Source organism: Quercus lobata, chromosome 3, assembly GCF_001633185.2.
Source record: "Quercus lobata isolate SW786 chromosome 3, ValleyOak3.0 Primary Assembly, whole genome shotgun sequence".
Lineage (NCBI taxonomy): Eukaryota > Viridiplantae > Streptophyta > Magnoliopsida > Fagales > Fagaceae > Quercus > Quercus lobata.
In genome coordinates this window covers 36,139,855-36,211,943 of record NC_044906.1, presented here as the reverse complement: position 1 = coordinate 36,211,943, position 72,089 = coordinate 36,139,855, and the positions used below count along the sequence as shown (strand labels likewise).

At 35.5% G+C, this 72,089-nt stretch overlaps 4 protein-coding genes across 4 annotated transcripts; all 4 read right to left on the bottom strand.

The window, feature by feature from the left end:
• Window positions 1-12,088: 12,088 nt before the first annotated feature.
• Window positions 12,089-12,523, bottom strand: LOC115980825. Its single transcript, XM_031103036.1, has one exon. It carries the CDS (start codon window positions 12,521-12,523, stop codon window positions 12,089-12,091), a length of 435 nt encoding a protein of 144 aa, XP_030958896.1.
• Window positions 12,524-14,343: 1,820 nt separating this feature from the next.
• Window positions 14,344-20,821, bottom strand: LOC115982119 (aspartate-semialdehyde dehydrogenase). Its single transcript, XM_031104637.1, has 7 exons — window positions 20,051-20,821; window positions 18,830-18,916; window positions 18,658-18,702; window positions 18,479-18,574; window positions 18,276-18,377; window positions 14,887-15,041; window positions 14,344-14,810 (listed from the first exon to the last, which is right to left on the bottom strand). The coding sequence occupies exons 1-7, from the start codon at window positions 20,618-20,620 to the stop codon at window positions 14,729-14,731; spliced, it is 1,137 nt and encodes a 378-aa protein (XP_030960497.1). The 5' UTR covers window positions 20,621-20,821; the 3' UTR covers window positions 14,344-14,728.
• A 33,817-nt stretch (window positions 20,822-54,638) lies between these two features.
• On the bottom strand, window positions 54,639-59,419 carry LOC115979339 (CRAL-TRIO domain-containing protein YKL091C). The gene is made up of 6 exons (XM_031101360.1): window positions 59,111-59,419; window positions 58,786-59,041; window positions 57,323-57,359; window positions 55,939-56,056; window positions 55,367-55,477; window positions 54,639-54,992 (listed from the first exon to the last, which is right to left on the bottom strand). Exons 1-6 carry the CDS (start codon window positions 59,180-59,182, stop codon window positions 54,855-54,857), a joined length of 732 nt encoding a protein of 243 aa, XP_030957220.1. The 5' UTR covers window positions 59,183-59,419; the 3' UTR covers window positions 54,639-54,854.
• A 3,859-nt stretch (window positions 59,420-63,278) lies between these two features.
• On the bottom strand, window positions 63,279-69,713 carry LOC115981605 (two-component response regulator ORR21-like). The gene is made up of 6 exons (XM_031103880.1): window positions 69,183-69,713; window positions 68,004-68,156; window positions 67,529-67,927; window positions 67,262-67,338; window positions 64,391-65,569; window positions 63,279-63,709 (listed from the first exon to the last, which is right to left on the bottom strand). Exons 1-5 carry the CDS (start codon window positions 69,427-69,429, stop codon window positions 64,391-64,393), a joined length of 2,055 nt encoding a protein of 684 aa, XP_030959740.1. The 5' UTR covers window positions 69,430-69,713; the 3' UTR covers window positions 63,279-63,709.
• Window positions 69,714-72,089: the final 2,376 nt, after the last annotated feature.

The following is a 72,089-nucleotide window of genomic DNA, read 5'->3' as shown; positions in this document are numbered from 1 at the left end:
ATTTCATTAAAAGATATAAAGTTCCTTGGATCTTGAAATGGCAATATGATAAGAAAGGAGATGTTCTCACCCGCCGTTGGTATGTTAAGTGGTGGGATAAATTTCCTCTCATGCAAGCAATTGTTAACAATGTCACCAGAGAATTCCCATCCCTAAATGCTTTACTTGCAGTTAAGATCAATACCCCAATGCAAATAGCTAATGCACCTGCTTCTACATCTGCTAAAACTGTTAAACCCTCTGCTAAGCCTAAAAAGAAGGGTTCCCCTTTAGATGAAATTCGCAAGGACCCTGATGCTCTGTATACCCTCCTTAAGATGATATCAAGGGAAAAAGAAGCTGCTAATAATTCAAAAGATGAACATCCTCTGAAGCATCTGTTACAAAAAAAACCCTTACTACTCCTACAATCAGGAATGGTTTGGTCATGATGAAGAAGACACTCCTGATTTAGCGGAAGATTGATTCTCCTATTTGTCTAGCCTGCATAACGGCCAAAATGCTACAATGTTTACCCCTGATAAAAGTTCCCACTATTGTATTACGTTGCTAGCCCACGCAAATGATGATGTCTCTGAAGACTCCTCATGTTACTTTCAGCATAAAATGCCAATTGATGAAGTCTGAACTAAAGTTCCACTCTACTCTTTCTCATGATGATTAGACTCAAAAAGTGAAAAAGTACTATTCATTTTTTACTGTTCATGATTACTATTCACAGTTACTATTCATGATTACTGTTCACCATGCTTTTTTTATGCCTATTTAAGGGGAGATGTCCCTTATGTTAAACTCAGAACTTTTTCTTTCATAAACTTTCTTTAAAGCCTTTCTTTGAGAGAGAGTTTATTGTTTCCACCTTAGGATTTTCAACTACTTTCCCTACAAATCTTGTAACTAGAACTAGTTCCAAGCCTTGTATTATTAAACGTTGAAATCCTGTAACTATTACTGTTGTAAGTACTGTTATCTACTTTCAATAACAACTACTTTCAGCTTTGTGCTTAAAATATTTGCTGCTACCGCCTCCTTGGTCGGTTTTATACTTTAAACTGTTTTGATATATTTCTTGGCTGGTTCTACCGCCTTATTACTACTTTGAATTACTTTGACTATATCTTGCACTACCACCTTCTTGGCTGGTTTTACTTTGCTTACTTTATTTTCAACATAATATTACTGTGCTTATATATATATATATATATATATATATAAAGCAAACCCACCAATGGCCTTTTGGCCAAATCACAATTAACTAGGTATATATTTGCAATTCGATCTACAATGTCTTTATCCTAAAAGGAAAAGAAAAAAAAATGTAACTTCTATGGAATTTTTTAGTTTTTAGTTTTTGCTTTTACAACTACAATAAGGAGATATATTTGATTCATAAATGTCTCATTTGAAAATATTAAAAGATATCAACTGAGTCACGATGCTCAATCATGTTGATTCATATGGTTATTTTTTAAGTAACTAATTCGATCTCAAAAGGGCATGATAGTCTAATGCTAATTTCTAAAACCATTCCTATTAACTCTCTCTTCTTCTTTTTTTAGTTAGGCCAAAAACTTTAATGGTGTGAGACCAATCAGTCACAAGATTTCCCCAAGGTTTTTAGACCCGGACCGTTCATTGAACCGTAAAAGGGAGAGGTTCAAGGTTTTTGAGGTCGAACCAAGGTCAAACCGGGGTCGAACTGTGATGACATCATAATTAATTTACTAATTAATTAAAGCCTAAATATAGATATTAAATTTATAAAACTAGCAAAATTGACAATATATCTATATATGTGAGAGAAATTTAATGATTTTAAAGCATATATTTAATAATTAAATAAGAAAGTTAATAAAATAAAATAATAACCATGAAAACATTAAAATTTATGATTAATTTTTGAAGTAAAGTTGAATATCTTTGAAGGATTTTAATTATAATTTTTTTTATTCCTTGTAAGAGATGGATAATTTAATTAAGTAGAATAAAATTGTAAAAAAAAAAAAAAAAATTGCTATGGGGTTGGACCGCACGGTTCTCACCGGTTCGTGCGGTCCAACCCCGATTTTAGCGGTTCACGGATTTAACAAAAAATCCGGTTCTTTATGCTTAAAAAACCAGTTTTCATCCCGGTTTTCACAGTCCAACCTCCCGGTCCGGTCCGGTTCTGAAAACTATGGATTTCCCTACTCTGAAACTAACAAGATAGAGGGACTAGCTTTTGTGCCCCATGTGAAATCCCTCCTTGGGATGCAAGAATTAATTGAACCGAAAGGGTGATGTGAGTGAATTGACCTGTATTCCACTTTATACTAAATACTTAGTACTTACACTCATGAACCTCGTTAACGCGTTGGAATGGAGCATCTTTTTAAGACTTGTGTAAATGGATTGGCCGAGAGACTACCTCAAATAACCAATCAAATTTCTTTCAATATGAAACTACTACATCAAACTCTAGTTTCAAATACTTATTCAACACGTTGTTTTGGTTATGTAGGAAAGTAGAGTTGAACAGATTCATTCTGATACCAATTGTCATGGGAACTATTTTCAAAACTTAATGCAAATGCCCATATATATGAAGCATTGAGAACCATTATCTCATCTCAGGAGCATCATTTTTTTTCAGTAAAAGACGGTAGTTGATGATGCCGAAAAATCACCAATAAGCCACATAGTCCTTACACACTCATAACAACACCTGCACAACAAAAAGAAAAGACCTTACAGAGAACACCAGTGTGGTGCCGGCCAAATACCCTTCGAAGGTCAAGTTAGAATTTTTTTGCAACTCTAGAGTGCCAGAGCTGGGATCAATTATGCGTACCTATTTTCTGAGGGTCTTTGGCTTTTTATAGTAGCATAGAACTGAAATCCTTTGCTTGCATCACAAGTCTTTTCCTTATATGGAAGATCTCCATTAATGTGTGTATATTCCAGAATACTCCTCATATTAGAATTTCATTCATATTGGGACTCTATGGACTAGGGTTAATCGTGAGACGCAAGTCGTTTCCATTTAGGGTTTCTTAGAGACCACATAATGACCAGTTGAGTGCACGTGGCCTTTTGATTTGTCCACCCTATGTTCATTCACATAGGATCCGTTCACTATTAGCCCATTTGTCTAGCAATCAGTCCATCTAAATGTATCCGTCACCTCCAATTTTCTCCCTCTTCAGTTGCCCCCTCACCTTATGGGTCCGTGATCTCTGAGTGGAAGGACCCATGGGGTGACGGTTCAATCCAGCCTTTTGAGGAATACCCCTAGCCTTGACAGGCTGGATCAAGATCATTAATGACAAAGGACACGTGGCGTTTACTAAATGGTCGCTCACTTGGATCGAAGCGTCCCTTCATCTTCCGTGCCGTTCTCCCTATATAAACCAAACTCTTTTCCTCTCATTTCTTTACTTTCTACTGAAATCTACGATCAAAGCGCACCCGTCATCTTTGTCAAATGATCATACCGTTCAGTTGTTGCATCTGTCATTAACACCTCTTTACCGTCCCACTTCAACTTGGTAAGCATTCTTCTCCTTCTACTTAAAAAGTTTTTATGCACCTTTTATTTCTCTAGACTTTTGTACTACCATCATCCATTATAGACCTGTCAAAGTCTTAAGATTTACCGTCACGTGTAGGTCATGTTTAGGCGTCGAGTAACCAGTCGTTTGTCCGTGACGGGGCAGGCTACGATGAAGTGTACCCATTAGGTCACAAAGACCCTGACAGTCGGAGTGAAGAAAGGAGTCCATCAGTCGGTTCTCCTTCCTCAAGGAATGACGATTTGGAGACGACAAGGCCAGAGGATGACTCTAGTGAAGGCCTGGATGACACTGAGCCCCCAGTTCAATCCGTCATGGGTCCTGATGGACTTAGGGAGTTCATCATGTTACCCATATAGATGGTCAATGACTTTACCTCCACAATTAAAGAATCTCACTTTAAAACACTTAGGCAGAAGTACCAAATCAATGACGAAGGACACATGGCGTTTACCGAATGGTCACTCACTTGGATCGAAGCGTCCCTTTATCTTCCGTGTCGTTCTCCCTATATAAACCAAACTCTTTTCCTCTCATTTCTTTACTTTCTACTGAAATCTACGATTAGAGCGCACCCGTCATCTTTGTCAAATGATCATACCGTTTAGTTGTTGCATCTGTCATTAACACCTCTTTACCGTCTAACTTCAACTTGGTAAGCATTCTTCTCCTTCTACTTAAAAAGTTTTTATGCACCTTTTATTTCTCTAGACTTTTGTACTACCATCATTCATTATAGACCTCTCAGAGTCTTAAGATTTACCGTCACCTGTAGGTCATGTCTAGGCGTCGAGTAACCAGTCTTTTGTCTGTGACGGGGCAGGCTACGATGAAGTGTACCCATTAGGTCACAAAGACCCTGACAGTCGGAGTGAAGAAAGGACTCTGTCAGCCAATTCTCCTTCCTCAAGGAATGAGGATTTGGAGACGAAAAGGCCAAAGGATGACTCTAGTGAAGGCCTGGATGACACTGAGCCCCCAGTTCAATTCGTCATGGGTCCTGATGGACTTAGGGAGTTCATCATGTTACCCATATAGATGGTCAATGACTTTACCTCCACAATTAAAGAATCTCACTTTAAAACACTTAGGGAGAAGTACCAAATCCCCGTTAACATACTCCTCTGTCTACCATACATGTCAAAAAAGTGTTACTACAAGGGCGTTGAAGGCGTCGGGGTCTATGAGCAGATGCTGAAGGCAGGGCTCCGATTCCCCCTAAGTTCACTTCACCGTCAACTCCTTCAGTATCTAGGTTTGGCCATCACCCAAATCTCCCCTAATACCTGAAGGGTCTTCCTCGGTGTGGAGGTCTTGTACGGGGCCATGTCTGACAGAGCACGGAGGCTGACGGTGAAAGAATTCTTTCACTATTACTGTCCAGATGAGATTACTCAGTCAAAAGGCATGTATAGCTTCGTGCCCAGAAGCCCGTTGTTGAAGCTTGTGTGTGAGACCCCCGACTCGAACAGGAACTGGAAGAGTCAGTATTTTTTCATGGAAGTGGACAAATGGATGTGTCATCCTGGTGACATTGATCATATTCCCGTCGACACAACATGGGGCATACTGCCCCCATCTGGTATGAATCTGTCCATATTCGTTCTATAGTTTTTAATTATTGTGTTACTAACCATCTTCTTTTACAATTTGGGACCGTCCACAAGTCTCTCTAGAGGAGTGGAGTTTTTTGGAAAGGATTTTTAGCAAAACTAAGTTAGAGGAGAGGACATGGGCAAAGTTGGTCACGCTCGACACCCTCCACTAGTTCTGTGACGGACAAGAACCAACAGTAGCTGCCCGTCATTACGAGGCTCAAGTTTGTCAATGTAAGTCTGTCACCCTATATTTGGGTTTCTTGGATTGTACTTTATTTCACTCTAACCATTCATCTTCCTTTATGTAAAGATGGATGCTGCAAAGAGAAGGGTCGTCATCAAACAATAGGTAGCCAAAAAGAAAAAGGTGGAAGGACAACTCCCTAAGGAAATGGGTTCATCCAACCTGTCCACAAAAAGAAAGCTGCCAAAGAAGCAAGGTCATCTCCCTAAGAAGCCCAAAACCATCCTGGAACCCGTCATGGGACTAGAGGTTGAGGGCAAGAAGACGATTATCCTTGCCAAGCATGGAGCAGGAAAGGGTTTTATGAAGGGCCGGTCTACTACCCATGAGAAGCCGCCTGTCCTCTTCCGTGAGGATTCAAAATATGCTTTGGAGAAACTTTCTTCCATCATAACATCCGACAACTATGAGGACTTAAGAAACCATGCTACAAAAGCCATAGGGGAGATGGGGCTCTTTTGTATTCCTCAGGTAAGTCATGTCGTCCACTTCCTATCCTTCCCGTCCACTTACCTCTATCACTAACCACCTTTGTTTTCAGGCAAAGGTGATGATGAAAGGACTGATCAGATGGTGTCTGAACCACGAGACGGCACTGGACCGTGTAAGGGCGAGGGCTAACGAGACGAAGGATGAGTTGAACGGTCTTAAGGCTTGGAAGGTTAGCATGGAGAAAAAATTAGATACATCAGAAAAGGTCAGGAAAGAACTTAAGGAACATGTGGAGACGATGAGAAAGGTCCTGGAGGATAAAGAGAAAGAGATCAAGGATACCGATGACCAACTCCGTCAAGCAAAGGAGGCAACGATCCGTGAATATTGCGACTCTGACGCCCTCCCAGAGGAGCTCGGGACCTCATATGCGGACGGTTTTGATGATGCTGTCCGTCAAGCCAAGAAAGCTTATCCTGAACTTGACTTTTCTCAACTCAACATTGATGCGCAAGCCCAAGCTACTGCTCAACCCGTCACCTCTAAGAGTACGGAGGATCTGTTTGCTGATGATGCAGCTCTTGGCAATAAAGAGTCAGCTCTTGTTGAAAGCCAAGCCCAGCCAGTCGAGGGTGATGCCCATTAGCCCGAAGATGTTGTTCAAGGGAATGTTGAAAACACCCCCCCCTCATCAGTAAATATATATTTTTTTTTATGGAATTGTAACTATTTGGGGAACAGCCTTTTAACTTATCAGTCATTCGTGGCATGTAATACATTCCCTTTCAAGGCTTTAAGTAATATTTACTTATTCTATTGTCTGTCTACTTTTATGACTTTAAACATGTAGTTAGTGATTTAACAAAAACCACCTTTTAGATGGATCCGTCCTCTGATGAATGTGTAGTGTCAATTTTAGCTTTACGTTGAACTCGTCTACTATAGGGATCTTATAATTATCTTCTTCAAGGGGCCCGTTCACTAGTGGACTAGTGAGGAACATTCAACTTTAAGTTCGGTCCATCCTTTAGGATGAGTCCATCCATTCAGGGACGATAACATTAATCCAACTTTAAGTTGAATCCATCCACAATATGGACTAGTTACCATCTTTTTAGGATGAGTCCGTCCTTGTGGACTAGCAACAGTAATCCAACCACAAGTTGGATCCGTCCACTATATGGGCTTTATTTTGAATTTCTAAATGGAATCCATCCAGTTTGTAATTTTTATAATTTAAATCCATCCACTTTATACACTTATCAGCTAGCTCTATAGTTTATTCATGATTATAACAGGTCTGTTCTATTGAACCCGTCCACTATGTGGGTTAGAAGCCGTCGATTCTGACTTGTATGCTCCTAGATGAATCCGTCCATTATAGGGACTTAATGATTTTTATCCTTCTTGGTTGAATTCATCCGATTTAAGGACTTAAATAATAACTTGTCCTTTTCAAGAACCTCAGAATATTTCATCCTCCTGGGATGAACTGTCCACAAGGATTTCAGTTATTCCATCCTTCATGAATGGATCCATCCACTTTATGGACTTGAATAATGACTAGTCCTTTTTATGGACTTCAGAACATCTCATCCTCCTGGGATGAACCGTCCATTTTATTGGACTTCGTAATAGACCCGTCCACTTATTGGACTAATATTTTCACCCTTCTAGGATGAACGTCCACAAGGTTTTTAATTATTTCCTTCATGGATGGATCCATCAAGTTTATGGACTCAATAATATTTCATCCTTCTTGGATGAATTCGTCCACTTTATGGACTTGATAAATTTTCGTAGAAAAAACACTAGTCATATCTGAATACTCCTCTTATTATATAGTCATTCATTCGTAGGAGAGTAATTCTCCAGAAGCTTAAAAAGATACTTAAAAATCATTGTAGCAAAAATAAATTGTCTAAATAGTGAATTGAAAAATTGGAAAATGTAGCAAAAATTAACTAAAAGTAAAGTGGAGATCTGGTGGATGTTGCTTTCCACGTCGTTATCTCTACTGGTAGTACTTCTATAGGTGTTCAACATTCCATGGATAAACTCTCGCTCATCTAACGTCTCAAGGTGGTAGGTGTCTTTCCTTTGCCATGATGTCACTTTGTAAGGTCCTTCCTAATTGGGGTCGAGCTTTCCTTGGATAGGATTTTTAGCGACACCCATTACCTTCCTTGAAACAAGATCTCCAACCTGGAAGTCTCTGTGTCTGACTTTAGAGTTGTAGTGCTTCGCCATAAGGTCTTGGTATCATTCCAACCTTTGCTCAGCTGTTGCCCAAACCTCGTCCACCAGGTCAAGTTGCAGGCATATAGCTTCATCATTCTTGATCTCACCATAGTTCTCCACCCGATAGCTTGTGAGCCCTACTTCTACTGGGATGACTACCTCGCTTTCATTTGCTAGTCGAAATGGTGTCTCCCGCGTAGGTGTCCTTGTTATTGTCCGGTATGCCTATAAAACACTTGGTAGTTTATCCGGCCATATGCCCTTTTCCCCCTCAAGCCGAGTCTTAATAATCTTGAGCAAGGATCTGTTTGTAACTTCAACCTGTCCATTGGCTTGTGGGTGGGCAGGTGACGAGTAGTGGTTCTTGATTCCTAGTTCTGAATAGAAGTCTCTGAATGCGCTGTTGTCGAACTACTTTTCGTTGTTCGAGACAAGCACCCTGAGTATCCCATATCTACAAATGATGTTCTTCCAAACAAAACTCCGAATATTCTTTTCCGTGATAATGGCTGAGGCTTCTGCTTCTACCCATTTGGTGAAGTAGTCGATGCCAACTACTAGGAACTTTAGTTGCCTGACTGCTATTAGGAAGGGACCCCATGATATCTAATCCCCATTGAATAAACGGCCACGAGGACATCATAGGGGTGAGTTCCTTGGACAATTGTCTGATGACGTTGCCAAACCTCTGGCACTTGTCATAGGTTTTGACATAGGTTTGCTCGTCCTTCTGCATAGTAGGCCAGTAGTATCCTGCTCGAATCAGCTTATGCACCAACATCATGCCCCCGAGTGATTTCCACAAATCCCCTCATGGACTTCTCTTATGACGTAATCTGCCTCCTCGGGGCCTAAACACCTTAGGTACAGGCAGGAGAAGCCTCTTTTGTATAAGACGTCTTTTATTAGAACAAACCGCGATGCTTGGACCTTCAATTTCCTAGAGGCGTCCTTCCCGTTCGATAGCACACCATTCCTTAGGTAGGAAACTAATGGCATGGTCCAGTTGCTTTCAAAACCTATCTCATACACATTGGTACCCTCATTTATGAGTGAAGAGACTTGGATGAAAGATAGTACCTGATCGGGGACAAGCATGTATTCTGCTGAGGCGGCCATAGCTAGTCAATTGGCACACTCATTCTCCTCCCTTGGGATTTGGACGAATCATATATGGAGACTGCCAATTCGACCCTTCACCTCCTCAAGGTACTTCTTCATCCTTTCGTTCTTGCACTCATAGTTGTCATTGATCCGACTGGTCACAACTTGGGAGTCACAGTAGACGACCATGTTTTTAGCCCCTGCTGATTTCACGAGGTCTAATCCTACCACTAAAGTTTCGTATTCTACTTCATTATTGATCGTAGGAAAGTCCAGGCAGATCATGCACTCAATCTTATCTCCCTCCGAAGTGTGGAGCACCACGCCGGCACCTCCTGCTTGCTTATTGGAGGATCCATCCGTGTGAATGCTCCATTGTGGGATCTCTTCTGCCCCCTGGCCTTCCACAAGGGTGAATTTGGCAATGAAGTCGGCCACTACCTATCCCTTTATAGCTGTGCATGGACGGTACTGTATAACGAACTCACCTAGCTCGACTACCCATAATGCCATCCATCTCGCAGCTTCAAGGCTACCCATAGCCCTTCTTAGAGGCTTATCCGTCAGGATAACAATTGTATGCGCCTGAAAGTATGGCTTAAATTTTCGTGCTGCGGTCATCAATGCAAAAGCCAGCTTTTCCATTTGGGTGTACCTTTCTTTTGCTCCTCAAAACACTCGGCTTGTAAAATAAACGGGTCTCTATAGCCCATCCTCTTCTCTTACCAAAGTCGCGCTAATAGTGGTTTACAAGATGGCTAAGTATAGATAGAGCTCTTCCCCTGGCTTGGATGGGCTGAGTAATGGAGGAGATGAAAGATACAATTTTAGATTTTCGAATGCCTGCTGGCATTCATCCGTCCACTCAAATGATCTCTTCAATATGCGGAAGAAGGGTAGGCATTTATCAGTCACCCTTGAGACGAACCTGTTTAGTGCTGCTATCTTGCCATTCAGGCTTTGCACCTCCTTGATCGTCTTCGGTGGGGCTAGCTCCATTATAGCCCATATTTTCTCTGGATTAACCTCGATACCCCTTTGGGATACCATGAATCCCAAGAATTTCCCCGCAGTTACTCCGAACACACACTTATTCGAATTTAATTTCATGTTGTACGCCCGGAGGGTGTCGAAGGTCTCTTGGAGGTCATTCAAGTGATCATCTTCTCGTAAGCTTTCCACCAGCATGTTGTCTATATAAACTTGCACATTCCTCCCAATCTGGTGTGCAAACATCTTGTTCATTAATCTCTAGTATGTTGCCCCTGCATTCTTAAGTCCAAATGGCATCACTTTGTAGCAGAAGAGTCTTTGGCTGGTAACAAAAGAAGTCTTCTCTTGATCAGCCTCCTCTATTCTAATATGGTTGTATCTTGAGAATGCATCCATGAAGCTCAGAAGCTGATGTCTCACGGTCGAGTCTACCAAGGTATCTATCCATGGGAACGGGTAACTATCCTTAGGGCAAACTCTATTGAGGTCCTTGAAATCTACGCACATCCTCCACTTTCTATTAGCCTTTTTGACCATAATCACGTTTGCCAACCAGTCAAGGTAGTACACTTCTCGAATGAAATCTGCTTCCAGTAACTTCTGAACCCCCTCAGCTATAACTTTGTCCCGTTCCTGAGCAAATACTCAGTTTTTTTGTTGGACGGGAAAGATTGAGGGTGACACATTCAATCTGTGAACTATGACTGAGGGGTCAATCCCTGGCATGTCCTCGTGACTCCAGGCGAATATGTCCTGATTTTATCTTAGAAATGTTATGAGTGCTTAACGTGCCGGCTGACTAGCCAATGTACCCATTCTAGTCATCCGCTAGGGCCTTGAGTCATAAAGGGTCATTTCCTCTAGTTCTTCCACCGGCTCCGCTATTGTTCGTTGTTCTTCTATGCACATGGTCTGCTGGTAATCATTCATCTCTAGCATGGTAATGTAGCATTCACGCACTGCCACTTGATCCCTTTTTACTTCTCCTACCCTGTATTCAGTGGGAAACTTGATCATCAAATGGTAGGTTGATGTTACAACCTTCCATGAATTCAAAGTAGGACATCCCAGTATGGCATTGTACGCAGACGAGCAATCAACGATTAGGAAGGTTACATCCTTCATAATCTACTGAGGGTAGTCTCCGACCGTCACTGGTAGGGTGACCGCACCCAATGGATACACCCTTGTTCCTCCAAATCCTACGAGCGAGGTGTTAGTTGGGATCAATCGTTCTCTCTTTATTCTCATCTGCTGAAAGGCTGGATAATACAAGATATCAGCGGAGCTCTCGTTGTCTACTAGCACCCTGTAGGTGTTATAGTCTCCTACCCATATACTGACTATGAGTACATCATCATGTGGGTGGTGGAGATGTCGAGCATCTTCCTCCATGAATCTAATTACGGGATTGTCGACTTGCACCATCTTTGGGGCATACTCTGTTAGTTGAATATTCTAAACCATCTGTAGGTATGTCTTACATGCCTTCTTAGAGGAACTGGAAGTACTGCCCCCTATAATCATCCTTATGTCTCCCAAGGGTGGCCTAGGTCGCTCGTTTTCTCTCCAAACTAGTGCTCCTTGGTTTTGTTCGTTCCTTCCTTACTGATGAATTTTTGCAGTTTCCCTTGCCTAATGAGGGCCTCTATCTGCTGGTTCAAGTCATAACATTCAGATGTGTCATATCCATGATCTCGGTGGAAACGACAATATTTATCCCTGGATCTCTTACTGGGATCTCCCTTCAATTTGCCGGGAAATGTCAAGGCTCTTTTGTCTTTGATCTACATCAGGACTTGATCAATCGGGGTATTCAGGGGAGTGAAGTTTGTGAACCTCCCTGTCGGGGGCTTGGATCGTCGATCATCTCTTTTATCTCCCATTCTTGCCATCTTTCAGCCCCTATCCTGCCGGGCTTCCTCCTACCTCTCTCTCTTCTTGGGCTTCTCCTCACGGGCCAGTAGCGCATCTTCAGCATTCATGTACTTGGTGGCCCTGTAAAGTACATCTGACATGGTTTTCAGGTCATTCTTGTATAAGGAGAATAGAAACTTACCCTTTTGTAACCCATTCGTGAAAGTTGCCATGAGTATCTTGTTGTCAACTTCGTCAATCGAAAGTGCTTCCATGTTGAACTGGGCTATATAAGACCTTAGTGTCTCATCCTCCCGTTGCCTAATGCTCATTAGACATGTGGTTGACTTCTTATATCTATGTCCCCCAATAAAGTGTGAAACGAACTGGGCGCTTAGGTCCTTGAAAGTACTGATGGAATTGGGCGTCAACCTGCTAAACCAAATTCTTGCGGGACCCCTTAATGTGGTAGGGAAGGCCCTACACATGATCTCGTCCGCCATTCCTTGAAGGTGCATCAGGGTCTTAGAGGATTCCAAGTGATCTCGAGGGCAATTGCGCGTGGTTCATCTCCCTGAACGTTGTTAGTGGTTGCCATCGAGCGAGTGAGTACCATGCAACTCTTTGTCCGAGAAGCGTTTGTATGGCTTACAAGTAACAATCCTTTCCCACAGACGGTGCCAACTGATGATGTCGAAAAATCACCAATGAGCTACACAGTCCTTGCACACTCGCAACAACACCTGCACAACAAAAAGAAAAGATCTTACAAAGAACACCAGTGTGGTGCCGGCCAAATACCCTCCAAAGATCAAGTTAGAATCTTTTCGCAACTCTAGAGTGCCAGAGCTGGGATCAATTATGCGTACCTGTTTTCTGAGGGTCTTTGGGTTTTCATAGTAGTGTAGAACCGAACTCCTTTGCTTGCGCACAAGTTTTTTCCTTATAGAGAAGATCTCTATTAATGTGTGTATATTCCAGAATCCTTCTCGTATTAGAATTCCATTCATATTGGGACTCTATGGACTAAGGTTAATCATGAGACACAAGTCCTTTCCATTTAGGGTTTCTTGGAGACCACATAATGACCAGTTGAGTGTCACGTGGCCTTTTGATCTATCCACCCTATGTCCATTAACATAGGATCCATTCACTATTAGCCCATTTATCTAGCAGTCAGTCCATCTAAGTGCATCTAAGTGTATCTGTCACCTCCAATTTTCTCCCTCTTCAATAGCCATGCGTATTATTTTTTAGGTTGTATTTATTACACAAACTGTCACACAGTTTTACCCTCCATTTTTTAATTGAAATCATGACTTGAAAATCGTTTGAACTTGAAAATCTTAACTCCAATGTAATAGCATTACCTTTATTTTAATGTGCATAAAATTAGAATATACTAGGGGAAAAAAAAAAAAAAAAAAAACTAAAAACTAACTGCTTTAGTTTATAAGTTTATTGAGGCTTTTGGTGAAGTAACACCTTTTTTTTCCCAATTGGTGTTTTTTTTGTTGGGGGGGGGGGGGGGGGGGGATTGAGCCTTTTTTAAAACTAGCCTTTTGAGGAAGGGTATTTAGATATACCTTACTAATTGCTTATTTATTATTTGTTGAAAGTATGATACAAAATGAGGGGAAAAGTATTTGTTGTGTAGAACTCATCAAAATAATCTCAAAAAACTTTGAAAACATACTCTGTTTTTTCCAGCTTGCCAAGCACGCACCTAATCTAATCCAAACATCCTCCCAAAAATGCAGCTTGAGAACCTCGATGCTCAAGAATGTAAAAATTGTCACGTTTGGTTTAATTAGAAAGTAGAAATCTGATAAAATTCTTAATAATTTGAAATCCCCATTGTTCGGTTGATTCTTATGAATCTTATAAGACAATTTTTTTTTTTTTTTAATCCTTAAATTTATAAATACAATAATTTCGTGTACTTTCCATCACACTATCACTTTTATGAGACTTTCTGCAAATAAACAATAAGAAGATTAATATGAACTGTAAATTAACTAAAACTCCTAAAATAATATTCTAACACTAACAAATACAATACTAAAATAATTATTTATGTTTTATCAGGATATCATGCATTGTCAAACAAAATTATTTATTTTCTTAAAAGACAAACAATTAGGACTGAAAAGTCCCTCATCTAGCAATTAGGACTAATCATTCTTGAATAACCATTTTAAATCTCTACCTTCACAAGTTTTTCTGTCCTCTTATTTCCTTATCATTCTTATATCCTGACATGCAACATGGAGGCACGTCAACCCTGGGTGATACAAATATTTGGGTTACTAGAGTTGAATAGTTCATAGAAAATGGAAGAATATAATTCAGAGAAATGGAGAACAAGAATTGATAGATTGTTGGAGATTGACACTTGTCACCTACTTATCTGAAGCAGCAGTAAAAGCTTCTAGTTAGCTTCAGTTCTGAGCTACATGTTATTATAACAAAATCTTCCGGTGAAGGATTTACCGCAAATACTATAAGCTGTAATTATTCAGTGACGTACTGAAGCTGAGGCTTAGTAGTTTATAAAGCCTCAAAAACTGCTCAATTTTTAAAAGACTCAATACAAAGGCAACAGCCGCATATGAAGATTACAAGATAGTAAATAACTTAAAAGCGCCATATCTCACCATACTGATAAATCCATTAAACCAAATCATATTTCCGAAACCAATTATGGACTAGAGCAACATCTCGGCAATCTGAACAGCATTAAGTGCAGCTCCCTTGCGTATTTGATCACCACAGACAAAGATGTCCAACCTGCATGAAAGTTTTCTGTTAGTTTTAAGATTTGTCAAAGTGGAAAAGCAACGATTAAAGAAAAAAATATTCTCACCCATTGTTGCCCTCCTGAGACATGTCACGGCGGATCCTACCAACCGCAACATCATCTTTGTTTGACACCTCCAATGGAGTAGGGAAGTGATTGGATACCCGATCATCAATAACCACAACACCTGGAGCATTCTTTAGAATATCCCTGGCCGTGTGCTAGACAACAAGGAAAGAAAATGAACTAAGGGTTGAACCTTCAATTAGGAGTTGCTTTTAATTGTTCAATCCGCCTTTACAAATTTTGGATGGAATTACAAACAAAATGAGACATTGTATAATGGTAATTGCCTTGACATTTTGTGCCAAAGATGATTTTCAAACTTGGAAAAAAGAAGAAAAATAAAAAGTGGAAAGCCCCACTATTGTTCAGCTATCACAGGACAGCAGCATCAATGCAGAGGTGTTCTGCTGTGGACACTAGAGCAGTGATGCAGGAAATTTTTGTGGGGGTTTTGGCTTTGAAAGTTGGGTTTCTTGTTTTGAAAGGGTAGGACTCTAGGATTCAAAGCAGGGAAGGATTGTGGGACTCAGGAACGGTTGGGGTTTTGTGGTGGAATTCTTGATAGGCTTGGGAGCAGTGGCAGATTAAGCGGCTGCAGAGGCAGCTTTGGCAGCAGCACAACTCTCCTGGGGCATCAACAGTTGAAAGGAGCTTTGCATGGTTTTGTAAGATATGTTTTTGGTTTTTTTTTTTTTAAGTGTGGTCTAGGTGTGGGGGCTTTGATTTTTTGTTGACTATTTTGAAGTGGGTGGAGTGCATCAGCACTCTCATACCAAGTTGGCGTCAGATGTGTTGTGGGAAATAAGAAAGGAAAAAGAAAACCCTAGGTTTCACCACCTAACTACCTAAGGGTGTTTGGAATCGGCACAAAGCAACAAATCACTCTAATCAGAAATTTTCTTTATTCAAAATGCACTGCCTCAAACATTTAAGGAGCTCCAAAGATTACAATCAGTAAATTAATACATTATAAATTCCTCAATTGCAATAAAAGCAAATATATAAAATAAAAAATAAAAAAAATTCAACTGGTAAAATGAGAAAAAATCCAAAACAATAAAGTCTACAATAAAGGGGCAATAAATGACATCCCCATATGGAAACTATGAAAACATATATACTAGCATTCATGCTCTGTTGTCCATCCCAACTTTTACATTATAAACACAATTACTTCCCACACAACATATATACAACAATATTCTGATATACTAACCAACACCCCCCCCCCCCCCCCCAAAAAAAAAAAAAAACCCTACAAAGCTTGGAAAGTGAAACAGTGAATTAAATATGAAAAATCAAAGATGCAAACATTCAGAGGGATGTGTTTTAGATCTTCTTAAAGAGAAGCAAAGAGAACAAAATATTAGATCTTGTGAATGAAAGATCAAATCAAAGGGAAACAAATGTTAATAACCTGTATATATTATTTCTTTGATGTTTTATAACACAAGTGCTGTGTAAGAAAATAATAAGTTCATAAATCCTCAAGTCTCTATCTATCCATATATAGGAAAGGACATCTATGATGTGCCAATTTTTGTCCCAATGTTTTGCTCTTGCAAGAACTACAACAACCAAGCCTTAGTCCCAAAATCTAAGGGCCGGCAACTAATTCTCAACAAACTAGTCAAGGTCAACCACATGTATTGTCATTCTATTCATACTCTCTATTACATACTTCATTGACATGTCATTTTTTTACTACTACTAATTTTGTTCCCTCAACTTGAATCAACTTACTATGGATGAGTTGCGGTGGAAACCTGCTTCTCAGGAGATTTTTGATGTTAGATCTTACTATAAAGATTTACAATCCCCTTCCCAGTTGTCTTTTCCTTGGAAGACTGTGTGAAGCCCCAAAGTGCCTTCAAAGATTAATTTCTTTGTATGGAAGGCAGTGTTGGGTAGAATTTTGTCTAATGACAATTTGAGGAAGTGTCAGCTTATTGTTATTTATTGGTATTGTATGTGTAAAAGAGCAGGGGAGACTATAAATCATCTACTCTTGCATTGTCCGATAGTGAGAGAGTTGTGTAGTATGGTGTTTACACTTTTTTGGGTATCTTGGGTTATGCCTAAGTATGTAGTAGAGCTTGTAGCTAGCTTGGCCAGGCAAGTTTAGAATGCATAGAAATGGGGTCATTTGGATCACGGTCCCTCACTGTTTGATGTGGAGGGAGAGGAATGCCCGGATTTTTGAAGGAACCGAAAGAGTGACTCAAGAGTTGAAGATGTCTTTCTTCCAGTCTTTGCTTGGGTGGATATATGCATCGGGTGTTTCCTTTTTTACTTTGTTGACTGATCTGCTAAATAGATGTAGTTTTATACTTTTTAGTTCTATTTGTTCTCCCGATTACCTTATTACATGTCCTGTGTGCGTTGGCTTTTAGTTATGTACTGTCCTTTTTCTATCAATGAAGCTTATTTACTTATCAAAACTTGAATCAACTTACTCTTTCTCATGGGTTCACTAATCACACTCCTTTGCACATGACCAAACCATTACAAGTGAGTCTCCCTAATATTTTCATCCATAGGGATCACCCCTATCTTTAAAGGACTTTCCTAATTTCGAATCTTATTTTGCAAGAACTACAAGAATTTTAACACTCTACTTTGTTTCTACTAACTGCATAATATGAATTTCAAGGACTAAAGACACTAGAAATTGCATACTAGACCATGGTTTTGAAAACCAGCCTGGATCAGCCAATTAGACCGATTCAACTATGAACTGGGACCTATGCCAATCCAATCCGCATTCAAAAATGAGAAAAACTGGTAGTTCATCTGCTAAAACCAGTTCCAAATCCTGAATTTAAATGTTATGCTGATGATAGTTAAGAGACCGAAATGATAGTGTCCCCATGCTAAGAGGTTATAAAAGGTCCCCCCCCCCCCCCCCAAAAAAAAAAAGGCTTTCAAAGTTTAACATCTTGTAGATAATAAAATGCTTAAAAGTCCCATATAAATGGGAAAACAATCTATGAGGGCAACAACTATAGCATTAGATAGTAGATACTAACAACACCTTTGATAATACCAATTGTTTACCTTTTCTTAAAGAAACAAGAAAAAAGAGAAGAATCCCAATCAAAAAGCAAAAGAAGATATTAAAGAGAGAGAAAGAGTACATATAAACACCAAACAAGCAAAACAGATTAATACTTTAACCAAATGCTCAAATCAAATCAAAGGCAAGAAAATGCATTATTACTAATACAAGCATTTCTAACATCAGAATTTCAACCATATGAGTAATCAGTATTTTGAAGGTTACACAAAAATATGAAGCGATGTTCCCATCAACAGATACCACTATAGAGCAAAATCAACTAGAATATTTCCCAGAAGCAATTTCATAGTTTAGAGTATGACATTATTACCTCATCAAGCGAGTTCACAAATTGAAGATTTATACTTTCAGCATGTGCACGCATGACAGGCACCCGTATACATGTGGCAGTCACTTTAACATTCATGTCATTCTGAAGAAGAAGAAAAAAAAGATGAATAATCATTTTGTGTAAGACCAGCAGACTTGTTCTCCCATCCACCAAAGGTATTTCAATGAAGTTTCAATACTTACCCATATTTTCCTTGTCTCTTTTACTAATTTCATTTCCTCTTCATTGTACCCATTTTCCAGAACAGGTGCATTGTGCGAGAACAAATTAAAAGCATACTGCAAAGAGAGATGGTTTTTAAGAGATGGTTCTTTGAGACAATATGGAATCTAACATGATATCCACTAACAAATAGACAGACCTGTTGCTTGAAGATTTGACAAGTTGGCGGTTTACCGTCCAAGACCTTATAAACAAAAGTGAAAACAACACTCAGTTTAGAATAAAGTACAAAAGGATGGACGTATCATCTATTGAATGGGTATAAATATCAAACTGCAAAAAGAAAATCAGATTGAATAATCAGACGAAACCTCACGAGTTTGGAGCTCAAGCTCTTCCATTGCAGCAGCACCAGCACCACTAGCAGCCTGGTACGTACTAACAACCATGCGTAGTACCTGCAACATTCACAACCAACAGAGCAGTGCTTCAGAGAAAAAAACAATGGGAAGGTACAGGAACACCCCCAACATGTAACTTGCTAGATGAAATCAATCAAGGTCTCAAAATGGTGAAAGAAACACAAACCCAAAAATGAAGAGGCATATACATAAAAGTTCACTAATAACCGAATTACCTAAATTCCCAATAAGGCACCAAAATTCAAACAATGAATCCCCACCTTTTATTAAATCTATAATCTATATAAAATGAAAACCTTTGACCATAAGGATTCCATATAAAACCTCTCATATTTACACCCTCCTTTAGAATTTTGTCACTTCATTTTTTTAAATGGTAGAATATATACAAATACAATCATAATAAATGCCTATGAGTAGCTACCGTAATTATCAAATTTTATATATTAGAAAAATAATAAAAGAGAGAATATCATATTTTGTTGAACTTTTGCATGCATTTCGCACAAGTTACTAACTAATAATAATTGCGAGTATTAATTTTTTGCTAAATACAGAAACTTGATAAATTGGTACAACTAAAATAAATAAATAAATAAAATAAAAACCTTGGTTTGGATTCAAAAGTTGCATACAAAGCTGAAAATCTGAACAAATAAAACCCACGAGAGACAATAAAGAGAGAAAGTGGATTGGATTCAAAGATTGTTGAACTAGTAATGTTCTAATATCAAAGCCAGTCACATAACCAAGCAAATTAACAATGCGTGTGCTGATTTATGCTAACAAAAGAAACTTGATAAATCATTACAACAAAACTCAATAATAGAAAAAATGGATTGGATTCAAATATTGCATACAAAGCATCAAAAAGACAAAACAAATAAAATTCAAGTGAGACAATAGAGAGAAAAAGTTTATTGGATTCAAAAATTGTTGAACTAGTTATGTTTTCACATCAAAACCAGTCACATAATCAATCAAATTGACAATGCGTGTGTTGATTTACTGTTAAAAAACAGAAACTTGATAAATCATTACAACAAAACTCAATAAAAGAAAAACATGGGTTCGATTCAAAAATTGCAAACAAAGCACCTAAACAGCAAAACAAGCAAAACCCAAATGAAACAACAGGCAAAGAAAATCTGGGTCTCGCTCACAACACACCTTAGCTCGACGATGAAGAGGCGTGGCAGCCATCAAGCAAATGATGGTAGAGCAATTCGGGTTAGCAATGAGAGCACCCTTTCCCGTCCCAACTTTGATCCCCTTCATAGCATCAGGATTCACCTCAGGAATCACCAAAGGCACATTCTCATCCATCCGAAAAGCCGAGCTATTGTCAACCACAATAGTCCCTTTGTTCACAGCAACGGGTCCGAACTGTTTGCTGATGGAACCACCGGCACTGAAGAGGGCTATATCAACGCCATTGAAGCTTTCCTCGGTGAGCTCTTCGACGGTGTAGTCGTGGCCTTGGAAGGTGTATTGCTTACCGGAAGAGCGTTTAGAGGCGAGCATTTTGATGGAGCGATAAGGGAAGTCACGGTCAGAGAGAACAGAGAGGAACTCTTGGCCTACAGCGCCTGTGACACCTACTACGGCTATGGAGGGTGCTGTTTCTTGAAGGGACATGCGGACGGAGGTGGGAGCAATGATGGGCTTGGTTTTGGAGTTGGGTTTGAAGAGTTGGAGATGATTGGAGGAGAGGAATGAGTTTTGGGTTATGGCCGCCATTTTTTATTGTATGAGTGAGAGGTAGAAATGTATAGGGAGAAATGGTTTGGGTTTTGCAGAGTTCTGTTTTGATTTTGAGAGAGTTTAAGCAAATGAGAAATGAGAGGGAAGAAAAAGGAGAGGCGGCTGCGTTTGGTGGTAGACAGGAAAGGAGAGTGTGGTTTCGAAGATTTACAACTTGAAAGAAGGGTTTTAGAACTGTACCCCGCTGACTTATACCATGTGCTGTTTGGTTTGTTTTGTTTATACCATGTGTTGTTTGGTTTGGTTTGTTTTGTTTTGTTTATACCATGTGCTGTTTTTTTTTTTTTTTTTTTTTCAGAATTTTATATATATCATGAATTCCAACCCCTTGGGGTTTAACACATCTCTTAGAACTTCAATTTTATATATATACTAGTCGTTAACCCGTGCAATGCACGAAAAAGTAATTAACTATGAAAAAAAATCCAACAATGAGTAATTAGACATTTCGCTAATTAGTATATAAAAAAAATGAAGAAATATTTAACTTCTATACTTTTCCATAGTTTAGAAGTGTTGTTTAATATAGAACATCATTGAGTTGTAAGTACATAGTTACCAAATCTACAATTCTTAAATTAATAAGGCAAAACTCCCAATAGTTATGTATATATATACACACACTCAAAACTAATATAAATTGTAAAGATATAAACAAAGACCATGTTATGAGAAACACACATCAAGTTTCAAATTTGAGTAGCAATATGACTTTCTTGTTGTAATAACAATATAAACAATTCAAAACATCTAACAATATCAAAATTATAATACCTAATTCCATTATCTTTTATGTTGAATCCAAACAAATAATTAACTGAAATTAATCCAAACAAATAATTAATCAACCAAAAATCACATGAACCTAAATAAAAAAACATTTAAGGTGAAGAATTAAGATCAACCTACTGAAACACAAATACCAAAAACTCCATACCTAAAACTTCAAAATTTATAGAATCCCCAAATTCTACTTCAAAACCATCCAAATTCAACAAATAAAAAAAACATTTAAGGTGAAGAATTAAGATCAACCTACTGAAACACAAATACCAAAAACTCCAGACCCAAAACTTCAAAATTTATAGAATCCCCAAATTCTACTTCAAAACCAACCAAATTCAACAAATTTATATATAACATACCAAATAAAAATTTATCGGAAAACATAGGTTACAGCTTTGAAACCTATCATAGGTTACAATTAATTAATTGAGTCCAATTTAATTATTTATCATAAAACTGTTGACTCCAATTATAGGTCGCAGCTTTGAACAAATAATTAATTGAGTCCAATTTAATTATTTGTCATAAAACTGTTGTGTTGTGGATGTCGGGTGTGCTATGCTCTTCTAGAGTCGAAAATTAGTAGTATTTATATGTTATCTCTTGGATGTATTAGACTTTGAATGATAGACAACCTCTTTTTATTTTTTCAATATTTATCTTTCTTGGATGTATTAAAATTTGAATGATAGACAATCTCTTTTTAGGAGGGGGGAGATAGTAGCCTTTTTTATAAAGATAAAACGATAATTTTATTTAAATATTAATGATAATGATGAGTTTGAGTTTAAATTGGACCTGTTAAAAAGATAGAGTTTTACTTATTGTTAAGTTTGGACTAAACAAAAATAATTTTATTTACATAAAATGATAATTTTATTTAAATATTGTGCTGACATGGAAAATTGTGGGAGTTTCAAAAGTTTCGATTTTATATATATAATATATATAGACTAGTTTTATATCCGTGCGATGCACGGCTTAGTAAAAGAATTATATATAAATTTTAAAATATATATATATTAATAATATAATTAAATTTAATAACAAATAAAATAGTAAAAATATTTTATAGATAATGGCAAGTTTTAAATTTCTAAAAGCTCTTAGTAATAATTTTATTTGAGGAACATTAATTAATGATTGGAGAGAAATGTTATATCCAGTTGAACTAAGACATGACTTTTACTTGTTCAAATAACAATTAAGGCAAAGTAAGGTGAGGAACAACAAATAATAATTATAACATGCCGACATAATAACATTTATATTTAATTATAATGACTTGCTTGCATCTCAAAGTGTCAAATTAATATCAACACTAAACATGCTAGGATGTTTATGTTAATTAATGTAAATAAGTAAAAAATTAATATCAACATCTAACACCCTTTTATTGCAAGAATTATGATTAAAATTGACCTAATATTTTTACTTTAACCCCAAGAAATCATCTCAAATTTACAAATTAAAAACTACCCAAATTTATAAATAAATAAAAATTGAAAGCAAAATTCACTACAACACACACATAAATATATATACACAAAGAAACTCTGAATTCATTAACTACAAATAATATAAATTTCTAAACATTAAAAAAAATATGGAATTAGAGTTAAAGTAAAGACACTTGAATAAAAATTTTGGAATTAGAGTTAAAGTAAAGACACTCACATGAAAGTTGAATTAACTTTGACAGAAGGGGAAGGCAGGCGAAGTCCTGTAGATTTTCACATCACCTTAAATATCCATTGTTTTTATATCACTCTTTTTATATTTAATCAATTTTTTGTCTCCATTCTTTGTGGAGTGATGTTCATTATCATGGTTTTCGATGCTCAAATCTTGGTCTCATGGCTACCTGTGGATGTACATATTGGAAAAATCAGTAATAGTACCTTACTTTGTCAGTATTTCATATATTTATATATATATATATATACACACACACATATATTACAAATTAAAAGCTACCCAAATTAATTTTTTTTTAAAAATCGAAAGAAAAATTTACTACAACACACACATAAAAATATACACAAAGAAATCTGATTTCAATAATTACAAACAATATAAATTTCTAAACACTACACAAAAAAAAAAAAAAAAAAAAAAAAAATCTAGAATTACAGTTAAAGTAAAGACACTCACATAAACATAGATTTTTCAAAAAGTGAATAAGATTTTTGTTAAAATTAATCCGTTAGTTCTCATGTAAGATATACCATTGAATGGAAGATGTACCATTGATTCTGAAGACCATATATAATAAGTATATAAACTAGATGAAATTTAACAAAAATAACTTAAACAAAAGGCAACCCGCACACAAAACATACTCAATTTGATGAAAAAAAAAATTAAGGACAAAATTTTATGAAAAAACAAAAAGAAGAAGGCAAATACATACATGCAAGTTTCATAGGTAAGGTATAAGAAGGAAATAATATCAACAAACCTTATAGTAGGAAAAGGGAAAAATACACCAAAACTGTATATATACCCCCACTTTTATATTAGATAATTTTAAGTTGTGAAGAAGTTGATAACTTGATATAAACAAAAAGAAAAAGAGTTTACCTAATCAAGAAGTTTATGTTAATTACATATTAGTTTTTTTTTTTTTTTTTTTTTTTTTTACTTTATCCCAAAAGATTAGTTAACGCTATTAGCTAGATTGTTATTAGATTTTTAAAATTTTTTTGTTTATGTTAAAGTTAATACATATTACCTATTTTTTTTGTTACTTTATCCAAAAAAAAAATAGAAGAAAAAATAAAACTTTTAAATTTGTTACTATTAGAATATAGATGGTGTAGGATAAATGTTTATCCAAAAAAAAAAAATACTAACGTAAGCTAAGAGTAAAATTGTTACTTTATAAAATTAAAAAATAAATTAAAAAAAACAAGAAGAAAAAGCTAATACAAACACTTATTGTTACTTTATCCAAACTCTAAAGAAGTTGATAAGATCAAAAACTTTTTGTTTTTATCTAAAAACTTATTGTAGTTTGGTGCTATCACTTGGCTCAACAATTATAATTATATATATATATATATATATTCAAAAATCTAAAAAAAAAATTCTACAATTTGGTGAAACCACTTGTAATCACAGCATCTAAACCCAACTTTTATTATATAATATATGATATATATAAATATATATATATATATATATATATATATATATTAATTATAAAAATGGAAAGATAAGAGATTTTACATTTGGATAATACACGGGTCCCTCGTAGGGCTTATCCCCTATGTGAGAGCTCTGAGACTATGTAAATATTTTTCTTGAAATTTAGATGTTTCTTTTATTTTTACTTTTAAAAATGATAATTGTAACTACGAGAGAGGATTTAAATCTTAAATGGCTATTTTTGAAATACTAGGAGGTATTGTTACAAGGCTCTTAGAGCACGTTCGGTAAACTGTAATAATAATTACATAGGAATAGATATTATAAGGAATACAAGATGTTGCAATGTAATACTTATTCCTATTCATTTTTTTAGTGACAATACAAGAATAGAACCTTGAAGATAATGGAATGTTTAAATCAAATTGTCTAAATCGTAGCATTATAATAAAATTTAAGATATATTTTAGGAAATATCTTACTCATATAATTATATATCCTATAAAATAATATTTTTTAAATTTGAAAGAAAGATTAGTTATTTTTTATGGCTTTTTATTTTCATAATTGTTATGTATATATGAAAAGTTTGTTTATTTAGAAACATATTAATTTTAGAAATTAATATACTTACTAAGGAATAACTATTACAACCCTTTTAAAGGGGAATAGTTATTCCTTATTTTAAAGAAAGACAACGTTTAACTACAAAATTGGTTATACTCTAAGTCTACAACCTTACTCAATATCTTTTTATTGGAGGTGATTTTTACAAATCCATCATTGGATTACATCTTCTTCTTATATCTTTCATGCTTGCAAAATTTCTAGAAATTTAAAGATGAATAGTTATGTCATCAATAAATTGTTTAAATAACAAATTTTTCCAGTTTAAAATTATGCATAAAATATAAACTTATAAATCATAAGGTTAACAATATCTGATTGATACAAAATTTGACATATGTATTAAGAGCGTAAAAAACATGTAACTCAACGGCTAGATTTTCAAAATATGTAGTCATACTTATTTTATTGAGTAAGATTCTAGCCATAGACTACAAACAATTTTATAGCTAAACTTTATCTTTTAAAAAATACCTATTCATAAAGAATAATTATTCCCTGTAATAAAAATATAATCAAACTGTTGAAAAAATAAATCATAAAAATAACTATTAAATTACAGTGCCTATTACAATCTACCAAACATATCCTTAGCCTTCGATGTCTCCTCTAGAAACATCAAGAGGACAAGCCAATCAATTGGTACTATAGGGCTCTTGACCACTTCAATTTGATATTCTACTAAGGGTAAAGTTTGAGTCCAATGTGATATTGCATTGGATCCATCAATATGATAATGCGACCAAAACGAGTCCAGTATACTTGAACAATGTTGTTAATTCTATTTTTGTTTGTTCTAATTTGCTTATTGAAATGGGATATTTCGACATGCATCAATTCCAGTGTATCATTATGAGATCACTGCTAATATATAAAAATATATATATATATATATATATGTATGTATGTATATATATATGAGCACAATTACATATTTAATTCTCATATGTATTAATAATCAATTAAATAATAAGAATCAAATCAAAACAAAATAGTTTTCATTTATAATTTTTTTTATTTAAAAACATTAAAAAATAGAATTTGACAAGGATGGTTTTTTTTTTTTTTTTTTTTTTTTTTTTTTTTTTTTTTTTTTTTTTACTGGAATGGGATGAAATCCACTACAACGTATTGAAACTTTGAATCCAATTAAATCCTTCTACAAAAATTTATAGAATGGATTTTGGTCGAAATGGATTTTTTTTTTTTTTTTTAATTCACACAGGGAGCTATGCCTTGTTTTTACTAGAAAAAAATAAATTCAGTAGAACTTGAGTATATAAAACTCGAGTTCTATTTAGTACTTGAGTTTAGGCAAATCAAGTATCCAGGTAGAGGGTTACACCTTTAAAAGAAAAAAAGAAAAAAAAAATCCCTCAATGGAACCATAAATCGAGTTTTAAAGACTAGATTTGTGCTGAGAATTTTTTTTTTTTTTTTTTCACATACAAGCAGCAAAGAGCTAGATATAACCAAAAACACTCAAAAACAACAAACAACCAAAAATAAAAGTAAACAGTAGAAACAAAGAAAACAGAGCACAGTAGTCCCACAAAATATATATATATATATATATAAAAGTTTTGAAGTCAGTTGCATTAAAAAGATGCACAACGCAACTAATCTAACAAGTACAATGGGTAGAGAATAGTTCAATTACAAATACATTCAGCGATAAACAAAATAATAATTGTGTCGATACAACATAGCCTAGTTCGATAAGTGCACTTGTCCATACTGAAGATTACCAAAACTTCCAACTACAATGCCATTCCAAAATCGAGTCTCCGCTCACTTGAAAAACATTTATGGTCATTAGTTCTCAAATGCGAAGTACAAAAAGCAGATGACATTCTATGCAAGTTAGCTACTTTATACAATCCAATCTTTACATCTCAGCTACTTTGTACAATCCGAGCATATTATATAGAAACAGCACTTGCCTAGTTTGTAACATCACCGCTTGTTGAAGCCCCATGGGAATTGGGACATCTTCTTCGGTTATGCCCCGCTTCATGACACAATCTACATCGCTACCTTGGTTGAATCTCCCTCAAATCTGACTCTTCCCTCCATCTTCCCAGTTCTCGCCATACCCCATCCATTTCATTCCTTATTCTTGATTTCACAAGTCAACCTTTAGCCCGCAACAGATTTGGATTAGGCACCCACCATAGGCCGTTAACTTCCTTCCACAATGACTCTGACTTTGGGACCATAAATTAATGTGAATATGTGTGAATGACATTGTCCAAACTGTAACATGGGTCAATATAGCTGGTTAAATCAATTCGCAGATACTAAAAAAAAATCTAATTGCATGTGAACAAGGGATCTTAATGTTTTGCCACTTTCCACAACCACATGTTCTAGCCACTATGTTTATTTCATGACTATAGTTACCCCCTCCACCACTATAGTTGTTGTATGGGGTGACTACTTGATGTATACCAGCTTCATGATTAAATGCCCTCATAAAGTGTCCTGAAGCTTTGCGCAGATTTGAGCCATAGATCCCCAAGGCATATTTACTCCACATCTTACCTTAAGAGAGATCAGAAGTAATTTCTTTATGTCGAACGTGGAGATATACAACAAGTTTGCACCAAGTGAACTCAACTATTGCAGCAATAGGCAAGCCGCGGGCACCTTTAAGTACCCCATTAAAGCTCTAAAATATTGGTTGTCATTGCCTCATAACGTCTTTCACTATCATGTGACTAGGTCCATTTGTCTAGATCCTCACTCATTAGATATGTGTATGGCATATAGTGTACAGGATCGCCTTTCTTCGTTTGTATCATTGCATTCCTCCTAAGGGCATTAATCTCAACTTTCTTAATGGTTTGCATTATGGACTTAAATTTAGCTTCTTGAGTAGCATTTCCAACTTTCAAGGCAATGCCTTTAGAATCAGATCTTGAAACTGTGCATTAAAGTTGCTAGCAACATGTCGAAGGCAATATCGATTAAATACCCGTAATCTTCCGTCATCACCTCTACGCCACATTGCAATGGCACTTTTGATACCAACATGCCAATCAAAAATAATACAAATGCCCTCATTAGGTATCACATGCCCTATCAAAACCCTGAGGCACTATAAAACCACCCCTAACTAGGCCCTGACTCCTTATTCACAACGACAAAGGCGAGAGGAAAAACCTTGTTGTTAGCATCAGTTGCCATTGTAATCAACAACACCCCTCAATATTTACCATACAAATGGGTCCCATCAATATCGATCACTATCTTGCAATATCTGAATCCATTAATGCATAGAGTGAATGCCTAAAATACATAGCGCAGTGATGTAGTACTAGGTACGCTCTTAGGTATGGTGTGATAGAAGTACTAGGTACCCGGATCTTGATCCAAGTATGCCAACAACAACTTTCACAACTTTTGATAAGGTTGTTCCTAATCCCTGAATATCTTCACAACTGTCTTTGGTTTCGCATCCCATACCTTATAGTAAAAAAGCTCATGATCATACTTTACTTTAATGATGTCCCAGAGCTAATCAATGTGAGCACTATGATCCTGTCTCAATTTTGGAACAATTTCTGATGCAAAAAAATTAGAATCTAATGAAGCCAAAAATCGTCAATTAGTCGCACAGTCCTCACGTACTCAAGACAACACCTGCATAACACAGAACAAGAAGACCTTAAGAGAGTACCAATGTGATACTGGCTAAAGACCCTCCGAAAGTTAAGTTAGAGAATGTTCACAACTCTAGAGTGCCAGAGCTGGGGAGATTATACGTACCTTGATTTGTAAGGGCTTTGGGGTTTTTATAGTAGTGTAGAACCAATTTTTTTTTCTTTCTTGGGAAAGGGGAACTTTTCCTTATAAGGAAGATCCTCATAAAACCACTTATTTTATGAGATCTTATCCATATAACGATTTTGTTGATTAGGGTTAATCGTGAGGCGCAAGATATTTCCTTTTGAAGTTTCTTGAGGACTACTTAAACCATGTGGATGTCATGTGACCTTGCTGCTGTCCACTTCCTCATCCGTCCTCTTCTGTACAAGCTCCCTGTCTTCTTCCATCACCTTGATCACAAGCTAAATGTATCGTTGCTCATGACTGATTCAGTAGAATGAGACCATCTACATCTATTTCACCCTTTTCAGTTACCCCCTCACTTTACGAGTCTGTCCAATAATGTTAGGACAGATTCGTGGAGTGGCGGTCTAATTTTAACTTCGGGAGATGCATCTTGATTGACAAGCTAGCCTAGAGTTATAAATGTCGTAGGTACACGCGATGCATTTTTAATGGTTAATTGCTCGAACTGAAGCGTCCCTTTGTCTTTCGTGTCGTTACCTCTATATATATATATGCTCCTTTATCTTTCATTTTCACTTTTTGCAATAAATTTACAGCCAAAGCGCTACCGTCCTCTTCACCAAACCGACATATCGTCTTCTTGGCGCTATCGTCTACTTGGTGTTCTGTTGTCCATACCTTTTTCTATTGCCTTCTCCATTTTGCTCACTAAGTGAGTATCCTTTACTTTAGGTTAAATTTCCTTTGTCATTTATTTAAATTTCGCCAACCCGTCATCTATGTAGACCGTCAGAGTCTTAGAGTTTGTCCGTCACATGTAGCTGATTAATGTCTAGTGCGTCAAGTGAGCAGTCGTGTGTCCGCAAGAGAGCGGGCTACGATGAGGCATATCCATTAGGTCAGGACGACCCCGGTACCTCTTCTGAAGAAAGGGTCCCATCTGCCAATTCACCTTCCACGGAGGATGATGATTTGGATGGAGACGGATCAGAAAGTGATTCAAATGAAGACATAGGAAATGATGAGCCCCCCGTCCAGTCCGTCATAGGCCTTAATGGATTCAAGAGTTCATTATGCTCCCGTTGTGGATGATAAATGATTTCAACTCGTCCATCAAACAACATCACTTCAACACACTTAGGGAGAAGTACCAGATACCTGTCAACATTCCAATGCGTCTACCCCTTAAACGGGAAAAATGTTACTACAAGGGTGTAAAAGACGTCGGTGTATATGAGCAAATGCTAAAAGTGGGGCTTAGGTTCCCTTTAAGTGCTCTTCACCGTTGTCTTCTCCAATATCTCAGACTAGCCATCACCCAAATCTCTCTAAACGCCTAGAGAATATTTTTGGGGGCAGAAGTGCTATACGGAGTGATGATTGACGGGGCACGTAGGATGATGGTGGAAGAGTTCTTCCATTGCTACCGTTCATTTGAAATCACACAATCAGGAGGCATGTACAGTTTCGTGTCGAGGAGCTCGTTGCTTAGGCTAGTGTGCAACATCCCCGACTCTAACAGGAACTGGAAGAGTCGCTATTTCTTTATCCAAGGTGACAAATGGATGTGTCACCCTGGTGACCAAGAATACATGTCCCTGGACAAAACCTGGGGCATTATGCCCCCATCCGGTATGCATCCATCTTTATGAGGTTCGTACTTTATTTTTTTTTTAATATTCTAACCGTCTTCTATTGCAGCTCGGAACCGTCCACAAGTCACACTTGAGGAGTGGAGCTTTTTAGAGAATATTTTCACAACCACCAAGCTATCCGAGAGGTCGTGGACCAAGCTTGTTACCTTGGACACCCTTCATTGGTATTGTGACGGTCCCAAACCAACTAGGGCTGCCCGTGGTTATGATACACAAATTCACCAACGTAAGTCCGTTATCCAACCCCTCAATTTCCTTTCTTGCTTTTCAAGTTATCTAACTCCTTTTATCCATCCACCTTTGTGCATAAATGGAAGAGAGCAGGAGAAGGGTTTACATCAAGCAGTAAGCTGCCAAGAAAAATTAAAAGATGAGCTTACCTCTTAAGGCAACGGGTTAGGCTCATCTGTCAACCAAAAGGAAGCCGTCAGAGAAGGTTAACCGTCCACCAAAGAAGCCAAAGGTGGTAACGGTGCCTAACTCCGGTGAGCCTCCAGCCAAGTTGCCCCCAAAGCTTGGCCCGGGAATTAGGAAAGGCCTAATGAAGGGTGCTGACCACGTCGCGAAAAAGAGCCCCGTCCTCCTTCGTGAAGACTCGGGGTATGCCCTCAAGCAATTGTCATCCATCATCAAGGACGACGATTATGAAGACTTAAAAAACCATGCCACCAAGGCCATAGGGAAGACGAGTCTTTTTAGTTTGGTACAAGTATGTCTAACTGTCCTCCTTACCTTTGTTTCATCCAACCGTTGTCTCATTCTAACTTCCGCTTTTGAATCTTGTAGGGGGTCGTTATGATGAAAGGTCTTATGGATCGATGTACATCCCATGAGATGATCACCCGTCTGAGGGAGAAAGTTAAGTCGAGGGATGCAGAGTTGAGGGAGCTGAAGGCTTGGAAGGAAGTTCAAGTTAATAAGCTTGATTTGACCAAGCAGCTCTTGAAGGAGTTGGACGCGCAGGTAGAGGTGCTAAAGAAGATCTTGATGGAAAAGGAGGCAGAGACCTCGAAGGCGTAGCGCCACCTCCAATAGGCTAAGAAGGAAGCGGTGCGAGAGTACCATAACTCCAATACCCTCCTGAAGGAGCTTGGGGGTTCCTTTGCTGATGGTTTTGACGACTGCTTCTATCAGGTCAAAGCCTCCTTCCCTAACTTAGATCTATCTCACATGTATATCGATGCGCAAGCTCAGACTCCTGCATAGCCCGTCTACTTCGAAGGAACAGAGGAGCTCTTCACCAATGAGACCAACCCGATCCTCAAGGTAACAGGGATGCAGTTCCGGGTGACCAAGAAAAATCCGTCGACGAGGTGGCCCATCACCTTGAAGTTGATCAGATCGTGGAGGAGAAAGCTGAGGATACCCCCGCCGCCCAGTTGTATTTTTTTTCTTTTTTACTTGTAAATTCTTAGTTTTTATCTTTTGAGAGAATTGTACTCACTTTCTTCTGTCAACCCAATATGGAAACATTTGCATTGTTGTAGGCTTTTATATATTATCTTTTTATCTGTCGTTTATACTTATTTATTTATATGTTGCTTTCTATTTTCGAATTCTGAGACCTTTTCTTGCTTGTACTAATTCCTCGAAAACTTATCATACCTGTCCACATTTGATCTTCTTTTGATTAATCCTTCTTGGTGACCCCATCACATTATTTTTGGACAAATCTGTCCATTTTGTGGGTTTATAGTTTTGACTCACCCCATGAGGTGAACCCGTCTACTTTGCGTGGACTTTGTGATGAACCTTGTCCACCCTTAGGATGAATTCGTCCATCTTGTGGACCGCATAGATTGTAGATCACCCCCTTAGGATGAACCTGTCCATTATGGATTATATAATCTTTGATCATCCCTTAGGATGATCCCATCCATATTAATTTTCAACCTGTCCACATATGGATTAACTTTCTACTCACTCTTTGGTGAACCCGTCCACTTATGGATTTCATATAATCTTTTATCATCCCTTAGGATGAACCTGTCCACTTATGGACTAGTTTTCTGCTCACTCTTTGGTGAACCCGTTCACTTATGGACGATATAATTTTAAATCATTTAGGATGAACTCGTCCATTGTGTGGACTTCATATAATCTTTGATCATCCCTTAGAATGAACCCGTCCACTTATAGACTAGTTTTCTGCTCACTCTTTGGTGAACCCATCCACTTATGGACTTGATATAATCTGAAATCCCCCCTTTTGAGGTGAGCCCATTCTTTTTGGATGTAATAATTTGAGGTCACCCGCTTCAGGATGAATCTGTCCATTTCGGACTTAATAATGATAATGTAGAAATGTAGATAGCATACACATGGCATCTCTGAATAACTCTTCTTATTGTGATAAATATGCGTGTAGAGATTGTCTTAAAAAAAGAAACTGCCATTTAAGCTTAAAAGAAACTGTAGGTAGTAAATATTTAATTAAAAATAAATAAAATGGAAATGAGAAGTGTTGTTGTCCATGCTATTGTCTATGGGTAGTACTTCTTCAAGTGTTCCGTGTTCCAAGGGTGGTGCAACTTCTACTCGTCTAGTGTCTCTAGGTGGTAAGTCCCTTTCCTCTACCATGATGCGATTCTGTAAGGTCAATCCCAATTAGGACAGACCTTTCCTTCGGTGGGAACTCTAGTGGCGCCCGTCACCTTCCTCAGGACAAGGTCTCCAACCTTAAAGTCTCTGTGTCTGACTTTGGAGTTGTACTTCTTGGCCATTAGGTCCTGGTACCATGTAAGCCTCTGTTCAGCTATCGCCCTGACTTCATCTACCAGGTCGATCTAAGACTCATGGCCTCGTCATTCTCCTTTACGTCATAATTGTCCACCTTTTAGCTTGTGAGTCCAACTTTAGCTGGGATAACTGCTTCGCTCCCGTATGCCAGTCAGAACGATGTCTCCCTTATTGGTGTTCTTGCTGTCGTTCTATATGCTCATAGCATGCTAGGCAGCTCTTCTGGCTATACACCCTTTGCCCCCTCAAGCCAAGTTTTGATGATTTTAAGCAAGGATCAGTTCGTGACCTTTACTTGCCCATTGGCTTGAGGGTGGGCGGAAGATGAGTAATGATTCGTGATTCCTAATTGCAAGCAAAAATCTCTGAATGCATCATTATCGAACTACTTCCCGTTGTCAAAGATCAGCACTCTGGGTATACTGTACCTGCAAACAATGTTCTTCCATACGAAGCATCGTACATTTCTTTCTGTTATGGTGGCCAGTGCTTCGGCTTCTACCCACGTGAAGTAGTCTATATTGACCACTAGGAATTTCAATTGTCTTATTGATGTTGGGAGCGGGCCTATGATGTCCAATCCCCCATTACGCGAAAGGCCACGAGGCCGTTATTGGAGTGAGTTCTTCCGACGACTGCCAGATGAGGTTAGCAAACCTCCAACACTTGTCACATGTTTTGACATGAGCAATGGCATCCTTCTGCATGGTAGGCCAGCAATATCCTACCCTGATGAGTTTGTGCACTAACAACCGTGATCCGGAGTGGTTCCCACAGACTCCTTCGTGGACTTTTCTCATGACATAGTCTGCTTCCTTGGGGATGAGACACCTCAGATACGGTCGGGAGAAGCCCCTTTTATATAGAATGCCTTTAATTAGAATGAAGCATGCTGCTTAAACTTTCAACTTCCTTGCAGCTTCCTTATCGTCAGGCAATACGCCGTCCTTTAGGTATGAGGTTATTGGCGTTGTCCAATAGTTCCCAAAACCTATCTCCTGCACACTAACGCCGTCTATTAATGGTAAGATTTGAACAAAAGATAGTACCTAACTGGGGATGAGTATGTGTTCTGCTGAGGCAGCTTTAGCAAGACAGTCAGCATGCTTGTTCTCCTCCCTCGGTACTTGAACAAACTTTACTTGGAGGTTGTTCACTCGATCCTTCACTTGCTCAAGGTACTTCTTCATCCGTTCATTCTTGCATTCATAGTTGCCTTTAATCTGACTGGTTACTACTTAGGAATTGCAGTACATGACCATATTTTCAACTCCTACTGCCTTGGCAAGATCTAGCCCTATTATCAAAGTTTCATACTCCACCTCATTATTGGTCGTAGGGAAATCAAGACAAAGCATGCATTCGACCTTGTCACCTTCCTGGCTATGGAGTACCATACCAGCTCCACCTACTTGTCTGGTGGACGACTCGTCCATATGGATACTCCATTAGGGGACTTCTCCTGCCCCCTGGCCTTCTATGTTCGTGAATTCAACGATGAAGTCAATGATAACTTGCCCTTTTATGGCAGTGCGGGGGCGATACTGCACATTGAACTCGTTTTATTCAATTGCCTATAGCACCATCCATCTAGCTGCCTTGGGGCTGCTCATCACTCGTCGTAAAGGCTTATCTATCAAGATAATCACTATGTGCACCTGATAGTAGGGTTTGAGTCTATGGGCTGCTGTTACCAGGGCAAAAGCTAGCTTTTCCATTGGTGGGTACTTTTCTTCTGCTCCTTGGAGTGCTCGACTGGTGAAATATGTAGGCTTTTGAACTCCGTCCTCCTCTCTGACCAAAGTTGTGCTAACGGCAGCTAGGGAAACAATAAGGTATAGGAACAATTCTTCCCCTGATTTGGACGGGCTTAGTAATGGCGGGGAAGACAGATATCTCTTTAATTCCTCGAATGCTTGCTGACACTTAGTCGTCCATTCAAAAGATTTCTTCAAAGTGTGGAAGAAAGGCAGACACTTATCCGTTGCTTTTGAAATGAACCTGTTTAATGCAACTATCTTACTGTTTATGCTCCGCACCTCCTTAATGGTCTTTGGGGCAACTAGCTCCATTATGGCCTGTATTTTATCCAGGTTGACCTCAATACCCTTTGTGATACCATGAACCTCAGGAATTTCCCAGCCGTCACTTCGAAGGCACACTTATTTGGATTTAGCTTCATGTTATAAGAACGAAGGGTGTCGAAGGTCTCTCGGAGGTCATTCAAGTGGTTGTCCTCCTGTATGCTTTTTACTAGTATGCCGTCCACGTATACTTGCACATTCCTCCCAATTTGATGCGCAAACATTTTGTTCATTAGCTTCTGATACGTAACGCCCGCATTCTTAAGTCTGAATGGCATCACTTTGTAGCAGTAAAGACCCTGGCTAGTGATAAATAAAGTCTTCTATTGATCGGCCTCATCCAGCTTGATTTGGTTATACCCAGAAAAAGCGTCCACGAAACTTAGCAGCAAATGTCTTGTCGTTAAGTCCACCAAGGTGTCGATCCTCGAGAGAGGATAGATGTCCTTAAGGCAGGCCTTGTTTAGGTCCGTGAAGTCCACACACATGCTCCATTTTTCGTTGGCTTTCTTGACCATAACCACGTTGGCCAACCAATTGGGGTAGTACACCTCCCAAATGAAGTCTACTTCCTGTAATTTGCGAACCTCTTCGGCTATGGCCTTGTCGCACTCTTATGTGAACACCCGTTTTTTCTGGCGAATGGGGGAGAATGAGGGTGATGCATTTAACTTGTGGACTATAATGGATGGATCAATTCCGGGCATGTCCTCATGACTCTAGGCGAACACATCCTGGTTCTCCCTTAGAAATGTCATTAATGCTTGTTGGACTAGCCGCCTAGCCCGAGTGCCGATCTTGGTCGTTCGATCAGGCCTGGAGTCATCAAGGAGCACTTCTCCTAGTCTTTCCACTGGTTCTGCCACCGTCCACTGCTCTTCTATACATATAGTCTGCAAATGATCGTCCATTTCCAGCATGGCAATGATCATCCATCTCCTCACACCTCCCTTACTCCATACTCCGTGGGGAACTTGATCATCAAATGGTAAGTGAAGTTACTGCCTTCCAGTAATTCAAAGTAGGGCGACCCAATATGGCATTGTAGGCAGATGAACAATCAACAACCAAGAACGTGACATCCTTAGTGATCTGCTATGGGTAATCTCTGACTGTAACGGACAAAGTGACTACTCCTAGGGGGTGTACCCTTGTTTCTCTAAATCCGACAAGTGGCGCGTTAACTGGAATCAGTCGTTCCTTATCAATCCTTATCTGTTGGAATGTGAGGTAGTATAGGATGTCGACAGAGCTCCCATTATCCACAAGGACTCAGTGGGTGTTGTAGTCCCCCACTCGAATGCTAATCACGAGCGCATCGTCGTGAGGGTGGTGAAGTCGCCTGGCATCTTCCTCTGTGAACCCAATGATAGGGCTGTTGACCCGTGCTATCTTTGAAACGAATCCTGTTAATTGGACGTTCTAAACATCTGTAGGTAAGTTTTCTTGCCTTCTTGGAAGAGCCAGATGCTGTGGTTCCTCCTACGATCATTCCTATTTCACCTAATGGGGGTTTGGGATACTCGTTTTCTTTCCAGGCAGGTGGTTCTTGGGGCTGGTCCGTCCTTTCCTTACCGATGAACCTTTGCAACTTCCCTTGCCTAATAAGAGCTTCTATCTACTACTTTAAGTCATAGCAATCGGATGTATCATGACCGTGGTCGTGGTGGAAACGACAGTACTTGTCTCTAGACCTCTTGCTAGGGTCTCCCTTCAACTTGCCAGGGAATGTCAGGGCTCCTTCGTCCTTGATCTACATCAAGACTTGATCAATTGGGGTGTTCAGCGATGTGAAGCTTGTGAATCTTCCGGTGGGAAGCTTAGAGCGTTTATCTTCCCATCTATCTCCTGTCCTTGCTATTTTTCGCCCCCTGTCCTGTCCTGATTCCTCCTACCTTTCTCTTTTTGGGCTTTTCTTTGCAAGCCAGGAGCGAGTCTTCCACGTTCATATACTTAGTATCCCTATAGAGCACATTCGACATAGTCTTTGGGTCATTTTTGTACAAAGAAAACAGAAATTTACCCTTCCATAGCCCATTGGTGAATGCGACAACAAGTATCATGTCTTCCGCTTCATCAATCGAGAGAGCCTTTTTGTTGAAGCGGGTTATATATGACGTCCCATCCTCCCATTACTTAATGTTCATCAGGCATACTATGGACTTCTTGTACCTGTGCCCCCCAATAAAGTGTGAGGCAAACTAGGCGCTTAACTCCTTAAAGGTACTAATGGAGTTAGGCGTCAACCTGCTTAACCAAATCCTCGCAAGGCCCTTCAACTTAGTTGGGAAGGCCCTACACATGACCTCGTCTGCCACTACTTGCAGGTGCATTAGAGTCTTAAAAGACTCTAGGTGATCCAAGGGATCCTTTGACCCGTCATAAGTTTCTACCTATGGCACGCAGAACTTTAGTGGAAGGGGGAATGAGGTGACCTGTGCAGTAAAGGGCGAGTCCATCCACTGGACTAGTTCATCGAGGTCGCTTAACACTCGTCCTCTGAAGGCATTCATCATTAAGTCCATCTATTCCTTCATCATCTGCATCTCTACGACCATGCATGGTGGAACAGTATCCACAGCAGATGGACGGCTTGTAGCCTGTCGCTCTTGTCAGCTTGGGGCATTGTTGCCTTCTAGCCCCTCTTGGTTCCTTCTCTCAGTGCTGGTACCTTCTTAGTCTTCCTCCCGAGTGTTAAGCGTGGCGTTCTTTTGGCATAGCTGCTCCTCTAGATCATGATTTTGCTTGGTGAGGCGTTCCACCACTGCTGCGAGGGTTTGAACCTGTCTCTCAAAGGCAATGGAGCATGGCTCGTCACCCTGATTATTAGTGGTCATTGCCATTGAACGAGTAAGTACCATACAACTTTTCATCTGGGAAGCGATAAGTATGGCAACTGTCATTCCCACAAACGATGCCAACTGATGATGCCTAAAATCGTCAATTAGTCGCATGGTCCTCACATGCTCAAGACAACACTTGCACAACACAGAACAAAAAGACCTTAGGATAGTATCGGTGTGGTACCAGCCAAAGATCCACCAAAGGTTAAGCTAGAGAATGTTCACAACTCTAAAGTGCCAGAACTAGGGAGATTATACGTACCTTGATTTGTGAGGGCTTTGGGGTTTTTATAGTAGTGTAGAACCGACTTTTTTTTCTTTCTTGGGGAAGGGGAACTTTTCCTTATAAGGAAGATCCTCATAAAACCACTTATTTTACGGGATCCTTTCCATATAATGATTTTGTTGATTAGGATTAATTGTGAGGCTCAAGATATTTCCTTTTGAAGTTTCTTGAGAACTACTTAAATCATGTGGATGTCACGTGACCTTACTGACATCCACATTGTATCCGTCCTCTTCTGTACACGCTCCCCGTCTTCTTCCATCACCTTGATCATGAGCTAAAGGTACCGTCGCTCGTGACTGATTCAGTAGAATGAGACTGTCTACATCTATTTCACCCTCTTCAGAATCCATCATTCTATTGTCTCTTTGTAGGCCAAGGGGTATATAATTGTGTGAATCCATATGAGATGTGACCGTCCATAGACCATTAAGTTTAGGCTTCGTAAATGCCCTAACATACCACTTGCATGACTCATCAATGCATGTGGGGCACAATTTAGTTTTGGTCAACTTATTGACTGTAATATTTCTATTATCCTTTACTGCATAAATTATCAATGCATGCTTCACCTTCTCTTTATTTGCAAAAGTCAACCCTTTACTAATTCATCCCCTCTTCCCAAGTACAAACAAATGGTATCTGAAGACATGAAGGATCAACTATATTTTCTCAAGTATTTGCATAGAATGACGAGGTAGGAGGTGTGTAGGCAGTGGTCGTATTTGTAACATACTGGACACCAATATTATCATCATTTGCATCATCTTCATCAAAATCAACCATATTTTCATCTTGAAAATTGGGAGCAAATTCATGGTCGTTAACATCCCTGTCAAAGTCGCCTCACTCAATCCTATCTTCATACTCATCTATATCATCAAGATTTTCACCATTATTGGTAACATGATCTTCGTCTTCGTCTTCCTCCCGTAAATGTGTCTCTTAAGATGGGAGTGTTTCACCGTTATTTATAGCATGATCTTCATCTTTGTCTTCCTTCCCTATATGTGTCTCTCGATGTGGGAGTATATAGCCTCCCATTGTAGTGCATCCATTATCTAGGGCTGTAAATTGTAAAGATGTGGTTGTTTGTTGCAACTCCTTGGCACCAACTTCTACAAGCGGCTCCGAACTGACGTACAACTCAATAGCATTTACTTGGGGCATTTTGTGGATCCTATTAAACATGATCTTCACATGTTTGTCTTCTTTGATCGCCATATACCTGTAATTTATCCGTTCATGAAGGACTTCTTGTGGGTAATAGTAAATAATCTTTATGTCATAAAAAGTAGGGTTCAAATTCAATTCTTCCATAATTTTCATCTTCAAATCATTCAACGTCTTCAAATTACGACGTATCATCATATAATAGCACTTGATACCGACCCTTTAAATGGGAATCTGTCAGTCTCGTCAAGATTGATAAGGGGTCCACTGTAGTATATGTCTATATCAATAATCTTCAGTTGTGATTGTGAACCTAATAGAGTCAAGTGTAATATGTTGTGACATATTTTATCTCTTTCATTTAACATCAATTACAAAATCTTTTATCTAGTCAAAGTACAAAAATTACAACTTGTTACATCATATGCATATACAAACACACCCCACATCCCATACAAACACACTCAATCATTATCATTTCAAACTCAAAAAAAAAAAAAAAAAGATGCAGCTGCAACTGAATTTGGCTGTTCAACTTTGACAAAACTCACCCCCATTACAAAATTTAAAACCATTCTAACAAAATTTTTGATAAAGAAAAATATCAAACCAAACCAAAAAAAGAGTCATGATCCATTACATACCCATGATAAAAATCTAACAATACAAATATATCTTAAATAATTTTTAATTTTTATAAAAACCTAGCAAATATATACACTAACAACTAGATACATATGAACAATATTTACAATAATATCTTAAAAACCTCACTCAATAAATCAATGAAATCGGTAGAAGTTCTAAAGTGCAGATACCCTTACCTGACATGTAGATTTATGAGCTATGAGTGTTAGGAATGTATGAGAGAGAGAGAGAGAGAGAGAGAGAGAGAGTACAAGAATGAAGAGAAGTTTTCTTCACTATTTGCCTTAGAGAACCACAACAGAGAAAGAGCTAGGGTCTGAATGACCTTTATGAGGAAATAGGGACCCATCGAAACCACGTGGATTAATATCCACCATAGTTTGCAAATTGAGCCTTTAAGGCTCGATTTTGCTTTTAATAACTCGAGCCTCTAAGGGTCGATTTCTAGGTGGATTCCACATGGATAAGAAACCACGTCATCTACATCAAAACACAGAAATCGAGCCTTTGAGGCTTGAGTTCTTAGGGGTAAATCGAGTCTTTTAAACTCGAGATGCTAGTTTAATATATAGTTTTGAAACGTCGCTAACTAACTATATTGTTTGGGTATTGGGTATTATTTGCCAATTTTTGCCTAGGGTAAATTCCAAATAACTACCCTGAGTTGTGGGTTAATACCAACTAGATCCAAGACTTCTCAAAACTAATCAACTTAGTCCCTAAAAGACAACTTTGTCCTTAAATAGCTAAACACAGTTATCTCTTCTCTCTCATACCCATAAGTGTTCATGGGCGCCAGCAACTCCATTGAACAACCATCACTACTAAAGGTCAGTTTAGTATCAACTCTCTCTCTCTCTCTCTCTCTCTCTCTTCCTTATTTTCTACCTACCCAAAAATAGTAACATTAGCAACCATGGCTGCCACCACCTACGACCCTAACAACAACAAAATGAGGAAAAAAAAAAAAGTATACTCAAAATTCATTCAACCATCATTTACTAGAAACCCCAAAACCCAAATCAAAAAGCAAACCCATAGATCTATAAACAATATACCCAAAATCCAATTTTTCAAACCCACACCCAAATCATTTGAACCTAACAACTAGTTGAAATTTCAAATATTATGTTTCGTCACCACTAACCATCTCTACTGGCTGCCTTGCCTTATCAGCTAGTACCGCACCGCTAGCCAAAATGCATCCACTTTGGTTGTCCAAATCCTTTTCTTACTCATAGCTTTAGATCTTCTTACTTTGGTTTTATGGAATTTGAGCACATTTACTTTCCTTTCTTAGCCAAATATATGGAAAGGCGAAAATATATGGATGTAATTTGGATCACATTCTTTTTCCTTACCTTACTAACCAAAGATCTCCACATGGCCTGGGCTCCAACCTATCACTACCAAGAGAGGGGTAATGGGTTTGGTGAGAGAATGAGATGGAAAGGGACAGGAGAAGAGAGGGAGAAGAGAAAGTAACAGTGTTTACCTATTTAGGGACAAATTTGTCTTTTAGGATTAAGTTGGTTAGTTTTGAGAAGTATTGGACCTAGTTAGTATTAGCCCAAACCTCAGGGTAGTTGTGTGGAATTTAACCTTGTATATATCATGAATACCAACCCCTTGGGGTTAACACGTCTCTTAAAACTTCAATTTTATATATATATATATATATATATATATATATATATATTAATTATAATAATGGGAAGATAAGAGATTTGACATTTGGATAATACATGGGTTCCCTCATAGGCTTACCCCCTATGTGAGAGCTCCAAGACTATATAAGTATTTTTCTTGAACTTTAAATGTTTCTTTTATTTTTACTTTTAAATTCTGATAATTGCAACCATGAGGGAGGATTTAAATCTTGAATGTCTATTTTTGAAATACTAGGAGGTGTTGCTACAAGGCTCTTAGAGCAAATTTAGTAAATTGTAATAATAATTACATAGTAATAGGTACTATAAAGATTACAAGATATTGTAATGTAATACTTATTAGTTATTACTATTCATTTGTTTGATGACAATACAAGAATAAAACCTTGAAGATAATGGAATATTTAAATCAAATTGTCTAAATCGTAGCATTATAATAAAATTTAAGATATATTTTAGGAAATATCTTACTCATATAATTATATTTCCTAAAAAATAATATTTTTTAAATTTGAAAGAGAGATTAATTATTTTTTTATGGTTTTTTATTTTCATAATTATTATGTGTATATGGAAAGTTTTTTTATTTAGAGAAACATATTAATTTTGGAAATTACTACATTTATTAAAAAAGAGTTACTATAACCATTTTAGAGAGGAATAGTCATTTCTTATTTTAAAGAAAGACAAAATTTAACTACAAAATTTTCGCTTACCTTTCTCTCAAAAAAAAAAAAAAAAAAAAAAAAAAAAAACTACAAAATTGGTTGTAGTCAAAGTCTATAACCTTACCCAATATCTTTACATTGGAGGTGTTTTTTGACAAATCTACTATTGGATTACATCTTCTTCTTACATCTCTCATGCTTGAAAATTTTCTAGAAAATTAAAGATCAATAGCTATATTATTAATAAATTGTTTAAATTGCAAGTTTTTGTATTTTAAAATAATGTATAAAATATAAACTTATAGATCATAAGGTTAATAGTATCCGATTGACATAAAATTTGACATGTGTATTAAAAGTGTAAAGAACTTGCAATTCAATGGTTAGATTTTCAAAATACGTAGTAATGCTTATTTTATTGAGTAATATTGTAGCCTTAGGCTATAAACAATTTTGTAAATAAATTTTGTCTTTTAAAAAATAGCTATTCATAAAGAATGATTATTCTCTGTAATAAAAATATATCCAAACTACTGAAAAGCTAAACTATAAGAATAACTATTACATTACAGTTTCTATTATAGTCTACCAAACATACCTTTAGCCTTGGATGTCTCCTCTAGAAACGTCAAGATAATGAGCCAATCAATTGGTACTATAAGGCTCTTGGCCACTTAAATTTGATATTCTACCAAGGGCAAAGTTTGAGTCCAATGTGATATTACATTGGATCCATCAATATGATGATGTGACCAAAACGAGTCTAGTACAGTTGAACAATGTTGTTAATTTTATTTTTGTTTGTTCTGATTTGCTTATTGAAATTGGATATTTCTACATTCATCAATTCCAGTGTATCATTATGAGATCATTGCTATAACATATACATATATATATATATATATATATATATGCACAATTACATATTTAATTCTCATCTATATTCCAAAGGCCAAAATGGCCATATACCACCTTTTTTGGAAATTTTTAGCAAAAAAACACTGTTTCGGAAATAAATGGCAAACAACCACTTTTTCCAGAATTCGAGTTTCAGAAACTCGAGTTCCTCATCAGTTCTGCCACCGTGACACTGCTGAGTTGGATTTGTGCGATTAAAAAAAATTATATGGTACTCAAGCTTGGTAAACTCGAGTACCATTTACACAATACTCGAGTATACCAAGCTCGAGTACCTTTTATAAATAAAATGCAAAAAAAAAAAAAAAAAAAAAAATTACATAGTACTCAAGTTTGGTCAACCCGAGTACTGTGTAAATTTTTTTTTTTTTTGTTTTGTTTTGTTTTGTTTTGTTTGGGGATAAACAACAAATAAACATAAAGATAAAAATAAGTAGCTTTTTTTATGTTTTTATTTATTTAAATAGAAGCATTATAGAATATAGAGATTTTAATTTCAAAATATGAATTTAATTTCTACATTAATTAAAATTGTTCATTGTTTTCTCATAAAAATTGTTCACTATTTTCTATATAAACAATTTCTACGATTTTGCATAAAATTATTTTCTGTTCAGCATTATTTAAGAAATTGTTCGCTCTCTTTTTTGCATAAATTATTTTCTGTTCACTATTTGAAAAATTGTACACTATTTTCTCATAAAACACCTAGTGAAATCGTGTTTTCTAAATTTAAATGCCAAATTTGAATGCTTTTTCATGTTTGAATTTCACAATAATCGAATATATTTTTCTGCATTGATAAAATCTGTTTCTACATTAATAAAATTTTCCCTCTACACATCATATTTACTGTATATTCAAATCTGCTTACTGCATTCATAAAATTTGTTTTCTGCATTAAGTAAAATTGTTCACTGTTTTCTCATAAAAATTGTTCACTGTTTTCTGCATAAACTATTTCAAGCATTCTACATAAAATTATTTTCTGTTCAGCATTATTTAAAAAATTGTTCACTCTCTTTTCTGCATAAATTATTCTCTATTCACTGTTTAAAAAAATTGTTCGCTGTTTTCCCATAAAACACCTAGTGAAATCGTGTTTTCTAAATTTAAAAGCCAAATCTGAATGCTTTTTCATGTTTAAATTTCACAATAATCGAATTTGTTTTTCTGCATTGATAAAATCTGTTTCAACGTTAATAAAATTTGCTCTCTATAAATCATGTTTACTTTATTTTCAAAGCTGCTTACCGCATTCATAAAATCTATTTTTTGCATTAATTAAAACTGTTCACTGTTTTCTCATAAAAATTGTTCACTCTTTTCTGCATAAATTGTTTTTAGCATTGGCGCAATTATTGCACTTATATGGTTTTTGTGTTTTTTTTAAATATGTAACCATATGAATAATGGACAAACTCCATGAAAGAAAAATGAATGATTCGTACAAATCACCTAATGGTAAATGCCTCGAAAAATTCGAATTTGTAAAAAAGTTCGAATTAGTTGAATGTAGAACTATTCACTAAGTAAAACTATTTTCTGCATTAATTAAAACTGTTCATTGTTTTCTTATAAAAATTGTTCACTGTTTTCTACATAAACTATTTCTAGCATTCTGCATAAAATTATTTTCTGTTTAGCATTATTTAAAAAATTATTCACTCTCTTTTCAGCGTAAATTATTCTCTGTTCACTGTTTAAAAAATTGTTCGTTGTTTTCCCATAAAACACCTAGTGAAATCGTGTTTTCTAAATTTAAAAGCCAAATCTAAATGCTTTTTCATGTTTAAATTTCACAATAATCGAATTTGTTTTTCTGCATTGATAAAATCTGTTTCTACGTTAATAAAATTCGCTCTCTACATATCATGTTTACTGTATTTTCGAAGCTGCTTACCGCATTCATAAAATCTGTTTTTTGCATTAATTAAAAATGTTCACTATTTTCTCATAAAAATTGTTCACTCTTTTCTGCATAAATTGTTTTTAGCATTGGCGCAGTTAATGCACTTATATGGTTTTTGTGTTTTTTTTTTTTTTAAATATGTAACCATATGAATAATGGACAAACTCCATGAAAGAAAAATGAATGATTCGTATAAATCACCTAATGGTAAATGCCTCGAAAAATTCGAATTTGTAAAAAAGTTCGAATTAGTTGAATGTAGAAATGTTCACTAAGTAAAACTATTTTTTGCATTAAGTAAAACTGTTCACTATTTTCTCATAAAAATTCTTCACTGTTTTCTGCATAAACAATTTCTAGCATTCCGCATAAAATCATTTTTTGTTCAACATTATTTAAAAAATTGTTCACTCTCTTTTCTGCGTAAATTATTCTCTATTCACTGTTTAAAAAATTGTTCGTTGTTTTCTCATAAAACACCTAGTGAAATCATGTTTTCTAAATTTAAAAGCCAAATCTGAATGCTTTTTCATGTTTGAATTTCACAAAAATCGAATTTGTTTTTCTGCATGGATAAAATATGTTTCTACGTTAATAAAATTTGCTCTCTACACATCATGTTTACTGTATATTCGAAGCTGCTTACTGCATTCATAAAATCTGTTTTTGCATTAAGTAAAACTGTTCACTGTTTTCTCATAAAAATTGTTCACTGTTTTCTGCATAAACTGTTTTTAGCATTGGCACAATTATTGTTGAAAACAGTGAACAATTTAAAACTATGTACTAATGTACTAATCATCTTGATATGATGAAAATTTCAAAATTGTTGAACATACAAAATAGTGAAATCTTAATGGAAAATCGAAATTGTTGAACATACCAAATCGTGAAAATTCAATAGAAAATTGTGTACATTAAATGTACAAATATTCTGGACTTGTTGAGAAATTTGATTTCGTTGAAAGTACAAAATCGTGAAAATTCAAGAGAAAATTGTGTACATTAGATGTACAGATCGTTCGAATTTGTAAAAAACAAAATTTAGATGTGCAAATCATTCGAATTTGTTGATTGTATAAAATATTGAAAGTGCAGAATAAAATTGTGTAAATTAGATTTCGAATTTTTCAACAAATTCGGATGATCAGTACATTAATACACAATTTTCCATTTAATTTTCACAATTTTGTATATTTAACGAATTCAAACTTTTAAACAAATTCAGACTATCTATACATCTAATTTACACAATTTTATTTTGTACTTTCAAGATTTTATACAATCAACAAATTCGAACAATCTGTACATCTAAATTTTGTTTTTTACAAATTCGAATGATTTGTACATCTAATGTACACAATTTTCTCTTGAATTTTCACGATTTTGTACTTTCAACAAAATCAAATTTCTCAACAAGTCTAGAATATTTGTACATCTAATGTACACAACTTTCCATTGAATTTTCACGATTTGGTACATTCAACAATTTCGATTTTCCATTAAGATTTCACGATTTTGTATGTTCAACAATTTTGAAATTTTCATCAAATCAAGATGATTAGTACATAGTTTTAAATTGAATTTTCACGATTTTGTACATTTGACGACTTCAAATTTGGAAACAAATTTGGATGATCTGTACATCTAATGTAATTAATTTTCCATTAAGTTTACTCATTTGTTATGTTCTTCAATTTTCATTTGAATTTTCACGATTTTACACAATCAACGAATTCAAACTTTTCAACAAATTCGTACTATCTGTACATCTAATGTACACAATTTTTCCTTGAGTTTTCACAGTTTGGTACACTCAACGAATTCAAATTTTTGAACAAATACATACGATCTATACATCTAACGTACATACTTTTCCATTGAATTTTCATTATTTTGTACTTTCAACGAAATCAAATTTCTCAACAAGTCTAGACTATCTGTACATCTTATGTACACCTTCACGATTTGGTACGTTCATTGATTTTCCATCGATTTTTCTAGACTTTCTACATTCAACTAATTCAAACTTTTTTACAAATTCGAATTTTTTGAGGCATTTACCATTAGGTGATTTATATGAATCATTCATTTTTATTTCATGGAATTTGTCCATTATTCATATGGTTACATATTTAAAAAAAAAAACACAAAAACCATTTAAGTGCAATAATTGCGCCAATGCTAAAAACAGTTTATGCAGAAAACAGTGAACAATTTTTATGAGAAAACAGTCAACAGTTTTACTTAATGCAAAAAACAAATTTTATGAATGTGGTAAGCAGCTTCGAAAATACAGTAAACATGATGTGCAGAGAGCAAATTTTATTAACATAGAAACAGATTTTATCAATGCAGAAAAACAAATTCGATTATTGTGAAATTTAAACATGAAAAAGCATTCAAATTTGGCTTTTAAATTTAGAAAACACGATTTCACTATGTGTTTTATGAGAAAACAGTGAACAATTTTTTAAACAGTGAACAGAGAATAATTTACGCAGAAAAGAGAGGGAACAATTTTTTAAATAATGCTGAACAGAAAATAATTTTATGCAGAATGCTTGAAATAATTTATGCAGAAAACAGTGAACAATTTTTATGAGAAAACAGTGAACAGTTTTACTTAATGCAGAAAACAGATTTTATGAATGCAGTAAGCAGATTTGAATATACAGTAAATAGATGTGTAGAGGGAAAATTTTATTAATGTAGAAACATATTTTATCAATGCAGAAAAATATATTCGATTATTGTGAAATTCAAACATGAAAAAGCATTCAGATTTGGCGTTTAAATTTAGAAAACACGATTTCACTAGGTGTTTTATGAGAAAACAGTAAACTTTTTTAAATAGTGGACAGAAAATAATTTATGCAAAAAAGAGAGCGAACAATTTCTTAAATAATGCTGAACAGAAAATAATTTTATGCAAAATCGTAGAAATTGTTTATACAGAAAACAGTGAACAATTTTTATGAGAAAACAATGAACAATTTTAATTAATGTAGAAATTAAATTCATATTTCGAAATTAAAATCTCTATATTTTACAATGCTTTTATTTAAATAAATAAAAACATAAAAAAGCTACTTATTTTTATCTTTATGTTTATTTGTTGTTTATCCCCAAACAAAACAAAACAAAACAAAACAAAACAAAATTACACAGTACTCGAGTTTGTTTTATTTATAAAAAGTACTCGAGCTTGGTATACTCGAGTATTGTGTAAATGGTACTCGAGTTTACCAAGCTCGAGTACCACATAATTTTTTTTTAATCACACAAATCCAACTCAGTAGTGCCACGGTGGCAGAACTGATGAGGAACTCGAGTTTCTGAAACTTGAGTTCTGGAAAAAGTGGTAGCTTGCCATTTATTTCCGAAACAGTGTTTTTTTGCTAAAAATTTCCAAAAAAGGTGGTATATAGCCATTTTGGCCTATTCCAAAAGCTGAAGCGTAACATTTAATGTTGCTACGCTCATGTTAAGCCATACCAGCAGCCACATCATCATTTTTTTATTTCCAATTTTTCTTATATATTTTTTAAAACATTTTTTTCATTCAAGGTGACTTAAAAACTCCATTATTTAAAAATTAAATATCTTCTAGCCATTATTTTTATTATTAATTTTCCAAAACTCTCCCTCCCTTTTACCTCTTCATCTCCCCATTACTTTCTACCTTAATATCATTATTTCTCTATCTTTTATCTTTCTTTATTTTGACTCTTCTTATTCTCAACATCTTACTATAAATTTCACATTTTCTTTTTCATTCTATGCATAACTTTTTCACACGAAAAAATGTTACTTCTCTCTCTCTCTCTCTCTCTCTCTCTCTCTCTCTCTCTCTCTCTCTCTCTGTTTTTCATTTTTTATTTGATTTTTTTATTTTTATTACATCAATTCTTTAGGTTGATGAATTTTTGTGTTAATTAGAATTCTACTTTGGGTTGATGTATTTTAGTTTTGTTTTCTAAGTTGTTATCTTTTATATTCTCTTTGATTAAATATTATCCTACTACATTATACATATAGTATATAATAATATAATGTTATTATATTATATAGAATGATTTGGATAATTTGATGTTTATTACTATATATTTTATTTTTACTCTTTTTTCCTCTCATCTTATTTTATTCAACATTTAAATACAGTCACATGCTCCATATTATTAAATTATGCATCACAAATCAAGAATATGGCTAGACACATACCTGCCTTCTTTTACCATACATTGGGGGAATCAATATATTTGTGTGATAAAGGGTCATATAAATTATAATTTAGATAGCACTATTTGAATGTGTCTAGGCCCATAGATTGAGCAATTTGTAGACTTAAAAGGCTATTGAGAATGAACTTTTTGAATCAAGTCTAAAAAAATATGAACTACTATATATCATTTAAATAAAAACTTTTATCATAGATACATTAATATTTTTTTGCCACAAATTTAAATCACGCAAACTTAATAATTTTATATTATGTGTTAGCATCGTCTCTGCTTCTTCTTCTTCTTCTCAAAAATATTATGTATCCTCTTTAAAGGATGCCAACAATATTGATCTTATGGGAAAAGTTACATAAAATATTGAGAAAAAAATATTTTATATTACAATCTACTAAAAATGTTTTTTAAATATTTAAACCTTTCTAATTTTCATATCACTGATGTGTTTTGTAACTACCATATGTGTTAACTTAAGTCTTAATATTCTTAAGTTGTTTCGGAAAAAAGGAGAAAAAAAAAATTGTCACAAAAGAGGAGTTCATCTAAAGTTTTTGAAAATGAAATATCTGTTTTGTAAAGCCACCAAACTTGATAATTTGCAAATGATGGAACCACTTGCAACAATATTTGCATAGTTATATAGTTTCAGCTAAAACAATTGTGTATACTTTTAGTCTTCAAAAAGCACACATCTACAAGTGATTAAACATTCGTCTTGGGTAGTTTTAATTTTTCATATAATTTTACCTTTACATATTCATTTATTTTAATTTATATTTTTTTTTTCAAAAAAAAAACTTTAATTTAGTTATTTATAAGTAAATAACGAAATAATGATTCATGAATAATAAAAAACAAAACAAAAAAAATTATCTATACATATTTATCTTGTGTGGTTGTAACTTTACCTATAATTTTGCATTTATATATTCATCTACTTTAATTTAGATGTTTATAACTTAATAATGAAATCTGTAAACAAAATAATTAAAATAATCATATTTCTACAATTCAAAAAGTCACAATTCCATTTTTCAAAAAAAGGCCTTTTACATTTCCTTGGAATTATTTTTAAATTTTTTTATAAAACCTTTGACATACCACTAACCTAACCACTTCATAAATTAAAAAAATTTAAGGCTCATTATTACTTCCGTTAATATATTATGGATATCTTAATTGATTGAAACCAAACTAGAGAAATTCCTTTCATTTTTCCTTGAAAATTCAGGAAAAAAAAAAAAAAACCATTTTACATACCACAAATGTAACTACATTTATAACTATTTAAGCCATCCATGATATCTATTTCTTATTGATAACCATAAAATTTACAACTAGTAAGGGAACATACAAAGTAATAAAGAATAAATGAAGGAATAAAATAAGAAATGAAATCAAACGTCAATTAATAACCATTATTTGGAAAATAAAAAGATGGTCAAGAGGATTAAAAAATAAAATAGAGATAGCTATACAGAGGACAATGAAAACTTTATAGTGCAATAAAATCAACAATTAAATATAATAGTACAAAATTTAAACTTAAAACTAATCAAATTCTACCTAGGGAAATTATATATATAATCATAATCTTCATACACCATGACTTAAAAAAATTTAATGAATAGTTCTACCTCCCTGATTTAATGTCTATGTTATGCAAATCATCAACCAATAAATATATGATAATGGTAAACAATGTTATAGACAAGATTATGAAAAATATGATAAAACTATTTTTTTTTTTTTTAACTCTTTATAAAGTCTAGGGACTAAAATAATATTTTATCTAAAAAATTATCATGCGCAACGTGCAGGTCTGCGACTAGTCTATATTAATAATCAATGAAATATAAAGTTAAATCAAAACAAAACAAAATAGTTTTCACTTATAATTTTTTTTTAAACATTAAAAAATAGAATTTGACTAGAATGGTGTAGGGGTAAGGGCCCAAAATCATGTGTTGGGCCTTGGGCTTTGTCCGAGGACATTAGATGGTCTGAGGAGGAACAAATAATTATTAGAAATTTCAATTTAAAGTCTCATGAGTTAAGAACGAATGGTGGGTGGTCCGAGAAGAAACTCTTCCTCAAATATGATGAATGCAGCTCAAGAATGTACTCCAGCAATTAGAGTGACCCTCCAAGAAGCTCCAATGATAAGGACTAGCCTCATAAACATACGAGAATGAAGGAAACCCAAAAATATCTAAGGGAAAGCTACCACCACCGCATTAAATGCACTGCAGCTACTTTTCTGGCCACATTTATGTTGAGAAGACCTCTGAACAGTGCTGTCTTGGCTACCACAACTCACAAAAAGCCAAAGAGGGTGTCTGATGAGATAAGTACTCAAGTAAGAGTTCAGATGATCAACAATTGTAGGATGAAGATGGTCCAAAGGGGGATATATAATGTGAGAAACCCTCCATAAGAAGGGGATCGGAAAAATAGAGAGAGAACACTGTAGCAATCCTAATTGTTCTTATACTCAATTGTGACCAATTTATATAAGTGTGACCTCCTCGGACAGCGAAGTGATTCAGCTTTATTTTCTTTGTGCTTGTTTGATCACCTTCCAAACTCATACTAGCCATTGTCAAATTCATTAAGACCTAGTTCTTCGACCCACTCTTTACAAATTTATCGTGTTGGGCTCATTAGGTCAAGATTCCATACATTTTGGGCTTGGGTTGTAAACCGTGTCCCCACAAATGGTTTTCTTTTTTTCATCCAAAATGGGATGAAATCCACACCAACGTAATGGAGCTTTGGATCCAATCTAAATCCTTCACAAAAAATTATAGAATATTATTTTTCAATTGAATATTTTAATGTAATTGTATTAATTAATATATAAATCAAAATTATTTAAGTAAATTCATGTATAAACATACATTTTAGAGTTTATTGGAATTACTAGATTCAAATAACTTTCTTTTTCTTGAATTTCAAAAGTTGTAAATAATGGATTACAAATATAGGCAAAATAATGTAACTCTTTTTCTTTCTTCTTTTTTAAAAAGAAACTCTTTATTTCTAACTCATATGAGAATTTTAACCTATTCAATATTTATACTGTGGAATTGGGCTCATCCCACTGTTGAAACCCTAACAAAAAAATCAGGTATAAAGAAGATGGGGATCTTTCCAACGCAATTATTCAAAAAGAGCCCGTCTTGATATGTTGTGTGTGACGTCTGTTTTCCTAAATGCATGAACTACAACCCAATCAACAAAGTACTTCAAAATAAACTTAATCCTATCAATAGTATTTACAATGGACTGATGAGAAATGAGGGAAAGTCACTCATGTTGATTTGAAGTTTGTAGTGGTTGATGACATTAAGACCATCTCTTTCACAGTTTACATGCATAATTTTTTGCTACTAGATGAGATGTCTTGGCTTCCACTATAAAGTGGGCCTATGCCTTCTATTATCCCTGTGCACACAAAGAGATTTCTTTGTTATGGAATGGTTCCTCCCAATTGTTACAAATACTGTTTTCTCTTCTTCTTTTACTTTTTTTTTTTTTTTTTTTTTTTTTTTTTTTTTTAATGAAAAAATACATGTTTTCTCATTGTTGATGGCTACATCATAGGATTTATTACTTCCCTTAAATATTTCACCTGTAAATCCCAAGACATTAGATGATCCAAATCTATTTTATTTATTTGATCAATTAAGTATAATGGATTTTTTCTTTCTCAAAAAAAAAAAAAAAGTATAATGGATTAATTACTTTCCTTGCAAATTGCATTAAGATAGGACTTCTTGTTATCCAGATACCATATCACAACATACTGCAAATAATATAAATTTTCTTATTTATAGGAATAAATAAGGAAATTTATAGAAAGCCAGAGCTCTAAATTGATAAAGTGAATAGTTGTCTGGTTCGAACCGAAGAGTTGACCTCGGCTATCTTTAAGACTTTTTTGAGAATAAACTTGAAAATGTTAACAACGTGGCCAGCTAAATTATTGGTCCACTTTCTCTAAATTATTGAGTCCATAACTCTCTTCTGATTAATTGATAATATTTAAATTATTCCTATTGTTAATTTTTTTTATTTAAAAAAAGTTAAATTATTCTATTAAATTTAAATTTACTAATGGAATTCTTAACATTCTTGTACATGTTGCCGATTGTCCATTTATATACAAGAAAGATGATCCACAGATCATGACACATTTTGGCGCTAAATTCCTAAAACAATCTTGCAATGCAAAGCACAATATTTTGTTAAGAAAACTAATAAAAATGAAGCGATCAAGAAGAAAAAAAAAATTATAAAAATGTAAGAGAATATATGACTATCAACATTGACATGATTTTGATTAGCAACAATGAAATGTTCACTCTCTCAACCACCATTTTTGCAAATGTCTAAAATCTTAGCCTTTGGATTACATTTGGAAATTACTAGAGGCAAAGTCTCTACACATTATTAAAACACTAATGCACTTAAATACAGTCAGATTCTATCTACTCAATTACCCCATGGACCTCGTGTATCAAAGAAAATTAAAACAAATTTTCAACCAAGCATGAAACTACTTCCCATTCCCCAGTATTTGCTTAATCACTTTACAAGAAGAAAGAAACTATGCAGAAACAGAGAACCAATACAAAATTTAAAAGAGAGGCTAAAAACAAGAACACACAAATTGACAACATTTACAAGTTGTGAGGAAATAAAACTGATGGTTGCATTATTTATATGGTTTAGCCAAATCAATTTTAAGCAGAAAATCAGCCCTTTAACCAGATGGAATGAAGCACAATATCAAGCTGAAACCATTTTGCTGCTTGAATACAGTATTAATGGAATGTTTGGGAAACTTTAAGACATTGGGGCCTCATATAACTACTAATTGCTGCTTATAGCAAAAAGAGATTAGGTTGAAAGTAGCCACCACCTGTTATTTCAACAATAGTATCATTTTACATGATATTAGTAAGAGTTGTTATTGCAATATCAGCCACCTACATCTATCTGTGGAATCAACCCTCCAATGAGGCAAGTACAACATCCTGAATAGCTACAAGCTTTGCTCGCCCCCCATATTCTTCTGGCAGGACTTCCTCACCAACTTCCTTTATGAAATCTAGTCTTTCATCCTCATTGGTAACAATCACAATCTGCAATCATCCCAAACACAGCCAATTTATTTAGAATTTTAATATAAACATAGAATTTGGTCAACAATATCCCACCTTTTTGAAAATTTTGGAATATGCAGACTCCAGCAATGTATCAAATTTTTCACAAAAGGAAATTGCATCAAAGTTTTGAGATAATTGTGCACATAGCTAGCCTTATGCAAAAGTAAATGTATTTATTCAGAATATTTAACTCTTAAACGCATTATACATATAATGTTGGTACATTCTTTGTGGGCATACCAACACACTGACTTCCATTTCTGAATAAGGCATATTAGCCAACAGTTTCCATTCTCAAGTATACAAGTCATTGAGTTTATGCAACTTAGTTGTTAACATGTATCACATACCTTTTCCAATGTAGCCTTCTCAAGGAAACGAGAAACCATTCTCCAAACGCTCACAAAGAATCGTGGCATGTGTAGAATGAAGCACTTTGCTAAACGTTCAGGGTAGTAAGCCTACACAAAGAAGTAAGGATAATTCAAATGCAAATATCAACAACAAAAGGGGGAAAAAAAAAAGCATTGATGTTGCATCACACAGAATCAAACAAGATTTAATCTTTCGTCAAGTGGTGCCTTTAATGGACCACAGGCATTTAGGAAAAGCTTCTTTCCAGTAATTATGAAACCCTTAACCTTTAGATAGGTATAAAGTGATATTTATTCGGTATTTCCCTTAATAGACCAAAGGCTTTTGAAAGCTGCAAGCCTTTGTTCATTCCAATTGGGGCAGTACATGACCAAGCCCAAGGTGGGTGTAAATTGTAAAAAAGTTTGGCCTAGATATAGTCTACTGTCTAGAGGTAGTAAATGAAATAAGGGAATAAGAAAATAAGAGGCATGAGAAGGGCAAAATCTGGAGAAAAGGAACAGGATATGCCAATATGCTGATGCGGAAAGAAGGAGATTACAATCACCTGTAGGAATTGAAATCCGGTGATCAATCCTCTCGCATCAATGTTCTTATATCCAATATTCTGTAGGTCAAGAATGCCAATCAACTTTTCATTACCAATTTCTCTTCCTTTGAAAGAACTGAAATAGACAAACCAAAACACCACATGAATCACTATCTCCAGAAATAGTAAAATTATAGGGGGGAAAAAGGCATATTAAAGTAAGTGCAGTATGTGATGGAGGATAAGGTCATGGATACAATAATACAATATGAACTTTGGCACTGCTTGACATGCCAATGATAAATATCTGTAAAACAAGGATCACTTCTAGGGCAGAGCCAAACTTTTAACAACTTAATCTAACTGCAATACTTATAGATTCTCATTTTAGATAATATAAACTCATTTCGACCGTCCTACATGAAAAAGGGCACACTATGTCCTACACTTGCCAATGAATGAAATTAAAATTTTAAATTTCCCTGCCCATTCTGGAGTTCTTTCAGGCAATCTAGCACATATAGCACACTTAAAAGACCCCTTCAGCAGCACATGCTACTTTGCAGAATATGGATCTTTCCCTCTGCTCTCGCACATAAATATACACCATGTTTCAAGGAAGATTTACACCAAGCATGGATTTTATCTCTATACTTGTTACAATTATTTTCAATCCAATCCTTACATTGATAATAAATTCAATGAGCAGTTTCAAAGATGTACTGGCCTTTAATTGCAATCCTGCTCAAAACAATTACCTCCACTATTGCTGATGAGCTCTTGCTCTTCCTAGGAACAGTATAGAGGGTCACTCAAGAGTTCAAAACCCATAGAGTGCATGTTTCAATTTTATTTTTACCTTAAATTATCATCACTGACTCACTGTGCAAATGACGACCGCTAATGTGGTGGACTTCTTTTGTATACATTTCTTATAATGCTGACACACCATGTTAAATCATATGCTGGTATCACAAAAGCAGAACATATGGAGACAAATGACATGCACAGTAGGTACCATAATGTTTTCTATCTATTTTAATGTTTTTTAAATAGTTAATTCACATCTCCATATATTTTGATTTTGTGAGACCATGAGGCCTAATATGCCACATCAACAGACATGCGCATAAAAAATTTTTGTTACATCAGCAATTGTCTTTCACATAGTGATGGTAAGACGTGATAGAGGTTAAATTGGGTTGGTTAACTTGAAGGACTAAATTGAAGCAATCGATAGTTTAAGGACCAAATTGGTGTTTGACACATAATTTAGGGATCAAAATTGCATTTTGGCCAAAGAAAATCCTTGGAATCATGCCTCCAAACAGCTTCACTTCAAATGTTAACCTTTCTACTTATTTGTAAGCACATATCAATGTTAGAGAAAATGGGGTTGTACCTTGCAATAGTTTTGTCTAGCAGATGAACCACGAATTCTGCACCAATAGGTAAAACAAAGTTAACAAAGTATTTATTATCCAACAGTTTCTATTTAAAGGACAGACTCCTCCAAAGAAATCCAATTATTTGATTATTTATATTCTATTCATGTTTGTCATTTGCTTATCAGTACAAATGACTGGTTTATCAAGGCTGTAATTTGGGGATTCAAACCATCAGTCCCCAATATCCAGTTGATAGTAATCTTGAACTAAAATTATCATTTAGAGAAGGGGGTGGGGGAGATGACAAATCTTCAAAATAAAGTAAATCAGATATTGGAGTTGCCTTCCCTTTGCATTATAAAAATCAGGATTCTTTTCCTTTTTTATTATTATACCATGCTCCATGCACATGATCATTTGTAACCTACATGCATTAGCAGTCTAAGAGAGTTGAGCAAAGACCTCTGGTTCTGAACTGAAGCCAGAGCCTCAGTCAACTGTTATACCCATGCAGGTTACCAAAATCAAGAATTAAAAGAAGGCATGATGTTGCAAACTCTAGATTATGTTATAAATATCTTTTAAAAAATAAATATATTAATAAGTGGGTTTAAGACACACCAAATGTGCATGTAACTTACCAAAAACAACACATGTACACAGTACAAATACACATAAACAAGGTCAGTCAGGTCACATAAATATTTAGTTTTTTTTTTTTTTTTTTTGGGAAAAAAAATGTAATAATATAAAAAAGAAAAAGAAAAAAAGAGAGCAACGCATGCATGCTACAAGGTGAGCTGCCAATAAGAGATCCCTTTTGGTGACATGGGAAACACCATTAGGCCCACCACTCTTCTAAATAAGTGGTCCTATCTTTTGATCAATCTTCAACACTAAATTTTATCTAATTAGTGGTTTCTAACTATAGGAACTTTTTCTTGTAAGTGGCCATCTGACTCATTTTTATATTGATGGATTCCACGTTCCTAACCTTTTCCAAGCACAAACAATCGTTGGGGAGAGGCTCTGATGACTTCATGATTGCGACCATAACAACATAATTGCCTTTCGGTGGTACATATCCTAAGCCCATGAAACAGGGTAACTAGTGACTCACTCATAAATAATCTAATAATGAAAGGCCAATGACACCTTCCCAAAAAAAAAAACCAACTATATGGTCCCATGAGTCTAGGACATCAAACCAAGTGGCACAATACAATCTGGCCAACCCCCACATTAATATTCTATGCTGGGACCTTCTCTTACGGTACATATACTATACATTATGGTCCCTAGATGGGACAAATTGGACTAAAAGGCATCAATGCACTGACTATACAAGAATCGCAATTAATCAAAAAAAAAAAAAAAGGAAGAAGAATTAATTATAACCATGTCAAGATAAAATATAAACTGATTCAACTATATATTTAACCAAAAAAATAAAAAAGAGTAAAACTAAAATAATTACTCTTAAATTGGACATTATCCTTAGAAGGGAAATGCTTGCTTGCTTTGACAATCATCACTGGGTATTTATCCTTTGATAAACCTTGTAGATAAATTTTTCTGGGTTCCAATTCATCTTGAATTTCAGATTCAGAAATGGCCCCATTGGGCGCCATTGCAGCCCTCCAGTTTTGCCACTGGACAAACATCTTGGCTGCTTTGTCTTGGTCCATTGACCTTGCAATCAAGAACCTCATAAGTGTTGGGTCCCCATAGCCCTGTCAAAGACAAACCCAACATTAAAAATTGAAGCTTGCATGGTTTAAGAAAGGAACAGATTGGTTTACCTCAGTGGAAGAGCCAAGCTTCTCAACTGACTTCCTCATTTGGGTCAGTGCCATTTCTTGGTTTTTCTCCATGTGGGGTTCAAGGAAAAGATAATTTTATTTTTGCCCTGTTTTGAAAGTGGGAATAAAAAGCACTTTTTGACTCAAAACTCAATTTAAAACTGTTAACTTGATAGTTTCAAAACTTCAAAATTTGGTTTTTTTCAGGATATGTAGATGATGGCACTGATGAAGTATAAAGGGAAAGTGAGAGTTGCGTTGACAGAACGGAAATTTGGTTAAAGAAATACTAAAAAGACGAAGAAAGGCAAGGCAGTAGTAGAGCCTCATGAAATATTGGATTGGAAAAGTCAAAAGTAGGACTGATATTGACAGCATGGTAAGTTGGACTTTTTTTTTTTTTTGAGAAAGAGGTAAGTTGGACTTGGCACATGGTTAGTTGGTATTTTTTTTTTTTAAACTATAATTATTGTTCCTCACGTTGTACACGCTATAGTTTTTTTTTTTTTTTTTTAAATAGTCACCATATTCTGTTAACATTATAATTTAAACATTTTTTTTTCTAGATCTTCAAGTATTTTGTGCATTGAAATATGTCAATTAAGTTACACACTTTAGTTGAATTCGTGTTTTCCAAAAAACGATTTCACAAATATAACTAAAATATTATTTTCAAGACACAATTTCAACTATGTATACAGTATGGAAGTGTGTAATTGTATATATAATCTTGTATACAATGTGTAAGTATACAGTGTGAATACAATCTTGTATTCAGTATGTAAGTATCGCCACTTATTTTTATAAAGGTTCACGGTATTTTGATTTTTGATAAAAGTCAACGAATGTTGTTAACATTATAATTTAAACAATTTTTTTTTCTAGATCCTAAAGTATTTTGTACGTTGAAAGATATCAATTAAGTCAACGAATGCTCTAAGAGAATTGGTTTAAAAACTATTATTAGAATTTTTTAATGGGAAAAATAATAACTTAATTTTTTAAAAGTGCTTTCAAAACTTTCATAAAATTTTCTATTAACAATTGTCCTATAGTGGTAATCAAACCCTTAATTTTTAAGTGCCTTGTGAAAGCAACATTAAGCATTTCTTTTTCTCTCTTACTCAAAGAAAATAGGAAGAGTTCGGAAACACACAAGTTGGGGATTGGATTGGAGTGCAGTGTAGACAACAACTTGCACATCCACCACCCAAAAATTAGTCCACATGTATAATTTTTGTCATTTATAAGCATTCATATTCATGAATGCTACTCTATCCTATTTTACCATCCAAAAAGTCACTTTATCAATTATACAATACAATTTACAATACTTCTAGTATCCCAACTTTTATTTACCTATTCTACTCATTAAAATAATATTTCTACACAATAAAATAATATATCTCACAATCATCATCGTTTACAATACAAAACCATCATCATCACAAGCCCACCACTGAACTACACACACCTGACACCACCACCACCACAACCAGCAACCCATAATCTACTGTCAACACCAAAAAAAAAAAAAAAAAAAACACAACAACCTATGGTCAAACACATTAAAAAAAAAAAATCACTATTAGAGCCATCGGAGCTCCGATTCAAACCTCTGTCAAACCCATCAGAGCCATCACCAGCAAACCCATTCAAAAAATATGTTTGAACCCAACAAAACTCATTCAAAAAAAAATGTTTGAACATAGCAAAACCCAGAAAGCCCATTCATTGGAGCCATCAGAGCCATCACCAGCAAACCCAGCCCGTCGATCCACGTCGAACCCAAACCCACAACCGCACTAATCCATGTCGCCATTGTCAACGAGAGAGAGAGAACGCAAGCCACGTCGCCGCCATCACCTAGGCCGATTTGCAACAAGAGTGGTGGCTCGCTGTGGTGTGGTGGCTATGGGTTTTGGGTCTGAAGAGAGAAGGAAGAGAGCAGAGTTACAGAGAAATAACGAGAGAGAGGGAATTAAATAATAATATTTATATTTAGAATTGTGCTATAGTGCTATTCTACACTGTAGCACAATTCCAAATTTTTTTGCAATACTTGGTATATAGCATTTCGGATGTTGGAGGTTTTTGAGGGAAAAATACTAAATACCCTTTACATATGGCATTTACAGTGCCAGGTGCAGATGCTCTAATTATATTTCTATTAGTATTTTGTTTTTTGTAGCTTGAATTCTTTTGCTTATTAATGAACTCCAAAGTCCAAATGTTTTTTTTTTTTTTTGAAAGTTTTAACCTATGGCGTCCGCTCTTGATGATAACTCTTTATCATCAGACCAATACACCAATTAGTTTTTAGTGTAGGCAGGGATTGAACCTCAGATCTCTTATACAACTATCAAAGACTTTACTAGTTGAGCTAACTAAAACCCACCCAAAGTCCAAATGTTTGGAGGTAATATTTTGTCCTAATCTTAGTTCTTAGCTAGTTATAACGGCTCAACAAGGAATCTTTTGTTTTGCGGGTAAACTCAACAAGGAATCACGTCCCCCGCAATTATCTTCTACGATATAAAAAATCTAGAAGTCCTTTTAATATTATATAGCTTTCACATAATTTCTCAAGAGTAAAAGTCTCCTAAGTCCTAACCATCCTGTATTTTAGAAGATGAAAATGCCATTAAATCCCAAGTTAATTGGCTTTATATCATAATAATTATTAACAAAAAAAAAAAATGTGGCTTTATTTAATCTTTTTTAACTGAATAATACTGATCTTTATTATTGAAACACAAAAACGAAACCATTTGGATCTTTACATTGTGTTGTTAATGTACTATCATTTGTTCACCTCTATATATATATATATATATATATATAAGAGTGTTATGATCCTAGTGTCTTGTATGAATTAAGTATAAGCTTAACCATGTGTTCCTAAACTCTTGAGCACCCTCTCATTGAAAGCTATTTTTCAAGAGTGAGCTCTACTTATGGGTTCCTAATATTTGGTATCAGAGTCAACCTTCACGCCTAGTAATCGGACGTAACTCGTTGAGTATGGGATCAAATGAGTTGTAACTTTGTAGTTGGGTCTCAAAGGGGCCGATCTAGAGGCTTACTAAGTCATTTAGCAAGCGCATGAGTATGAATCTCAATAGAAATGGCAAACACTCTATTTGGTGGAGGGATAGAAAAGAGAGAGGAAAATAAAGGGAAAATGTTGTTTTCCCTTATTAAGTTCAAGAGAGAAAAGAGCGAGAAAAAATCTTATAGACCCACAAATTTTGGAAAAATAAGAGAAAAGAGGCTTTTACTCTTGAATTTCACATTTATCCTTCAAAATGGCCATCCAAGTCAAGTGAGTCAAGATTAGCTTCCCTATTTCGTTGACATCCTATATGCTAGTTGGTCCTAGATCTATGGATAAAGGATAAAACCTATATACTGACCATAGTTATATAAATATATATATATATATATATAGTGCAGGTTTTTTTTATTCTTACAACCAAACAAATGAATTTTTTATTCTCTCATTTTTCCTTCATCCAAACCAAGCACACGGTAAAATATAATTTTTTTTCTTTTATCCTCCCAACGTTTTCTATCTCTCCAATCAAACGGAGCCTATGTACTATTAAACCTGAAGAGCATTGAGCCATTGACATTATATTTTAGAGTAAGAGAGAATTTCTCCTGTATTTATAATTAAATGAACAATAGTAAATTCATCTGCAAGTTGAGAACTTCAACCAATAGACTTGCTGAAAGGGAGACAAGAAATAAGAAGCCATGGAGGAAAGCCTTTTATCAAAGCAATATTGTATTTTTCATTTTTAAAGGTCATAAGCTGAGAGATAAAACAGCTGAAAGCAGATGAGAATGATCTCAGTTAAATACCACAAAATCACTTTTATTAAATATAAGTTCAAACACCTAATAAGTATTTGAACCATCTCACGCAAGAATGATCACTCTCAATTCAACTTCAAATATAAATTGGTCGACCAATTTGGTGAGTTATGAGCAATGTTAACAATAGCAATCCACCAATACAAAGCATGCTGTTGGAACAACACAGTTGAGGACTCCAACTTGATCCACTGATGCCAGCTTCAAGGCTGACCAGATGGGTTGAAAGGGTTGCAAATGCAAACTGCCCAACAGAATTCTCAGTTTTGAGGTTTTTGGCCAAATCAGGTTTAGTAAGGTGAAGTTCATCAACTTAAAATAGAGACATATTTACAACTACTAGATTGACCTGTAATAAATAAATGAGAATTTAACATTTTAAACCCGAATAACTACACAATTATGCTGGCAAGATGCCACCATGTTGGACACCAATTCAAGCTGTTGTCTGACACAACTTATTATTCCTAGAGATTAATAAAAGGTAAACAAACTTTCCTAAATGCATGCAAACCTGCCCCCAGCACATCAGAGAAACCTTCCAAATAAAGAATCCCTTTGAAGACGCTCCACAGCAAGCCAAGTTTGGTTCAGGGAGTGGCAATCAGATCTATACTAACATATTACAGACTTTAACAGGAATCCATCTGATCATTTGATGATAAGATGCAATTGGACCTCCTTGGGAGTTAAGATGCTAGCTACCCATACAACGTAACCCTGTTGAAACAAAATAAAAATTGAGACATTAAACCAACATTGGTAAAGATCAAATCTACAAGCAGGGGTGTGCAGCTTCTTGATGAGTACGTATCATATGCAATGATCAATAAAAGAAAACATTGTCTATGCATGTTATAGAACATGCACAAATATAACCATTCATGACAATCTATAGAAATTAGATTAATCAATAAATTTGTCTTGGGCGTGTTTCTCATAAAGTAACTGCTACTTACATAGAAAACAAGCAGTCAAATGCAACTACTAAAAAGCCATATTATGGTCCTCCCATCACGTACAACTATGGAAAGAAATAAACAATATGTAGGACTATCAAAGAAAAGGAATTGGGCAGCTTAAAAAATAGGAGGCCCCCATATTAGAATGATTATTTATTTTTTTATTTTTTTGATACAAGATAAAAATTCTACCCTAACCTAATCTAAGTGTATATGTGTGTGAAACTCCCTCCTAGAGATTTAAATCCCGGCCCTTGCCCCCTACACCTCACAAGCACTATACTTGTGAAGTGACCATTGCACTAAGAAGTGACCATTGCACTAAGAGTGTGCGGTGGTATTAAAATGGTTATTTAAAAGCATAAAACTTAGTGAAATTCTGTTAGCATATATAGAGTATTAAAAAAGTTGATAATCCCCAAGTAAAAAACCAATTTACCTATTCTGTAAAAACACTCATGATATCATTTGACGAATATTGTTGTAATACTGGTATGCCAACTTTTGTGTTATCCATAAAACCAACACTTGGCTCCTGCTTCACTCTGATACCATTGTTCTCCATAAATAATTTTCCATGGTTCATGTTGCTCATTGTTGATTCAAATTCATGTACTGCAAAACGACTTGGAATGCAAGTCCCTTTACCAACAAATCCAAGATTTTGAAGAGGTCCTTGATCAAGCACTTCACCTGTTTTTGAACCATAGGAACCCTGAATATCATGCATATTATGAATAAATCCAGGCTGTCTAGCATTACCAAATGTAATGGTTGAGCTTTGAACTTGCCAACCCATGCTACTGTCAGCATTTCCAGAGCAAGACGATACGGAAGGAGAAATAGAACCTGGGCATGAGTAGCCACTAAGAGCGCCTGTAGTTTTCAGATCCCCATTAGAGTAGTGTCCAATATTAACTAAGGAATTATTTGACTGGGACGAGAGAAGACTGTAATCAATAACAGAATTCCTGTTAAAGCTGCAATTCTGACTGACTGAAGCAGGACTATTTCCTGCCTGAAAACTGGCAGACTGAGAAGGAACCACTAGGCAAGACGGCTGCACATTGATTGTTCGGCTAGGTTCAGGGGGCATGGACTGCTGCTGTGACTGTTGCTGTTGTCGTTGCTGCTGCTGCAATATATCCATTAACATGTTGCTATTCTGAGTACTCAGCCCACTAAGATTGCTACTAGGCACAACTGTATTGAGGTTATTAGATGGCCACACTCCAAATCCAGAGGAAACATCCTCAACAGAAGAAATCATTGATTGTGTAAAGTGTTTTGAAACATTGGATGGGCATTTTACTAAAGGCTGACCAAATGCCACACCATGTTCAATGGGGATACGCTTTGGTCCTTGTACAGATGCTTGTAGAAGAGTAGGCTGGTCCATTCCTGGAATTAAGTTGGCTGTTGGTCGACCTAAAAGCTCAGCATGCAGGGCTGCAAGTGTTTGGGGAGGAATTTGGCCAGAAGCAGCCAAAGCTTGGATGTCAAATCGCCCAAGTGAACCCAGTTTCACATTTGGATCCACAGGTCCACACATGGTATTAGAAACTCCACTTTGTTGTTGAGCTACCCCACTTAATCTTTTCAAATATAGCCTAAATTTCTGCAAATTGACAACATAGTAATACAGGATTATGAATATTAACATTTAATGAGTAGGATCCACTTGCAAATCATATGCATGTTAAAACACAATGCTATAGCTGCAATATACCCCTCACATTACAAGGTGCACGTCTTTTTACATAAAGGAAAAGTAAGGGAGTAAATAATTCAGATCATGACCAATCCAGTCAGATTTCAAATTTATAAAGATATTATTAAGGAATCAACACAAACCCACAAATTGAAATTCAAGTCTCAATTAAAAGATCCAACATAAATCAATCAGACTTGAAATTATGTGGATTCAATTTAAACTAGGACAAAAATCATACAATTTTACCACCAATATGCTTTAGCTCAAATGGCACTTGCTTCCCTTGTAAGAGCAAGGTGGACGGTGAAATCTTGGGTTAAAGACCCACCAGATGTGTGGGCAACTTACCAATAAATTTTTTTTTTTTTTTTTTAAAAAAAAAAAAAAAAAAAAAAAAGCAAAAATCATACACTTTTACAAATGTTTAACCATCAGTGGTGTTTTATATTCTTTTTCTCTTATAAACTGGTTTTAACATAAATTTTAGATTATTAATATCAATGTTGGATCCACTTGCCTTTCTCAATCTTGTTTGTTCTGGGTGTTGAATCTGGCGTTTGTTGTTGGGTTGTTTTTTTGGTGGATTTCAGCTTGTCTTGGCAGATTCGGCACTCAGTTGTTTTTGGCGGATCCGGCGACTTTCAGTGGTTTCCAGCGTGTTCTGGAGCCACTAGTGTTTGCTGTTGGTCGGAGTTGACAGGGAATACCCCTGTTAGGTTCAGTGTGAGCTATTCCCTTTCCAAGATAAGGATAACTTAATCCTGGATGTGTATAAAACTTGTTTGGTGGATAAGGAGTTGTTTGGGTACAAGTTTTGGCTATTCCCTATCCAAATATTGTTTGGTTTTTTTTTTTTTTTTTTTTTTTTGGCTTTTTGGGTATATGTATTGGCTGTCCCTTATCCATGATAAGGATAACCTAAACCCTCTATAACCTTTGTTTGGTATTGAAGAACTTCAGCTGGTTCATCTCATTTTATGGTTGGTTCCCTCAAGTTTTGGCTGGTTCACATCATTTTCAGCCTCTTCAAGCAAGTTGTCAATTGTGTGTTACAAGCTGGAACTATATGACTATATGCTCCAGCTTGAGGGGGAGTGTTAAGGTATTGGGTTTATCTTGATGTAATGGCCCAAAAGGCCTAGTTATGTTGTAAGCCCATGTTGGGCTAAACCTAGTATCTAGTCTCTATATATAACCTTATTAAGGGTTCACTGCAATTGTCGACTTGAGTATACAATAAAGATGTAGCCGCTAGGGCTTTATTATGTGGATGTAGGCCATTGGACAAACCATGTAATCCCTTGTGTTCTTCTCTCTTTCTTGCTTCCACTTCTCTATATTATTTTATTCTCGTCTTTAACAAAAAGATAACACATGCAAGCATAGAAGACAGATATGCAATATTTCTACTCTTCCTCATTTTGTCAAGGAATTGTAGAAGAGGGATCTTATTGCTACTTCTTTTGGTTCTTAATGAAATTTCAGTTTACCAATATATATATATATATATATATGTACGTATATGTATAAGTAGGACTACTTTTTCTTTTCTTTTCTTATTACCTATCAAAAAAAAAAAGTAGGACTGAACCAAACCTGTAGATGGCTTGCAACATTCTCTCTAGTTAAACCAGGTACATTCATTAATTCCAAAATCCGCTTTGGCACAGCTTCTGAAATGGAAATCACAAAGTTCTAATCAACAAGGATCAAATGGAGAAATAAGCACATAAAATCAAATATCCGAACATACTCTATTGAACTGCAGTCACTACCCCATCCCACAATATACAACATCAATAGAATTTAAATTATAAAAATAAAATAACATAAAATCTAAAAGAATTTAGTTGAAAATCATACTATCAAGTCCGAGTTGGTTCACGGCGCTAACAAATTGCTGATGGAGTTCTACTGACCAGACTACACGTGGTTTCTTTGATGTGGACGGATCATCATTTTCCAGTTCACCATCATCTTCATCTTTAACGTTGCTCCGTTTTTTCTGAGCTTTCAATATTCCGTCTGTTCCTTCATTAGCAGAAGAAGTATATTCTGAATCATCATTCCCCCGTTTATGCCGGTCATTCTCTTCCATGCTACCAGAATGTTCAACTTCTTTATTCTCATTCCATTTTTTCCTAACAACATGCTGCCATATATTCTTGAGCTCTTCTTCACGTATAGGCTTAATCAAATAATCACAAGCCCCATGTCTAATTCCTCTCATCACAGCACTTGTTCTACCATCAGCAGACATCACTGCATAATATATTGACATGTTAATGTATTTAATAAAAAAATGATCACATTTTTCAGCAGGAAATCTGATACTCACTAATAACAGGAAGATCCATTTCTAGCCCAACAAGCTCTAGAAGTTTAAAACCATCCATATCAGGCATATGAACATCACTAAGCACCACATCAAAACACCCTTTCCTCTCTCGTAGAAGATTCAAGGCAACAGTAGCCTGAGAGCAAGTAGTAACTGCAACCAATGAAAAAAGGAGGCATAAGACAATAATAATCACAAAACATCACATCACTGACAATCATGTTAGTCATACACACAATTTCATAATATTCTCACAAGCATGCTCTGTTCATTAATTGTGAAGCATATCATACATCCATTTCCCAACCATTTTGGTTAGCGCCAAACACAAAAGGTAGTCAATAAATTTATACATGTAGTATTGCCTATAAGGAATGGGGCTCTAATCAAGCCAAGTCAAGTATTTTTAGCTACTTCATAGCATTTCAAGGTCAAATGAGCTACAACATCAAGCAGATATAGTCTCCATATATCAAGGACATGACTTCTTACATTAACCATATTAAACTTCATGAAAGTGACGTAAGAGAATTGTCTTCCGAAAATTCTTAGCTTTCTACCACGAGAGAATTGATACAATGAAATGTTATCTAACTCAAATGATCTGTCCCTCACGCTCACGGTAAATCAGCCATGTTGACTCCTTAGCAAGGTCATAATTTCAAGCATCAAAGAGAGTTTAGTCACTTTGGCACTTTGATCGAACTCATCATCGCTTATCCTCACTTTTTTGCCTCTCATTTCACACTTAGCAGCACATAATAGATAGCAAGTAAACTTCATTATCTACTATTTCAAATTAAAACACTTCCCCAATTGCAAACTAAAAACAAACCCATAAAAAGCCTCAAGCAGTGCAATAACCCATTTCACCCAAATCTTAAAAACAGTGATTCCTATTTATCAAGAGAATTTAACACACACACAGCAATCAAAATTCAAATCTTTATGCAGTAAAACGACGAAAAAGTGCATAAAAGCCCCAAACAAAATTAATCGAAGAGTCAAAATAAACTTCACGACAAACGAATACAACTACAACTACAACCCAAACGCATTAATTACATCTCTGACCTATCAAACAAGTCAAATTTACCGAATTACACCAACCAAAGAAACCCTAATTGACCATCGGCAAAGTAAGTAAAAAAACGACTACAGATGGACGGACGGACGGACCTTGATACCGGCACCGGCGGAGCATCTGCTCGAGAATCCGGAGGCAAGTGACGTCGTCGTCGACAACCAAAACCCTAAGTCCAACCGGAAATTGATCGGAAATTACGACTAGTTCAGTTGCGGCGGTACCGGAAGCACAAGAAGCGGCGACGCCTTTGCTTGAGGCGTAGCTGGTTGCTCCTCCTCCTCCTCCGCTGGTGCTGACGCTGGACTGAGCCGCAGCCACTACTCTCTGCATAGCCGCCATAGTAGAAGCTAGAAAGCACAACCAGAGGCACAGTCAAAGGATTAAACTAAAACCCTACTACTCTCCTACTTGGTTCTACTACGTTGTCGAATTCAACATGTTGAGGCTCTAATGGAGTCAGATCTGGTAAATATAGTTACTAGAATCTGCGGGAATTGAAGAAAACAGAGAATAGATCCGTGTGAGAATTGAATGAATCAGAGGATTTAGTTTTACAGGAAAATATAATACAACGTCGAATTGAAGTGAAGCCCCAAAGAGACAGAGAAAGAGCGAGAGAGAGAGAAAAATAAATAAATAAATAAATAATAGGGAAATATTGAAAATCGGGCTCTTAAATAGTGATAGGGCAAAATGGGTACTTGCTCCAAAAAAAAAAAAAAAAAAAGGGTACTGGCATATATTACAAATTTATAACCCAACTTACTACGTGTTTGGAAAAATTAAAAAAATTAATTTATTTTATTTTTGGTATTATTTATGGGTCACACTGCACTTTTTTGTATCATTTATGAATCATATTGTACTATTTTAGTTAACTTTTATCTTTATTTACAGTACTTTCTATAAAAAATTTCAGTTTCAGCAAAATAAACGGATTCCAAACCGACCCTTAAGAACCCTTAAGGATTTTTTTTTTTTTTAACTAATATAGCAACGTAGAGAAGTTATTATTGAATGACAAAAATGTGACGTTAATGGTAAGTCTAGACAAGGTGTATCTAATTATTTAGTGCTTTAGGAGAACAATAAATGTGTACTCTCCTTCTTACATAAATGGTAACTCCTTATATGAATGGTAACCATTGTAAATTTAAAATTTAATTAATGACATTCAGTCTTTCATTATTACGTGAGAGAGAGGAACATATATTTATTGTGCTCCTAAAGTACTGAATTAGTACTCCCAAATAAGAACTAGTAAAAGTTGTAAACTCAATTGTTATGTAAGACATTATGAGAATTAGTAAAAATTGCAAACTCAATTGTTGTAAAATGATTAAGAATTGGGTCTAGTGACAAATTGCACTGGATTCATCTAGATAATACCATGTGATTGTATATAGTGTTAGTTTGGATTACGCTGAAAACGTTTTTCATCACTTTTGCGTCTCTGTCAGTGGAAATTGCAAACTCAATTATTGTAAAAGGATTAAGAATTGGGTCTAGTGACAAATTGCACTGGATTCATCTAGATAATACCATGTGATTGTATATAGTGTTAGTTTGGATTACACTGAAAACGTTTTTCAGCACTTTTGTGTCTCTATCAATGGGTCCTGTGCACTGTTCACGAGACCCACAAGTATTCTTTTCAGCAAAATTTTCATTAAAACTGGGTCCCATGGCACTATTCATACATTTAAAAATTATTTTATTACAGTGTTTTCAGTAATAAGCAGTATCCAAACAGACCCATACTATTAGATATGTGTCATCATTGTATGAGTAAGTACAACTTGATCCAATTCAAGTCTTTATAAAAAACACTCAAGGTGGTGAGTTTAATGTGCTCAAAGACATAAGCCTGGAGGTCCTAACTTCCATTCACAACATTGTTTGGTTCATGAGATTTTTCTTATGGGTTGTAATTAGAATAGCCTGAGGCTCTGAGCAAAAGTCCACTTCCTTAACAAAAAATAATAATAATTGTTGGTGCAAACACAATAATAATGGAAATAATACAACAAGAAACTAAATAATATTTCTGGATATTATTAACGTAAGGAAAAAAAATTATACAACACTATTTGGACTGAGGCGCAGCACTCGCTCTCTTTAAGGAGATTCAAGCCCTTGGTTGGCTAAACTTTGTAACCAGTGCAGACCTTCTCTGACTTGTCTCCTCCAGGATGCAACAGCCCAACAAGTGTTGTATGGCTAGAACAACCTTTACACAAAGTATTCAAACCCAAAACTCTACCAGAAAGAACACCTTTCTTTGCCAAGAACCTCTCTATTTTTTGTGTGCATATTGTATTGATAGTCCATTAAGTGAGTTAATGACTCTTCATTGTCCATAATAAAAATTGAGTATTAATTTGGGTCATTTACTCACCAACAGATATGGTAATTACTCTGAATGGGCTGTTAAGTAGAAGGATTCAAGAGGCTGATTCATTTCCATTTTTGATACCTCCACTCTTCACCTCCCCCTTGCACACGTATCTAGCTCAATATCTAAGACAATTCATGTTAACCCATTAATCACCACAATTAAAAAAAAAAAATAGTCTCTCTCCTTTTCAATTTGGGATTAAGCATTTTCACTAACTCTTCATCTTCCATATTCACTCTCACATCTTTACATTTATGTTATAACATTTATTCATTTTAATTATTTAATAGTAAAATGCTCCAACAATCCCCCACTCATTTTAATATTAAATTTTTTAGTTAAAAAGAGATTACCAAGCAAAGACGGGTCACTATGCATCATGAAGGTGTGCTCTGCATTGAACCTTTACTTAGTAAAACAGTGATCTCAACTCCAGAGTCGTAGTGGTCTCCGACTTGAACTAGGACTACTTTAAGGAAATTAAGCGTCATTGCTTACACATAACAACCCAGGTGTTGACATGAGCTTTTATAGCTAGCACTTTACGGCCGTGTGCTGATCCCGATTTCATAAGTGTATTTGAGATTAAGTCCAAATCTCA

Coding starts and splice junctions, on each gene's coding strand:
- LOC115980825 (XM_031103036.1), bottom strand. CDS start 12,523: ATGGCGGACGAGATCATGTGTAGGGCCTTCCCTACCACATTAAGGGGT.
- LOC115982119 (XM_031104637.1), bottom strand. CDS start 20,620: ATGGCGGCCATAACCCAAAACTCATTCCTCTCCTCCAATCATCTCCAA. Junction 18,703..18,829: donor TTGAGCTCCAAACTCGTGAG/GTTTCGTCTGAT, acceptor TTTGTTTATAAG/GTCTTGGACGGTAAACCGCC. Junction 14,811..14,886: donor TCTCAGGAGGGCAACAATGG/GTGAGAATATTT, acceptor ACTTTCATGCAG/GTTGGACATCTTTGTCTGTG.
- LOC115979339 (XM_031101360.1), bottom strand. CDS start 59,182: ATGGAGAAAAACCAAGAAATGGCACTGACCCAAATGAGGAAGTCAGTT. Junction 56,057..57,322: donor CTAGACAAAACTATTGCAAG/GTACAACCCCAT, acceptor TGTCTATTTCAG/TTCTTTCAAAGGAAGAGAAA. Junction 54,993..55,366: donor AGAAGGCTACATTGGAAAAG/GTATGTGATACA, acceptor GGATGATTGCAG/ATTGTGATTGTTACCAATGA.
- LOC115981605 (XM_031103880.1), bottom strand. CDS start 69,429: ATGGCGGCTATGCAGAGAGTAGTGGCTGCGGCTCAGTCCAGCGTCAGC. Junction 67,928..68,003: donor AATGGATCTTCCTGTTATTA/GTGAGTATCAGA, acceptor TATATTATGCAG/TGATGTCTGCTGATGGTAGA. Junction 67,339..67,528: donor GAACCAACTCGGACTTGATA/GTATGATTTTCA, acceptor TTTCCATTTCAG/AAGCTGTGCCAAAGCGGATT.